At 38.4% G+C, this 71,699-nt stretch overlaps 1 protein-coding gene across 1 annotated transcript; it reads left to right on the top strand.

The window, feature by feature from the left end:
* Nucleotides 1–13,390: 13,390 nt before the first annotated feature.
* LOC139190942 (uncharacterized) lies at nt 13,391–57,797 on the top strand. The gene is made up of 12 exons (XM_070811434.1): nt 13,391–13,730; nt 43,910–43,976; nt 45,218–45,350; nt 45,475–45,677; nt 54,266–54,486; nt 54,547–54,940; nt 55,053–55,287; nt 55,395–55,538; nt 55,656–55,830; nt 55,945–56,459; nt 56,541–56,810; nt 56,916–57,797. The coding sequence occupies exons 1-12, from the start codon at nt 13,391–13,393 to the stop codon at nt 57,795–57,797; spliced, it is 3,579 nt and encodes a 1,192-aa protein (XP_070667535.1).
* Nucleotides 57,798–71,699: the final 13,902 nt, after the last annotated feature.

Genomic DNA, 71,699 nt, shown 5'->3' on the forward strand with positions numbered 1-71,699 from the left:
CGATACTGAAATCAAAATGTTTGGTTTTACTCAAAACGAAGACGACAATTGTGTTTATCAAAAGGTCGTTGGGGATGCAGTAGTATTCCTAGTGTTATATGTAGATGACATATTACTATTCGGGAATGACATTGCAATACTTTCTTCTGTAAAAGTGTGGTTGTCCAAAACCTTCCACATGAAAGATTTAGGAGATGCATCTTATGTACTTGGGATAAAGCTCTATCGTGATAGATCCAGAAAATTAATTGGATTATCCCAATCTATGTACATTGATAAGGTGCTAAGTAGGTTCCAGATGGAACAATCTAAGAAAGGTTTTCTTCCTGTGAGACATGGAATTCACCTTTCTAAGTCCATGGAACCTAAGACTCCTGAAGAGATACGACAAATGAATATGATTCCTTATGCTTCCGCCATAGGGAGTCTCATGTATGCCATGATATGCACAAGGCCTGATATCGCATATGCTGTGACTATTACTAGTCGATATCAATCTAACCCAGGACCAGAACACTGGGCAGCTGTCAAGACAGTCCTTAAGTACTTAAGAAGAACTAAGGACATGTTCCTCATATATGGAGGAGCAGCAGAGTTGTGAGTGGAAGCCTATACATACGCAGATTTCCAATCTGACGTCGATGATAGAAGTTCCAACTCCGGATATGTATTCACTCTGAATGGTGGGGCTGTTAGTTGGAAAAGCAAGAAACAAAGTGTAATTGCTGATTCCACAACAGAGGCTGAATATGTCGCTGCAGCTGAAGCCGGCAAAGAAGCGTTCTGGATGAAGAAGTTCATCACTGAACTTGGAGTGGTTCCAACCATTACATCACCAGTAACTTTGTACTGTGATAATAGTGGGGCGATAGCTCAAGCCAAGGAACCCAGGGCACATCAAAAGAACAAGCATTTTGACAGGCGATTTAATATCATTAGAAGATATGCTGCCGAGGGGAAAGTCAACATCCTCAAAGTTGCTTCAGCCGATAACGTAGCAGATCCACTGACAAAGCCAATGTCTCAAATCCAGCTTGACCGTCATATGGAAAAGATGGGTATTAGATACATGGGAGGATGGCTTTGAGTGCAAGTGGGAGATTGTTGGAAGTATGCCCACAAAGCCACTCATTTGATGTAATAGCTTTTTGGAATACTTAATGTATTAAACTTTTATATGTTTAATGAAGGGCAAAGCTTATTGTTAATCACTATTTATTGTATCATGTGTTTAAGTAATAAGGGAATCCAAGGGATGTATTTGATCTAAGAGACAAATGATCTAAGTGAGTTAGATTATCGAGACCATTCTCTTATGTTCATTCCTAAAACGTTCCTAGCCATAGGATTGCCAATTGGGTATTGACAATCCGCTAAGGTTAGTATGTGTTATGTCGACTCAAGCTTGAGTATGACTAGTCTCAAGTCATTTGGTGTTGGACACTAAGACAAACACATAGGTGCTCGAAAGAGTAATCGAGTACACTGAACAACGATCGAAAGAGAGTTCGAACATACATGTCATGTAAGAACTCGAAAGTTGCAATATGCAAAGTAGTCCTTTGACCTGAGGCATCATAGATGTCTAATGGTTAGGTCCTTGATCTTTTATCATGTCAACGGCATTCCATCGGAGTGTCCACGACATTGTTGGGGTCAAGCTATCTAGTTATGTAGGCATATGAATGCACAACAAGGGATCTCTAACCTTCCATGGTGGAAGGAGAATACTCTAAGATATGATTCATAAGTCTTTGGCCAAAGCAAATGAATATGACTTAGGAAGTTTGTTCCAATTCATATTCAAAGGAATCATATAGAAAAGTATCACATTGGATAGTAGACATGAAACAAACTATCACTTAAACAATGTGATTAAGAGTATTGTATTAGAGAAGGACCGTATTGCATTGTAATTGTAACTGGATAGGTTCTCCAACCAATTCTACTTAGCTTGGGTAACCATGACATACTGCTAGGTGTCACTCATGGTTTGTGGAAGCCCTAATGACTATCAAACACTAATCATAAAGGGAGAATTGAAATGTGGTTTCAATTCACAATCGATCGTTAAGAGTAACAATCGCCCACTACCTCGCTAATTGGAACCTAATGGATCTTACACCGAGTAAGGGCGATAGTGAAGAAATTAAATGAAATGGATATGCAATTAAATGGTTTAATTGAAGAATGGTCAAGATTAATTAATTAGTTAATTAATTATACGAAAGGTTCGTATTGGGCTTTTAAGTTGGTTTTAGGTTTCGGGGCCCAAAAGTGTTTTGGTCCATAAGGCCCATTATGTTTAAGTTGTATGACAACTAAAACAAAATTGGCAATAAGCCCAATCACAACATATAGGCCGGCCATGGTGAGGAGATGGTGAAAGTTTGCTTAATTGCAAGTTTGCCACTCACCAAAGAAAAGTGTTATAAAAGCAACTTTATAGCTATTTTCTCATTAGGGTTTTCTTTGAGGCAAAAAGGTGAAACATTTTCTCTCTTTCTCTCTACAAAGAGGCTGGCCACTTAGGGAGATTAATCTAGCAATCTCTTCTTCCCTAAGTCATCCATTTCATCTTCACACTTAACCCTTGGTGTGGAGACTTAGAGACACCAAACTTTTGGTGTTTTGGAGATCCTTTCCTTACATCCACAAAGTCCAAAGGAGCACAAAAGGAGAAGGAAATCACAAGCAATATCCAAGGAGCTAGGAGGTGACTTGAAGGCCCTCCACTTGGGTGAATCCCTTGTGTAAACAAGGATGAGCTTCAAGGGTAAAGAAACTCTAAATCTTTACTTCTCTTTAATGTTGTTAAAGAGTCTTTTGGTTCACCATATACTAGGCTTTGAAAGTCATGGGTTTTATGAATTGTTTTTGAATGCATGCCTACTTTAAAGTGTTAATAGTTTGCATATGTATTCAAATGTTCTTACTTGTTCTTAGCTAGGACAAAATTTTTCCTTCACATATGGGGTTGTCCTAGTTGTTGATTAGTGTGAGGCAGATATGCTCATAAAGCCTCGTTTAACTTCAAATGCCACATACCAAGCTTTTCTTTTATCATTTTTTCGAGAATGTCGATCAAAACTTTGTAACTTGCTTTGGCCTGTCTATTTGCTTGTGGGTAATATAGCGTGGATTGTTCGAGTCGAATTTTCAAGTTTGTCGTATATTCTTTGAACTTTTCAGCTGTAAAGATCGTGCCGTTGTCAGTTATGATCGTTTCTGGTACGCCGAATCGTGTCACGATGTTTTCTTCTACAAAATTGCGAATTTCCTTGGATGTTAATTCAACGTATGATTTTGCTTCGGCCCACTTAGTGAAGTAATCGGTCACCACAAGTATCCATGAATGTTTTGCTGCTCCAGAAAACGACGTTATTTTGACGATTACATCTATGGCCCATCCTTAGAACGGCCAGGGAATGGTGACCGAGTGAAGTAGTTCGGTCGGGACTCTTTGTATTGGCCTATGAATCTGACATTGTATACATCTTCATGCGTACTAGATATAATCTTTCAATATATTCGGCCAGATTGATGATCTCCGCAGATTCCTTCGTGTACTTCTGCAATAAACCATCCTCACCTTTCTGATATAACTCATTATGGTATGACACATAGTTTGTGGCATGTACCTTTGTCCTCCGGTCATGTTTGTCACTAGGGTTGTTGAGATATCGCATAAACGACTTTCTCTAATCGTCTGGTAATGTCTCGACAATGCAGACATCTACAGAAACCTCTCGTTCCAACAATGAAGGTAAGGACATAACTCGTGTACGAATCATGCAATTGTGTTTGAGAACTTGGTGATTAACTAAGGCCGGGTATAGTCATCATACTACTTGTATTGCCAAACCTAGTTTGCCCCCCAAGAGTTATGCTCCAGAGGCTATTTGTGCCAGTTCGTCTGCATCAGTGTTTCGAACATGCGATATGTGTTCAAATGTAATTCTTTCAAATGACTCGGCCAAATAGTTGGCAACCATGTGTTAGGGTGCCAAAGTACAACTCATGCAATGAAAAGTGCCATTAAGTTGGTTAATCACAAGTTTGGAATCCCAAGGACGAGGACGCGGGTTGCTTATGTCATGTAAGACGTTAAGGCGGGCGATAAGAGCTTCATACTTGGCCTGATTATTCGTACAATTGAAATCTAGCTTGAGAGAGAAATAGCAGCGGTAGTGATCTGGGGATTGAACGATGATACGAACACCAGTCGAGGCCGAGGTACTAGAGCCATCAAAGTACACCGTCCAATAATTATCACGTGTTTCGACCATGGCGATTTCGACTTCATTGCCCTCGAAACCATATGGAGAGGGGTCCTTTTGACCGCTTTTTGGGGCACGTATTACAAACTAAATTCGAACAATGCCATTGTCCATTTCCCAATTCGGCCCTTTACTATAGGCCAAGTGAGCATGTAACGAATGACAATTGTCTGGGCAATGATTTGCATAACCGATGGGAGCATGTAATGTCGAAGTTTTGATGCGGCGAAAAACAAAGCCAAGCAAAGCTTCTCGACGGGTGAATAATTGATCTCAAGTGAATTCAAATTTTGGCTGAGATATAAGATAGCTTGTTCACACCCAACATTGTTATCTTGTGCAAGGAAGCAACCGATAGACTCTTCAGCCACCAAATGTAAAGCTTAAGAGGTTTACCACGCTGATGTGGTACGAGGACTAGTGGTGTTGTAAGGGAAACCTTGATTTATGTGAAAGCCACTTGATGTTCTTCACGCCACTCGAACTTGTCTGAATCCTTAAGTTTCAAAAGCGTAAAGAATGCCTTCATTTTTCCTACCGAATTAGCTATGAAACGATGGAGAAAATTTATCTTGCCAAGTAAAGACTGGAGTTGCTTTTTAGTCGTCAGGGGTGGAGTATTGATGATTGCGCGAGCTTTATGTATGTCCCCCTCGATACCACAGCAGTGTACAAGAAAACCCAAGAAGTTACTGGCCGAGACACTGAAGGCACACTTGGCCGGGTTCATTCTGAGATTATGTTGGTGCATACGAAGGAAAGCTTGTCGAAGATCATCTAGATGCGTTCAGCGACCCTTCGATTTGACTACCACATCGTCAATATATACTTCTATAACGTACCAATCAGGTCATGAAAGATGGTATTCATAGCACGTTGGTATGTGGCACCAACATTTTTAAGGCCGAATGGCATGACAACCCACTCGTAAGTCTCAAGTAACCCTAGGCAACGAAAGGCAGTTTTGTGAACATCGGCTTCGGCGACGAAGATTTGGTTGTAGCCAACATGGCCATCCGGTGTCAATTAATAAATCCGAGATCGGCATGGGATATTCATCTTTGGGGGTTGCCAAATTTAAATTACGAAAATCGATGTAAATGCGTAGAGCGCCACTTTTCTTAAAAAATCCTTATTGGCCGAGATTTGGATAGATAACCAGTCGGCCTCGACGTAGTGCTGTTTATCCAAACTAAATGTGCTTTGGGGTCGGCTGATTCTACGGCAATAGTGCTATTTATGCAAACTGAAGATGTTCGATGGTTGCCTTTGCAGTGCTGTTTATCCAAACTGAAGATGTGTTGGCGAGGAAAAGAAAATAAAAATCTCAAGGTTGTTGAGAGGTTTCACGTAGAGCGAGAGTTTGCACATGGCAGTTGGTGCGTGGAATTAGAGAGGCTGGAATGATGCACTCCCTCTTCTATTTATAGCAGCGAACCTGCTCCTGGCCGAGTTAGAACCACACTTGGACTTGGACTCTTTATCTTGATCTAACTAGGACTTAACTAATCCTAATTCAATCGGGACTTTGCACTCACCTTCATAATGAACCAGATTCATTCCCTGACTCCTAGTGCCTTCAGTATTAAAACCCCTAGTAATATAAGGACTCAACCTTCGTCTTTATCCAAATCAGTCATTCTTGCAAAAGGATCTGACCGAAGCTGACTAAACAAGGTGCCTAGCTGGCCCATGATACCCCTGGAAAATCATTAGTCTAGGAATATCAGCCCATTTTGTTACTCTCAGCAGTGGGTTAAGTTGAATAGTGACAACTGCAGGTTTGGAGAGAATGGAGTTAATGGTTTAGGTAGGGTTTGTTGGGGGACTTTTAGGTCGAGGTGGATTTAGGCTTTGAGAACGTCATATTGTCCCCCTTGGTACAGATTCGTAACAAGTCCCAGGATATCTCGAAAGAGTTAGTTTGTCTTAAGAAATACCCTGATAAAATCAACGGCTCAAAGATAACATGAATGATCAAGATAATTACTTGCTCAAGTGAAGCATAGTGTGAAATCTAGAAGATTATCAATTTACATGGGAGAGATGGGATTTGCATGCTTGCATGGCATTCTTTACTGGATAATCTGGGCTTTCCTAGGGTGATAGTAAGGTTTATAATGGCTGGGATATTTGATGCAAAGCTATGGAAATTACTAAGGTTGCATGGATGGTGATGCTTGGGGCTTAGAGTATGTTTGTGGGCTAAGTAGAGCTTTTGGGCTTCTTCCTGGGTGGTTTTCTCTCACTATGTTTTCTCTATCTCATTCTCTTTGTGCTCCTCTAATCTTCTATCCCCTCTTTAATCGCTTATCCCCTTCCTTATGTAAGTGAAGGGTTCTTCTCTAGGTTTTAAGGGAATATCCCTTTGTGGCTTGCTCTTCCCCTCATTTCTCCCTAGCTATCCTATTATTCCTCTTTTGGTGTGAACTAGCTGCACTGTTGAGACCTGCAGATTGCTTTTTCTCGAGATGCAACTTTCCTAATGCAACCTTCTGCATGCGTTAAATTTGGTAGCGCGCTTCATGGCTTTTGCACGTTGGCTGTCTGTGCGGGCTGGGACAGGAAGGTCAGCATTAAATTCCTGACTTGCTGGGCTAAATATGCATTTAATGCAAAAATCTAGTTTAATTCTAACTAAGGGGGTTGGCTTGCTAGGGAAAGGGATAAACTAGGCTAGTTCTCTCTTAATGATGCCTGTGTGAAATACAAGGGGTATGGGCTTTGATCTTTGGGCTCCCAAGAAGCCCAAAGTCTTCCATGACCCCGATTCCACATATGCTCGATAACTTTCCGTAACCATCCACACCACAATTCATTTGGAAAGCGCCGAATATGTGACTTGGGCTTATCATGATTTGTGGCTAAGGAAGCATGGCGTGATGAATAAGCATGAGAATGGCGTGAATATCTGGCTTAATCACTACTACATGACATGTTTTTAAATATATTCCTTGTCAATCCAGTGCCTTGGCATGTGTTTGGGCTTGAATGTAGGTTTTTGCATGACAATTTGCCCTTGAGATATGGTTGGGTTGGTGTGTGACATTTTTAGGCTCCAACATTAGCCTCAGGGCTGGTCTTGAGATTTTTGAGGCCCAGGATTACGTAAAAAAAAATGCCCTAACTCCATATAATAAAAATTATTTTTTTTTACAGGTAAGACTTCGATAAAATAACACTTAGAAAAGCATACCAAATTTAATAATTTAGAAAGGGTAATGTTAAGAAGACTAAATTGGTAGACAGAATATTGTAAACTAAATGACATGGAAGTTGATGATTGGATTATTATTTAAGGGTTGATTAACGTGCTTATTTCTATTGACGACACAACATTTGGTTTGAGAGAAGGGAACCAAAAAACCCCAGCTTACAAGTAGATGTTTCCCCTCGAAATTTTGGAGTGCTTTTATATAAAACTGTGAGGTGTTTTTTCTTATTTACTTACTTTGTCAATATGTGACTAAAAAAATTATGAGAGAATTAAAGATAATTAAAGATAATTAAAATTATGAGTCCCACCACCTATCTTTGTTCTTCCTCAAACTTTAACTTTTATCTCTTTCACCTCCTCCATGGGTCGCAACAGCTATGCCTCTCGACATGCAATCTCTCATCATCGTTCACATTTTCACCCCTAAATCTTGTAGAACTAATGACATATTTTTCGTAATTTTTTCTGAAATTCGTTAGCTAGGTAAATTTGTCATCAAAATCCTTCTCCAATTCTACCTCTTCCTCCCTATGCCTTTGCAATTTTCTCCGACCTACAACCATATGTGATTGTTACTGTAAAATTATTTTTTCAAGAATTATATTTCTTTATAAATAAAATATGAGAAATTGAGAGGCATGGCTTATGGCCGCTGCCCAGGGAAGTTAAAAGAAACGACGAAAGGGTTGAGGAAGAACATTAATAGATGTTGGGCACCATATTTCTAATTTATTGTTTTAACTTATTTGTATTTTAGTTTGTTGTGCAAATTACATCCTGATGTTAAATGGTGAGGGGAAGGGCATGAAAGGAAAAGCATAACATGCCTTGCTTTGAACCCAAACAGACTATCGTAAAAAATTGGAAAAAAATGAACACGTCGGGTTTCGAACACGACACCGTCTTGTTAAGTAAGCAGCGAAACACCACCGCTCTTGCCTAAAGTTCATGTTGATTTAACCAAGGTTTCAAAATATATATGCTTATGGAAATATATATGAATATACTACCCTATCAATTTTTGGTGCCCCTCGAGTTTTTGGGCCTTAGACGGTCGCACTGCTAACCCTGGGCCAGGGCTAGCCCTGATTAGCCCCCTTGATTATTTGGGCTATGAGATATTTTAAGTGGGCTAAATAATCAACCCCAGGCCCAAGGGATTTCTTTCCCTCCTCTTTTTTTTGGAACGTGGGCTTTCTAATAGGACTCTTCCTTTTCCCGCGTGGCAGCTGATCACTCAATGTCGTTCTGCTTCCTTGCTTCCTATGCATGTCCAATCATATGGAGAAACTCTGGGTATTCCCCCTCCTCTACTTGGAAACGATTACAAACTGCTCTTTTCCCTAGGACAAGTATTTAATTTTTCCTTACTCCTCATCTTCTTCTTTAATTCTCCTTTCTTCTTCAAAATTTTCATAACTGCTTTTCACTCCAAATTCATCTCTGCTCTTTGCACTAGGTTGTGCCATCCCGTTCGTGCTTCTCCATGCTTTACAAGGTTTTCTTCAGGTAAGGAAATTCTTCCCGTGACCCTTTTTTGATTTTTTCTTCTCCTTTTGTCTTCTATGTTTGCCATGGTGATGAAATTAGGCATGCATCTCTCCCTTTGATCATGTGTTTGAAAGATTTTGGGGTTTTAGCATGGATGCACAAAGGGTGTGGGTCCTTCCTTTGGGAAATCGAACTCTACTTCTTGGGTAGTCTTGTGGCTTCGAAATCATGTGTGTTTGCCCTTTATGATTTCTCTCATGCTTTCCACGTATATTGTACAATTGTCATTTAGGCTAGCCTTTTTATATGTTTGAGCAGGATCGATTGATCAGTTGCATTTGATCTACTTGGCGTGATTAGCTTGACTGCATACATAACCTATTTTTGCTTAGCTACATGCATAGCATACTTTCCCTAGCTAGATTTTTTTTAGGGATTTGATTGCATGGCATGTGTAGGGAAAGATGCATGTGTTTTGCGTGATAGAATGTAGGGAAAATAGTCCCCTGTTAAAGTCCTAGACTTTTACATGAAAGGCTTGAAATTTTATGAACGTACCCTTTTGCTTTCCCGGGGCTCGTTTGTTTACTTTCCTGGGGTAGATTCCTTATCGTGTTTCACCTTGTATACTTGCACGTTTGTTTTTACATATTGCATTGGCTTGTGGTATCTATGGTTTGATGCTTGCTTTCCATAGATGCATTATGGTTGCGGAATCACCAAAGTGTCTAACTGCGGTTGATGGGTCCTTCACTACTGATGACAAAATTCGATAACGAAGAACCTTCCTTAGACTTGGTTCTCAAAGTAAGGCTTTTCAATGAGGAAGAACCTTCCTTAGACTTGGTTCCTCCTATTGATCCCAAACGTATTTCTCGGTGTTGCATCAATAGTGGGTTGTTTCCCGCTATGCCGATCCACTTTGAGTTCTCTTATGGTACGGGCATTGGCTGGGCAGATTTGGTGGACACTGAGCCTAGCTTTGTGAACCAGCGTGCGAGCTTAACAAGGGCCAGGGTTTTGGATGCTGTCTTTATGACCAAGAAGTAGATTGTTTGCCTCGAGCCCAAATTTCGTCACCATGTGGTTAAGAGGTGGAGTAAAGAGACCCATACATTTGTTTGTGCTGAGGGAGAATCTACCCCCACTCTAGAGGATGTCACCAATATTATGCATCTTCCAATTGTGGGTAATGTAGATCCTTTCCGTTATGTCATTCCTTTTGCAAACACTGACATTTTTAATGTTTTGAAGAAGGGTACTCCTATTTCTCCAAGCAAGGCCTTTCACTTCAATGAATGGATCAAACACTTTTGGTAGAAAAACAAGAGTCGTACTACAAGTTCAAGGCCATGTTGTGTTCGTGGCTAGGTCGCCTTGTCTTCTATGATAACAAGGATACCTTCAGTCGCCAAGTGATTCCTTGGGCCATGGCGATTGCACGTGGCCATGTGGTTTCACTAGCTTCGCTATTTTTTGGGCTTTTCTACCATGAGTTAGATCAGCTTCAGACTTTGGAGTAGTAGGTCACGGGTAGTGCCCAGTTGAAAAGTTTCCTCTATGTTAGCTTCCTTCAAATCTTTCTATGGGAGCGTATCAAGGGTATGAAGATAACCCCTTACCTTTCCAGTGCAGCTAAGAGCTGGTATGTTATTGATTTTTCCTCTTACTTGCCCGAAAAGCTCATGTTAGCTTGTCGTTGGTTCCAAAAAATTCCAATAAACAAATAGGACTTCTTGGAGCTTTTAGATGATGTTTCCAACTTTGTTTTCCGTTCGTTTGTGTTAGTCCCCGAAGGTTTTTGCCTCCGTGATGTTCTTTACTGATGTTGCATGTGATGATGATCCAAGTGTGATGTCAATTCCTCTCTTCGAGAATCTGGATTTCCCTTCGCTTATCAAAAAATTGTTGACTTTGCTGGCTTCTTCAATCCCCTTCTAGGGGGAGGATAGCGAAGAAAGGAGTGCATTTTACTTTCCTTTCCAGGTGCGACATCAATTAGATCTTGACTAAGGGGTGCCAATATCTTCCAATAATTTGTTTTGGATTTCTATGTATGCACCTTCCGAATGTTTTCGCCCTTTCCAGTACACTACTAACCGGACCCGGGTAGGTGGCATCTCAAAAGCTATACCTTTTATTAGTTGAAGTGTTTCTCTGCCATCACCAAGTTCCATAATGACAAGCAATCACGGTTGTCTCCCAGCGTTGTCAGCCATCCCAAGATAATGTTAGAGCCTATGACTGCTAGTTCTTGTTCAAAGCACCGATGCCCTATTGCAGTAGACGAAAGAAATGCTTTGGGTGACTGTTCTCGGAGCACCAAGAAGAGTAAGGCATCAGGTGTTGGCAAAGGAAAGCTTACAAGTTAAGGTAAGAAAGCAGCTTTAGGTATATTTCTTGGCTTGACTTCTCTTGCCAATTTTACCTTTGCATGTTTTTCCGTAGTGTTTTTTATGTTGTGCCTCAGATGATGCAGTGAAACACTTCAAGCCTTGAGTGGTGAATGACGGTCCACCTAGTAGCAAGCCTAACTCTTCCCTTACTCCGAAGAAATCGAAGAGTGAAGGTTACGCAGTGAAGCCAAAGACTGGTAATAGATTTTATTACCTTGTTTCTTGCTCCCCTCACTTTGTGGTTGTATGCTAATTATAACTTTGTTACAGCTAAGACTCATGCCAATGAAATAGCTCCTGCTGGCCATGCCCTTAGGACTAGTAATGCCCAAGCGTCTTCTTCTTCCAGCACTCCCAAGCCTCTTAAGTTCCTCGATATTACTACTGCGAGTGAGGAAGAACGAAACGCTGGGGAAACTGAAGCCAATGAGGTAGCTGACGAAGGCATAGCCGCTGAGGAAAACAGCAATACAAGTGCCGATTTTGACCTTAAAAGTGGAGGACATCCTCAGGCTTCCCTAGGGAAGGACATAGAGGGTGAAGACAGTGGCAAAGAACTAAGCAGCAAGGATGGCAGTAAAGTAGCAAAGGATGTTGATCTTCATGAAGTCAAAGGATTTTGGAATGATGAGGTGGAAGCGGAAGATACAAAGGTATGTTTCCCTATTCTTCGTTCATGCTAGCTTTGCATGAATTTGCTACTATCAACCTTCTCCTTAGGTCTTTGGATTTTGCTTAAGCTTACTTGTGCATGTAGGAAGTAGCTAAACTTCACCTAGCATGTTTTCTTTGTGTTTTTGCATGTGCATGTATAAGGATGTTGATTTGTTGGAATTCCCCCTTGGATACCTTTTGTGGGCTGTGCTACTTTGTATCTCTGCTTGTTGATATGTTTCTTACTTGTGCATATCTTCTCTGTTTTCCTTGTAGGTGAATGCTAGTGTTGTAAGGGCTATAGTAGGTGTTGAAGCCCCTAGTGGCGTTACTCTCGAGCTTACAGAAGTTGTTGTGATGGGTAGCGATGTTCAGCCAATAGAAGTCGTACCTCCTCTAGAGGTTATTTCCATTGAGGAGTAGGCTTCAGTAAAAGAGTGGGCATCATTCTCTACAGTGTTTTATTTGTGACTTCGGCTTGACCGTTTCCCTAGGGATCATATGGCGTGGAGCGGCAGTGCTTGATCTCGTAAGCATCAAGTGTGGTACTTACTTGTTTGTTCACAAGAGGTGTGCAGTTGTCGCTCACTATTTTCTAAGGAATACCAAATCGGTAAACGATGCATTCTTTGATGAAATTGGATACTGCTGCTTTCATTGCTTTACTGAAAAGGATTGCATCTACCCATTTTGTGAAGTACTCAGTGGCTACTAAGATCCATATATGGCCTTCGGAAGCTGGATTAATTATTTCTATCAAATCAAGCCCCCAAGTATGGAATGGCATGTCCTGCAGTAGTGTTGTCGGCTTGTGATTCAGTTTCCATGAACTTGGCAGTCATGGCATTGGTTGACGAGGAACTAACAGTCAAATCCACTTGGCTCCCGAAGACTAGGAACTAACAGTCTTCCGCACTCCAAAAGGTATCAACTGCTACAAGGTAATACCCTTTGGCTTGAAGAATGTTGGAGCTACATATCAAACTGCAATGCAGAAGATCTTCAACAACATGTTACACAAAAATGTAGAATGATACATGGACGATGTAGTTGTTAAGACCAAAAGGAGATCTGATCACTTGAAGGATTAACGAATGGTGTTCAACAAATTATGACACTACAACCTCAAAATGAACCTGTTGAAGTGTGCATTTAGCGTCACTTTTGGGAAGTTCCTCGACTTTATTGTTAAGCACCATGGCATTGAAGTATACCAATCAAAGATCAAGGTAATCCAAAGCATGCCCGAACCAAGGAACTTACACTAGTTGAAAAGTTTACAAGGAAGGCTAGTCTTCATCAGACACTTCATCTCCAACCTCGCTGGACACTATCAACCCTTCAGTCGACTCATGAAGAAAGACGTTCCGTTCATATGGGATGACGCCTATCGCAATGCCTTTAAGAGCATAAAAAGGTACCTAGCAAGCCCACCTGTCTTAGGAGCTCCCATGCCTGGAAAGCCGCTCATCCTATACATTGCCGCACAAAAGGGTTCCATTGGAGCACTATGGGCACAAGAAAATGAAGACCAAAAGGAAAGAGCACTCTACTACCTAAGTAGAACTTTCGCTGGTGCCGAGCTTAGCTACTCACCAAATGAGAAGATGTGCCTTGCCCTAGTCTTCGCCTGTTGGAGATATCCGGTGAAAGTCAAACTTTGGAAGAAACCTTTTAGGGCAATGTCTGAATGTATGGTTAAGTCTAATACATCAACAGGGACAAAGTCACTTATTAGGACTATCTTAATGAACGATACACGTCCAAAATAGTGAGTCCATGGACAATGGATCGATGGAAGAAGTAATCTAAAGATGTTAGACTACAGAGACCTTCTTCACATAACCATAATGTCCAAAAAGGTTCCTGGTCATAGGATTGTTAGAGGGACGCTGACAATCCGGATAGACTAGTACGTACTATGTGTGCTTCAATTGGAAGGATGATAAGTCTCAAGCCATTCATGTAGAGACTAAGATAAGTATATAGGTGCTCGTTAAGGGAAAGAGTCCACTTAACACAATTAAACGAAAATACTTGCATAGAGGTCTACTCACATGTCAAGCAAGTAACTCTACTGGTTAGAATAATGTCAGTAGTCATTTGACCTGAGACATCATAGTTGTCCAGTGGTTAGGTCTTTGATCTTTAATGGTGTCAAAGGCATTCCATTCGAGAGTGTCCACAACATTGTTGAGGTTAAGTTGCCTAATCCTGTAGACATGTGAATGTTCAACAAGGAATCTCTAATCCTCAGTATGAGAGGAAGAATGCTCTAAGATATGATTCGGGAATCTTCAGCCGAAGTATCGAGCATAATGATGGAAAACATTCCTATCTGACTCAATTGAATCATATGACATAGTTTAAACACATTAGGGATTTAACATAAAGTATCCATACCCTAGTAATGTGATTGAGAGTATTGATTTAGAGAAGGATCGAATTACATTGTAATTCCAACTGAATAGGTTCTCCAACCAAATTCTACATTAGCTTGGGTAGCCATGATCTATGGTTAGATGTCACTTATGGCTTGTGGGTCCTTCTTGATGATTGAATAAGTAGTCATGAAAGAAGAAGGAGAATTACAAGTAAGTTTTAATTTACTAAGTGATTGGATAAATACAAATCAATTGGATTGGTACCAATCACCTCACTGCCTTGCTAATTAGAACCTAAAACGATTGTACACCGATACACCCTTGTGGTGAGACAACTAAAGGATGATGGAATTAATTAATCCAATTAATTAAGTGCTATGATTAATTAGAAAGTCTAAAGAAATCATAGAAGCGATGAAAGATCACTTTGGGCTTAAAAAAAAGTTCGGATTCATTCGGGCCTATTGGGCCCAAACCCATTGGGCTTTTTTATTCAAGCAAAGGATGACTTGAAATGATAAAAACCCAAAGTCCAAACCAACATTAAGTGGCCGGCCAAGGATGAGGAAAGAAGAGAGAGAAAGAGTCAATTAGTTGACTTACTTCTTTTACCTTTATAAGGGGAGTTTAATGAAAAAGTTTCATTATGGCTTTTGTGTGTTCTTTTCAACAAGAGAAAAATAAGTCTCCCTCTCTCTACACACACATAGCCGGCCACCAAGAGGAGAAAATAGCTAATCATCTATTCTCCTTTGGTTATTCCAACATCCATCCCACTACACTAATGGATGTGGATCTTTAGAGGTCTTCTATACTTGGAGGCTTAAGGAGAATCAAGAAGCTCTAAATCTTTAAGGTGGACGAGGCAAGGAGGGAGGCTAGACTCAAGGAGTTCAAAGAACAAAGAGCTTGGAGGTGGTCCATCATTGGTCTAAAGTCTAGATCAAGAGGTATAAAACTCAACCTTCACTTTTTTCTTCAATATTTTGTTTGATGCATCATATATGAACCTATGCTTCTTGAAGGGGATTTGCATGACTATAGCTTTGATAATATGTGATAATATGCTTCTGTTGCTTATGTATATAAATTTAGAATTGTATATGCATGCTAGTCACTAGAAATCCCATAGAAATCTCAAAATTTCCCTTCATCGCTGTCCAAAAGCTAAGACACTACATCCATGCTTACACCATCCACTTGGTCGCTAAAGCCGACCTGGTCAAGTACATTATGTCCAAGCTGGTTCTGACAGGGCAACTAGCTAAATCGACGTTGTTTCTCAACCAACATGAGATCATCTATGTCTCAGCTAAAGCTGTCAAGGGGAAAGCCCTAGCGGACTTCCTTGCTGATCATCCAATCCCAGCCGATTAGAAAATCTTGTACAACTTGCCTGACGAGGAGGTGTTCTACATTGATATCTTCCTGACGTGGACAATGTTCTTCGACGGATCCGCACTAGCAGACAGAGCGGGGGCAGAAGTAGTATTCATTTCACCACAAAGACAAGTACTACCCTATTCCTTCCGATTAAGCGAGTTATGCTCCAACAACGTCACTAAGTACCAAGCATTGATTATTGGACTCCAAATGGCAATCGACATAGAAATCACAACGCTGGAAGTGTATGGCGACTCCAAGCTCATAATCAATCAACTCTTAACTGAATATGAAGTGAGGAAAGATGATCTCGTCCTATACTTCTGGCTAGCAACTCAACTGCTATAAAAGTTCTAGGTTGTGACGCTCGAACATATGCCAAGAAAAGAAAATCAAATGACGGACTCTCTCACTAACTTAGCCTCAAGTATGGCGCTAGGAGAAGACGAAACTACAGACGTGCTAGTTTGCCAAAGATGGGTGTTCCCACTCATCACTGAAATGCTACCAGATGACACAAATGTCATCTTAGTACTTCTAGTCGACATTGAAGAGTGGAAACAGCCGCTGATCAACTATTTGGAGCATGGAAAGCTTCTGGATGATCCTAGACACCACTCTGAAATACGTTGACGAGCACCTCGCTTCCTCTTCTATAAATGAACACTTTACTGATTCTCTTTTGAAGGAGTACTTCTAAGATGTCTAGGTGAGGAATAAGCTAATCAAGCCATGGAAGAAGCATACTCAGGTGTATGCAGAGCGCATCAGTCTAGACCAAAGCTACACTTCCAGCTCAAAAGAATAGGCTATTACTGGCCAGCATGGTGAAGGATTGCCTAGAATACGCCAAAAGGTGCCAAGCCTGCCAATTCCACGCCAACTTCATACATCAATCGCCTGAACCATTACACCTTACAGTTTCTTCATGGCCGTTTGATGCATGGGAATTGGACGTTGTATGACCAATCACACCAAAGCCATCTGCAGGAGAAGCCTACATCTTAGTCGCAACAAATTACTTTTCCAAGTGGGCTGAAGCTGTTCCCCTAAGGGAAGTCAAGAAGGAAACTTTCGTCTGTTTCATCAAAGAGCATATCATCCATCGATATGGTGTGCCTCACTACATCATCACCGACAATGAAAAACAGTTCTCTAACTGACTCATGGACGAGCTCTGTAAGAAGTATAAGTTCAAGCAGCACAAGTCTTCCATGTATAATGCTCTGGCCAACAGTCTTATGGAAGCATTCAACAAAATGTTATGCAACCTCCTGAAGAAGGTGATCGACCAAACAAAAAGAGACTTGCACGAAAGAATAAGCGAAGCACTTTGGGCATATAGGACCACACATAAGACTCCTACCCAAGCTACGCCTTCTTCTCTAGTATATGGCGTGGAAGCTGTTCTGCCACTCGAAAGTCAAATCCCCTCACTAAGGATGGCTATACAATAAGGTTTAACTGAAGAGGAAAACACAAAGATACGACTTCAAGAGTTAGAAGCACTCGACAAAAAGAGGCTCTAAGCTCAACAACACTTGGAATGCTACCAAGCACAGCTATCCAAGGCATTCAACAAAAAGGTCGACCCAAGGTCTTTCCAAACTTCAGATCTTGTCTTGGCATTACGAAGGCCTATCATCACAGCTCACAAGACAAAAGGAAGTTCATATCAAAGTGTGATGGACCTTACGTAATATAAGAGGTCTATCAATGGCAGATTCTTGAAATGCTACTACCCCTAAACCAAACCAGCAAACCTCCTCGCCTGCATGAGCCTAAACTACACATGGCACAATGCTCTTTGTTTGCACAAGCTTAAAAGGTGGCACCCAATGCTCATTGTTCGCATGAGGTTAAAAGGTGACACTCAATGCTCTTTGTTCGCAAGAGCTTAAAAGGTGACACCCAATGCTCCTTGTTTACACGAGCTTAAAAGGCAACACCCAAATGCTCCTTATTCGTATAAGCCTAAAAGGCAACACCAAAATGCTCCTCATCTGCACAAGCCTAAAAAGGGACACCAAAATGCTCCTCGTTTGCACGAGCCTAAACTGCACATGGCACAATGCTTCTTGCCAACATGAGCCTAAATTGCACACAACTCCTCGCCTGCATGAGCCTAAACTCCACACGACACACAGCTCCTCACCTGCACAAGCCTAAACTGCACACGGCAACAATGCTCTGTGTTTGCACGAGCTTAAAAGGCGACACCCAATGCTCCTTGTTCGCACGAGGCAACATACCATGCTGCTTGTTCACACAAGCTTAAAAGGCGATACATAATGCTCCTTGTTCGCACAAGCTTAAAAGATAACACACAACACTCTTGGCTCGCAAGAGCATAAACTTTGTACGGCAAAATCAAAAATCAAAATCACCATGAAAACCGTCAAAACCATAAAAATAAAAAAACAAAAAACAATCTATCACTCATTTGAACTACGTCATGACTTGATCCCTCCTCAATCCAGGCTGCGTAGGCAACTTGAAACTTCAAAACTTCAAGTACAATCACATCATCAACAAAAACACAAATACTTTGAAGAATAAAGAGCAAATTCAAGAGTGTGAATACTTTATTTCTTTAAAGGAAGAATTCGGCTACAAAGCCGTATATGTTCTCGGCTATTGTGATAAGAAAATTCCTCCATGCTAGGAACAACCTTGTTGTAAAACTTACCTTGGATCGATAAGCCTCCTATCTTGTGAAGATCCCAAAGTGAAATTGACATCTCCCCTTGTGACGTGTGAAGTGTGTTGGTCGCTGAACACCAATGCTCAAAGAACACACGAATGATGGAAGGATGGCAATCATAACTAAACAAAGATGCGTACAAGGCGTGATAAAGGCCCACGTTGGTAAACACATCTTTAGATCGGCTTAAGACATCTTCAAGCCACTTCCAGTAAAACTCAGCAAAGACAGCTTCTTCAGTAGTTGACAAGGTGTTATTCTAAGTCATAGCTCTGCTACAGATGTGATTGCTAAGAAGCTCAAACGAAGCAGGTGGATTGTCACAAACATGGTGCGAAGGTTTCAAGATAAAAATCCTCAATGTACATGCCTTCTTCTTCATATTTGGTCTACCAAAATCTATCACCTCACAAGATACTTCAGAAGACCACGACTTAATATGCATTAAATTGTCTTTTGCAGGAAGAACAAGCACCTTAGGGCCAGTCAACGGTGCACAAAGCTTCAACGTCGTTCCCCTATCTTGCGAATCACCTTCCTTCGCAAGAATGGTGATGGTATTACTCTTAAAGTACTGAAAAATATTGTGGCTAGAACAAAACAAATAAGGCAACATAAGCATAAGAGTGGAGTGGCAAGAAAAAAAAATTGCTTCACCAAAGCAAAAGCAAGACAAACCTCGTGAGCATTGAAGGATGACGATGACAAAGTCACAACAACCAAAAGAAATCAGCCACAAAGCTTGAGTAGCACAGCAAAGAGGGCAGCTACAAGACAATCTTTCAAAGCACGCTACAGTACCAAAAAAAATTAGAATGCTACGCAATTGCACTATGCAACCCTGCAGCGATTATGCAAGCGGTTTCTTGCACTGCACTGCAACGTCATCACTTAAGGAAAACTTTGACCAAAAGGCACCACACAGCAAAACCCCACTGCAGTCTTTTACACAACACCATGAGGTAAAAAGTGACGCACTGCAACAAGCACCAAGTAGCAATTACACACGGCAACAAGCAGAAACAGTGCACGGCAAAGGTGTTTTGTGACATAAACACACACCCAATTGTCCTATAAATAAGGGTCAATTGCTTTCTAATGCTATAGGGAGAATACATAGCAAATAGCAAAAGGAAAATCAAAATAAGGAAGCATATTCCAGCTGCAACAAGGAAGCAAATTCCAAACAAAAAGGGCTAGGTGATACATGACAATAAAGGGAAAATGTTGTTTTCCTACAAAAAAAATTAAAAATTAAAAAAATCAGCAAAAAAAAGAAAAGGAAACAAAGAAATAAGGAAAGGGCTTCAAAATTTCCAAAACATCAAAGGAAATTACCCCCTTGCCTAAATTGAAAGAGGAAATCCCTCAAAAGCAAGGACAAGTTTTTAAGTTCCCCAAACCAAAAGGGAAAATGCCCTCTTGGCCGTGAAAAGGAGAAATAGGAAAGGAAAAAAAATACAAATCCGACTTACCCAAGGACAAGCATTAAATCTTTCCAAAACCTTGACGGAAATCACCAAAGCTTTCCAACATTTTGAAGGAAATCACCCTCATTACCAAAATTGAAGGTGGTTCCTACCTAAGGAAGGAAAAACATTTTTTTCCTACAACCACAAGGAAAATTTTCAAAATACACCAAATGTATTTTGTCAAAACTATGAAAAATCAATACGCACAATAAGTATGCGCCGATTTATCCATTTCCAAAATTTCTTTCAAGATCAAGCCTCTACGGCCCTTGAAGAAGAAAAAATTCATTTCTTTCAAGATCAAGCCCCTACAACCCTTGAAGAAAATTTTTTATTGCTTTCAAGATCAAGCCTCTACGGCCCTTGAATAAAATTTTCATTTCTTTCAAGATCAAGCCTCTACGGCCTTTGAAGAAAGTTTTCATTTATTCAAGAAATACGCCTCAACGACCCTCGAAGAAATGTTTCGTCCAAAAAATACGCCTCAACGGCCCTTGAAGAAATGTTTTTGTTCAAGACATACGCCTCTATGGCCCTTGAAGAAGCAAACTAATTCAAGATCAAGTCTAGACAACCCTTGAGTTAGAACATTCACATTGCAAGACTTCAAAACACGTTTGCTACATGCGACAAGTACATGCCTACAACGTACCTTGAAGTGGGGGCATTTGTAGACATTTAAATTTCGTTACATGCAAATGATGCATCACAAAGCTCCACGTGGCATATGACTCATCACAAATGGACAAATCATCAAGGACATGTGGCACAAATCAAGCAAAGGAAGCTTAAAACTTCCCCAAAATTCGGCCAAAAGGAAGAAATCTCCTTAAAATCGGCAAGGGACCCAAATTGCTCCCAAAACCGGAAAGAAAGCTAAAGCATCCTCTCAAAACAAGTAAGAATTGAAGATTGCTCGCAAAATAGGCAAGAAAGCCCTATAGATTTCGGCCAAGCAATGGAAATTGGCTGAAATTAAGACACAAAACGTGCCTAAATGTTCCCATGGACAAATCAAGACACAAATCAAAGCCAAATCCATCCAAAGGTCCCAAGTTAAGCATAAGACGACAATTTCTACATTGAAGGGTCGAAATTCTCACATTGAGAAAAACCTCTGCAAAATCTTTGAAGACTAATACATTGCTAAAGCTTTCTTCGAAGAATGTAAAGCCAAAGGCAAAGCTTTCTTTCAACTAAGGACGAAGCATTCCCTTGAAGAATCAACAAGCACTTGTGTCGATTCCTTCAAAACTTTGTTGCAAGCTTAAAACTTATAACGACGTTCGATTCAAGATAAAGTCGCCAAGACCCTAGATCCTACATCAACTCTACCTTTGTCGTAGCCCTAAACTTGAGGTGAAGACCATTCAAGCGTTGTTTCAACCTTCAAACTTGAATCAATCGTTCAATCATTCATTTGAGATTAAGTCATCGTGACCCTTGGATCAACAACCTACGCATCTACATCAAATTTGAAGACTAAATTAGAGGAAAATTGTAAACGTAGAGATTGTAACCTTACAAATTCAAATCAATACAAATCTACTTTATACACGTGTTCTCATTTCATTCGTTACCGAAAATTCATGTTTACAACATGTGCATTCCGAAATATTTCCATCAGATGGAGCTCTAAAGTTGAAAGAAAACCTAAGATCAAAATTAGGGCAGGGCCTTTCTTAAGCTGTGCAGCCTTATTCTACCCCGACCTCTTAATCGCCTAGCAAATGCAGCCTCTTCAAAAGAGCCAATGGGATTTCCTTTCCCAAGCACAAACAACCACCAATTCAAAAGAGTATTTAAGACAGAAGGGCGATTTTTGATTCTATTAATAACGAACTTAGTCCTAATTCTTCAACCAATTATCAAGCTTTCAAATCGGCATACTTGCTCGCCAATCGGTCATGTCCTTTCACTCGCCCTTTACTAATTACTAAGACTAATCCGGCTCGCTTTTTCATTCTCGCCACTCCTCAATCTCTTAAGTTTGCCCTTCAAAAGCTTGTTTGTCTTATCCTTATGATTAGTTGCCTACATGCCCGAGGGGTTTTAGAAACTTGTTGAGTTTCAACAACACTTTATTTACTAAAAGGGTCTTGCAATGAAAAATCTTTGACTAAAAAAGGAAAAGGCAATAATGCAACTTTTGATGTCCATTTTATTAGGGTTGCATTGAAAATTCTCAAGAAAATGAAAGCCTTTCGCTTTTCACGGTCATTTTCGTATTGAAAAGTTGTTGCATCCCAAAAGCCCTATATTATCAAGGGGTTTGTGCTTGTTTTTCTTATAAAGAATGAAGGACGCATGGATTTATCTGCCATCTGTGCTCGTTGGTTGCTTGCTTACGATCATCCATATGGTGGCTATATGTAAAAAATACCCATTCATTACGAAGGTTCTCTACCTTAGTAAGGATAAGTGGTGCATGTTATAGGGTCTTTGCCAAACTCAGTCATACAAGATCTAGTCACTTTGAGCAGGTTCTTGCGATGTACATAAAGGCTCAGGGTCACAATGACTATCCATTAGAATTATGGGTTAGCAGTGTGAGCTTTCATTTCCTTATCTTCAAGGTTCATTATCTCCTTCTTTCCCCTCTTAATGAGACGAAACCTTCGAATTTAAAGGTAGCTCCTGATGAATTATTTCCAACAAAAAGAGTCTGGGACTTCCTTGAGTGGTCTTGCTTAGAAACTAGATAAAGCATTGGCTTCGGTACATCCATTAGTACCAGAGACTGGAGTGTCACGAATTCACCAGATGTTCTGCATTAGTATATGAGAAATCATGAAGGATCAGACGCGAATCGAGTGAGCTTATTCACTTTGATCATCTTTGGAAGATCTATGATTTCATTTCAGAGAAGGGTATAGCTTAGAACCCACCATGTCTTTAAGAACACCTTCCTAGATTTCGGGGATGGTTACTAGGAGGAGTTTTTGGCATGGATTTCTTAGTTGAGTCCAATGGTTTAACCAGACAAAGGGATCATCATAAGACTTTAAGCGCACATGAGGCCCTTAAAGAAATTAACAAACGATATTGAACTAACTGATAAAGAAACAAACTAACAACTATCATAATGAAAGATACCAGGCATTTGTGAAAATGTCTGCAATCTCCTCATTCTACTCAGAATGAGCTCTAATTCCTATTGGTTTTGGCAGAGGCAAGAAAGAAAGAAGTTAGGATTCACCCAATCTTCCAATCAAAATCTTACACCGAGAGAGCAAAAACCTATAGGGAAATCGATCGATAGACCGTCTTTGCATCCCTAGCAATAAACCATACAAATGTCAAGAAATGGTCATACGACTAATTTAGCTATATGGACCTAGCTCAATATCAGTAGAAGATAGAGCCGCTCGCTCAACTGGGGATGATTACATGCTTGTTTATGAGGAAATGGGCAGGCTAACTCGATCGTAGAGAGAGGGAGAAGCTAGTGTAGGGACAAGAGTGACCTAGTGTAAGACAAGAGTAACCTCCTCTTTTCTTCGTAACTAGTGTTCCCCAAGTAGCAGAGCACTTATGAGTGGATGTAGTTGTGATAGCTTTTAGTTTCACTGTTTGGTATGCCAAAAGACTTTTTATAATATCTTATAAAAAGAGAGTTACTAAGAGTATTGCTAGTCGGACATTTTTGTAATTCTAGAAAAGGGATAGTAAGTCGGAGACTCCTATGGATTGATCTATAACAACTATTGTGCCTTAAGTGCCTACATTTAGACCTGTCGCAATTTAAGGTGAAGGTTCAGTTGATCTTGCCTTGTAGGTAGGCAGGCCTCAAGAAAGACCATAAACATAAAAAAAAAATAAAAAAAAAGGAACTCAAGTAGAGACTAAAAAGCATTTTCTCTTTCCTTACAGTCTAGCGATACTATTTACATTTGTAGGAATGCATAGGGTTATTTCTATAAAGCACTTTATGAGGCTTTACTACTTCCATAGGTGGCCGGATGAGCTGAATATGCAGCCAGATGAGCTAAATAGGCGATAGAAGGAGGAGCTACTAGCCTAGCTGTAAACTTAAATGTAGAGGTTGGGAAACAATGTGCAGCGCATAAATCACTGAAGAATGCCATCAGATGATCAAAAGATTCAGGATCAAGCGGAGGTTCCTATTCCACTACTAGAATGGTGATGACTTTATCTTAATTAATATCTTCCTCTTTCTTTGGTAATGGCAGTCACTTGCTTTAGCTGCCGTAAGATATTGTAGGTACTTAAATGACCAGATGCCATAAAATAGCATTACTTTATTATTCATATCAGGGAAAGTAGCAAGAACAGTGATAAGAGGTTCGTTCCCTCCTTTTTCCCTTCTTTTCTAAGAGGACAACTAAAGCAACAAAGAACTAACTGGCTGAGTGTATTCCCTCAACAACAACAACACCCAACACAATCAGGATCAAGAGTTATAGCTAGGGATTCTGTTATTAACCGCTTTAACAAAGTGCCCTTACTAGGTCCGAACTCAATGATGGAATGGCTAGGCTGGGTTGGGCAAGGGATATGAACGGCGCCTGGAATCAGAGATGAACCAAAATGTGTGTCTCCGTAAGAAACCTTGCTTGAATAAAAGTTTACAAACGTACTCAGTAAATCCTTTTTTTTTACTCACCCTTGTATTTTCTTGTTTTTTCATTCATTATGGTATTGTGCTTGATCAATCACATAAAGATTCGTGGACAAGTACAGGTGAAACCAACACTCCTCATCCAGAAGAGGAAGTTGATTTCAAGTATTCTTTGAAGTAATGCCTTCGCACTTTATTCTAGTCAATTTCTCTTTGGGCACAACTTCCAAGTTGATGGATTGAGGTGGGCTTTACCTTCACTTTTCTCATTCACTTTTCTAATTGATTTGTTACAATATAGACTGACGACATCAGCACTAGTTACACCGCTCTCATAATAATGAACCTTTCCCCATGAAGTACTTTCATTTTCTTGCATTCCAAGTGAATTCTTTTAAAAATATAAAGTCTAGCTTCGAATAATTCAAATTTATACTCCTAAATATGGAAGATATAATATCTACTTGGGATGAGCTGAGCCAATACAAAGAATCAAAAAAGTTCTGAGCTTACCTGATTAATAGGCCTTTGTACCGCACTCATCATTTAGATGGGTCCCAAAAAGCAACATAGGAAAGATAGAAGTGTGAAATTATGAAATTAAAAAATTCAAAGAGATCAGATTAGATTCGATTTGTACTGGATCTGAAATGAATCATATCTAGGCTTCTGGGTCTTTTAGTCAACTTGCTTTGGATATGGTATGAAGTATGCTAATTATTTTTAGCAAGAGGAGCATTGTTTTGAGGGAAGGAAAGCGTAGTTTTCTATTAGACAGAAATGGCTGGCTCACAATCTCTTTCTAATGTACAAATTTACCCGTAGCATAGAATTGATCGGTCAGTACATTTCTATCCATGTTGTAGGTTTTTCCTTTGCAAACTTGTTAACATATAAAAAAAAGAATAAAGAAGGATTTTAAGGGCTAACTTTGTAAGGCTAGACAAGAAGATAGCACAACTTGCCCGGTCTTCACACCCGTAAAATTTTTAACGAATGAATCGCATGGGTTGGATTGATACATCTCACACACCCCGACTCAGAATGTCCACTGGACTCTAAACTGAGTTGTGTTGGCCGACACCTAAAAGGTGACGAAACCATAAAGTATAGTGAGGTGAAAATTTTGAATAAATTTAAACCTAAAAGTGCCTAAATGGAAAAGTGCGCATGTGAGCGGGATTGAACCCAATTCACATGATGTCATAGCATAACTAATGTATTGTAAAAGTAGAATGAGAATTATACCAATGAAAGGAATATCTTATACCAATAATTGCCAAGAATCCTTGTCGACATGAAAGCTCTGCTACTAAAACTTGGAGGGGTGAAAAACAAGCGTGAGTGGGCCTAAAAATAAAGCTTTGTAAAAACCTTTTCGAAAACATAATAACCCCTTGTCGTAAAGCATGTATAGTTTCCAAATATAGCATACTACGTATAGTATGAAAATACTACCGTAGCCAACAATACCTCAAAAATGCAATACTTCATAATAATTCGAAAATAAGCATATAACTTCCAATAATCACAATATCTCGTAGAGATACACATCAACACATGATGGCACATGAGTTCATGTAGAGATATTCTGACATGTGTAGGACTGGGTGTAATAATGATTTACACTCTAGTACTACAATCACGTGAAGACTAGCACTATGCGCGTCGCATACGAGTCCTAATTGCTTATAGCAATCTAGGACATGACTAGTGTATACAATGGATCTAAAGTGAGCGTACGGTACGATGTGAACATACACGTGAAAGACAGGTCCTGGCTCGAGCCAGTACTAACACTAGTGCAGCACACAATGAACAGATAACGTAAATATGATCATGCAATAGTAAATCGATAATTCTAGTCAACATAACACTATTCATGGCTACAAATATAATTAAGGCATCCCATAATAGTACACATACATGTGCATCCCGTAGGATTTAAAATAATTTCATAAATCTCAACAGTACGACATTTCTTATAAATGTTAATTTAATTATGGCATCACAAAGAAAATTCATTATTAAGTATATACAGAAACTAAAGAAATAAATACACACACACAGACATATATATATATATATATATAACTTATTTTCAAATTATAATTCCATCATTATTTTGAATTCATTATTTTCATAACTACTACTTTTGAATGGCATAAAATTCTTACTCACAGTTAATTCATCAAATATCTCAAATCAAGGTAAACATAGATGAATCCTTCATTCAGTTTTTTCTTATTCATTTATAATAGTTGGTTTCATGGTTTAATCAATCCTGGCTATCCACCACATCAAATCTCTAGTTCAACCAATTCACATGATTTGCATCATTATTGCCCTCATCATCATCATTAGTTCCACCCCATTTGGTATCAGAGCCTAGTGAGTGGAAATTGAGTTATCATCTTTATAATCACTATATTATGTTCATCATTCAAACTCTCATTTATAGTTGATCTTATTTGTTAACTTTCTAAGTAGGATTGTTTGCTCTCAACCCAAACAATAAGGTGTGTTCCAAACAATAAGTCCATAGGATTGGCATGAGCAGATCGAATGGAAGAGAGAGAGTTTAGCAATTACGCAAGGAAGGTAAAGCTAGTAAGATTTTTGTATTTTGAAAACCTGCATTTTGAGCATTATGAGTAGATTATTTAGATCTAATTCAATAGCTAGCACTATCTTCAGATCCAGTTTAAGTAGAATTTCAAACATAGTATATGAAGAACAAAAGTTAGTGAAGGAAAAATTTTGTCCTAGCTAAGAACATGTGAGAACATTTGAACACAAAAGCAAACTAATAACACTTTAAAGTAGGCATGCATATTCTAAAACCCATGACTTTCAAAGCCTAGTGAATGGTGAACCACATGACTCTTTAACAACATTAAAGAGAAGGAAGGATTTTGAGATTCATTACCCTTGAAGCTCATCTTTGTTTAAACAAGGGATTCACCCAAGTTGAGGGCCTTCAAGTCACCTCCTAGCTCCTTAGATCTTCCTTGTGATTTTCTTCCTTTTGATACTCCTTTGCTCCTTGAGGATGTGAGGAAAGGAACTCCAAGAACACCAAAGGTTTAGTGTCTCTAAGTCTCCACACCAAGGATGAGGTGTGAAGATGAAATGGATGACTTAGAGGAAGAAAGATTGCTAACTATCCTTCCCCTAAGTGGCCGGCCTCTATGGAGAAAAAGAGAGAAAAAAGTTTCTCTTCTTTGCCTCAAGAAAACCCTAATGAGGGAATGGCTATAAAGTTGCCTTTATACCACCTTACAAGTGAGTGGTAAACTTGTAATAAGTCAATCAACTCACTCTCCTTAATGTGGCCGGTTTTAGCTTTGTTCTTGGGCTATTTTTCCATTTCATTTTAGTTGTCACACAACATAAACTCAATGGGCCTTGTGGACCAAAAACCCTTTTGGGCCCCAAAACCCAAAACTAAATTGAAAGCCCAATACGAACCTTTCATATAATTTATTGACTAATTAATTAATCTTGACCATTCTCAATTAAACCATTTAATTGTTTATCCATCTCATTTACATTTCTTCACATTCATCCTTACTCGGTGTACGATCTATTAGGTTCCAATTAGTGAGGCAGTGGGCAATTGTTACTCTTAACGATCGATTGTGAATTGAAACCACATTTCAATTCTCCTTTTGATGAAGATTAGTGTTTGCTAATCTTCAAGGCTTCAACAAACCATGAGTGACACCTAGCAATATGTCATGGCTACCCAAGCTAAGTAGAAGTGGTTGGAGAACCTATCCAGTTACAATTACAATGCAATACGGTCATTCTCTAATACAATACTCTTAATCACATCGTTTAAGTGATAGTTTGTTTCACGTCTACTATCCAATGTGATACTTCTCTATATGATGCAATTGAATATGATTTGGAACAAACTTCCTAAGTCATATTCTTATGCTTTGGCCAAAGACTCCCGAATCATATCTTAGAGTATTCTCCCTCTACCATTGAAGGTTAGAGATCCCTTGTTGTGCATTCATATGCCACATGACTAGATAGCTTGACCCCAACAATGTCGTGGACACTCACAATGAAATGCCATTGACATGATCAAAGATCAATGACCTAACCATTAGACATTTATGATGCCTCAGGTCAAATGACTACTTTGCATATTGCAACTTACGAGTTCTTACATGACATGTATGTTCAAACTCCTTATTGATCGTTGTTCAGTGTACTCAATTACCTTTTGAGCACCTATGTGTTTGTCTCAGTGTCCAACACTAAATGACTTGAGACTAGTCATACTTACGCTTGAGTTAACATAACACATACTAACGTTAGCGGATTGTCAATGCCCAATTAGCAATCCTATGGTTACAATTACATTCACATAGGTCTAGTCCAAATAGCAGTCAAACCCTTAATAAGAAGAGGCCTCAATACCTCTATTTTGTTATGCCTCCGAGATGTAAGATTCACTGACTTCAGTGATAGTATTCTTGGGATGATTGAGTCAAGTCTTTACAACAGGCCAATTCATTTTGATTGTTTCCCAGATCTCATGATAAGTCTTTCAGATCCCCACATGTTGAAAGCACTCACATTAAGCATCAAAACTTCAGGGTACCAAGTTCTTGAAGGAGTCTAACCATTAGCCTTAATTTTTAGGGTTTACTACAAACTTACAGGAACAAACATGAATTTCCAAGCCTTAGTTAAAAGTCCTATAGACCATACACTCTTGATGCAAACCAATCAAGAATATGCCAACGTCAAAATACCCAGAACTATCAAATGGTCAAATATCAATCTACCTTCAGATTGGTGCTTGATCAATGAATGCAAACCAGTAACCTTACAAAATAGCTTAGTCAACCGAGACAACATAAAACAATATTTTGACGGAATGGTTAAAATCAACTTCAACCCTTTAGCCAAAAAATCTAGTGTCCACTTACACGAGTTAGCCTAGTCACACAAATCTTTAGAGCTAAATAGAAACTCTTTTTCTGGATCCACATCAACTGATATGTTAGGTCGAGATCAAGATCTCATTAATTCCTCAGTCAACAAGAAATTAAAATCAGTTAAAACTAGCTCAGTAGTCACCCAACAAGAATTAATTAATGACTTAATCAACATGAAGTTAAAATCAGTAGAAACAACCTCCCAGGTTACTCATCCAAGATACCAACCTAACACCCAAAATCAAGGAGAACAAACTTCTCCAACAGAATCTAATTTCAAAACAAGTCAAGTCAACCACCAACTACTAGTCCCAAATAAACCATTCAAAATTCTATGGAAGAAACTTAATGTTGACATCGAAGCAATAGAAAACATTCCTAGAAGAAACATCTTTAGGGAAAAATATACAAAAGAACAAAAATTGGACATTTACAATTGAAGGGAAATTTATGAGATTTCATGTGGGATTTCTAGTGACTAGCATGCATATACAATTCAAGATTTATATACAAAAGCAACGGAAGCATGTTATCAAATAATATCAAAGCTCTAGTCATGCAAATCCCCTTCAAGATGCATAGGTTTATGTAAGATGCATCAAAAACAAATTCATATAAAAGAACAAAGTTTAGGAGTAGTTTTATACCTCTTGATCTAGATCTTAGACCAAGGATGGACCACCTCCAAGACCTTTGCTCCTTGAACTCCTTGAGCCTAGCCTCCTTCCTTGCCTTCTCCACTTTGTTTAAAATGAGTGCTCCTAGGTTCTCTTCAAGTTTCCAAAATTGAAAACCTCTAAAGATCCTCACCCACTAGTGTAGTGAGAAGGATGAAGGAATAACCAAAAGGGTGAGAAAATGATTAGCTAAATCACCCTTATGGTGGCCGGCCTTGTGTGAGTTTTGAGAGAGAGAGATGGTTTCTTCCTTTTGTGAAAAACAACACACAAAACCCTAATAAACTTTTTCACTATAAAGTTCCTTTTATAACACAAAGAAACCTAGCCAACAACTTGACTTCCTATCTCTCCTTTTCACTCTATATGGCCGGCCCCCTTAGTGTTGTTTGGGCTTTTGGGCTTTTATTTATTTCAAGTCATCCAATGCTTGAATAAAAGCCCAATGGGTTTAGGCCCAATGGGCCCAATTAAACCCGAACGTTTCTTTAAGCCCAAAACGATCTTATATCGCTTTTATGATTTCTTTAGACTTTCTAATTAATCACAACACTTAATTAATCCAATTTATTATTTCCATCATCCATTAGTTACTCACTACAAGAGTGTATTGGTGAACAATCGTTTTAGGTTCTAATTAGCAAGGCAGTGAGGTGATTGGCACCAATCCAATTGATTATATTTAATCCAATCACTTAGTGAATTAAAACTTACTTTTAATTCACCTTCTTCTTTGATGACTACAGTTAATCATCTAGAAGAACTCACAAGCCATGAGTGACATCTAACCATATATCATGGCTACCCAAGCTAATGTAGAAGTTGTTCGGAGAACCTATTCAGTTGGAATTACAATGCAATTCGATCCTTCTCTAAAACAATACTCTCAATCACATCACTAGGGTATGGATATAATATGTCAAACCCCTAATGTGATTATTCCATGTTATATGATTCAATTGAGTCGTATAGGAATGCTTTGCTTTATTACGCTTGATACTTCGGCCGAAGATTCCCGAATCATATCTTAGAGTATTCATCCTCTCATAACGAGGATTAGAGATTCCTTGTTAAACATTCACTTGCCTTCATGACTAAGTGGCTTAACCCCGACTATGCCGTGAACACCCGCGGATGGAGTGACTTTGACATAATCAAAGATCAAGTACTTAACCACAAGACAACGATGATGCCTCAGGTCAAAGGACTACTTACACTATTCTAACCATTAGAGTTACTTGCTTGACATGTGAGTAGACCTCCACGCAAGTACTCTCGTTCGATTGTGTTCAGTGATGTCATTCCCTTAATGAGCACCTACATACTTGTCTTAGTGTCACTACACGAATGGGATGAGACTTTCCATCCTTCTAATTGAAGCGGACATAGTATGTACTGGTCTATGCATTGTCAGTATCCCTCCGACAATCTTATGACCAGGAACCTTTTTGGACATGATGGTTATGTGAAGAAGGTCTCTGTAGTCTAACATCATTAGATTACTTCTTCCATCAATCCATTGTCCATGGATTCACTATTTATGACATATATCGTTTATAGAGATAGTCCTAATTAATATCTTTGCCATTTGATGTATAAGAATCATCCATACATCCATTCATTGTCTTGAAAGGTTTCTTCCAAAGATTGACTTTCAGGGCATATCTCCAACAATCTCCCACTTGCACTAAAGTCAATCACTAGTATATCTTATATATGCTAGTTGAGTGAGCTTATGCTCGTAGGTTAACTTGGTTATGCATTAATCCTTTTAATTTATAAAAGGGATTTACTTATCAAATGTTTCTAAAACATTTGATGATGTCTCTTTCTTGTGTTCTAATACTTTGATGAGACCTTGATTCCATGGCTTGAGCTATCGCCCCATTACGTCGTAGTATCCTACTAACGACCTTATGGTTTGGATTCAATCATTGGTTCTAAAAGAACCCCTTCCATTCAAAACACCTTTTGAAGCAGATCGTCATATATTTCGTTTGTATACTTTATACAAACTTTGCTCCAACCTTGAGACCATTGTAGTACAATACTTACAATACATTCATATGATTAGTACTTCATCCATTATGAAGTTCCATTTGTTAAAATGGGTTATTTTCACTTTGGTTAATAACCTAAGTGAATGCACGCTTCCAGAGTCCCACTCTGATGTTCCTTTCTTAAAGGCAATAATACTCTATCAGTTGCTTTGGTTCTGATCCTGGGATATCTTAAAGTGACAACCCATGTGGTTTTTCACCTTTGGATATCATCTCACAAGTCCATACATGTGTCCCTTTTGTGATTTTATGACACATATCGTTATAAGGATTATGAAAGTGATTTTCTATCATATAAGAAAATACTTTCTCAAATCTTCAACATTTGAGATTTAATTTCCCTATTAAACATTCTTGAGATAGCCTTGCTATATCAATAAGTCCAATTTCAAGTCTATACTTTAAAATTGACCGTGTCATGTTTTGTCAATTTTCGAGTAACATCTATGTTCTATCAAGTCTATCAAATAGACTTTATTCATATCTTTTTGCCCAAATTATGACATCACTCCCACTGGCCTTGTTGTAACTTAGCATTCATTCAAAAACTTAACGATTATATTTTCTTGATTTGAATGCATATTGCTCCCACCAACTTGTCTTGGATCTATTGACAATCATTGGGATCCATTAGCTTATTGATGATGTCTCAACAATTTTGAGACTATCAACAACGCTAGCTAACACAAGTTATTTAAACGAACATACACAAAAGAATTCCTTCTAAAGTAACTCCATTTGAAATGTGTGACTTGCTTTATCAAGCTCATTCATTTAAATTATATGGTGCCATACACCATATTACAAGTTTTAGTCATACTAAGACCTTTAATGTAGTCATATAAGAATTATCCAAGTCTTTAGTGGAAGCATGGCTCCTACTAAGGATATAGAAACTCAACCATTCCTTCTAGGTGGTTGATATAATTCTTTATCAAAACTACATAGAGCGTTATAGTTACAAAAGATGTTGAATTTGGATTGTCTTGTTGTTAAACTATATGTTGTGACTCATTTTGAAACTATTCCCTTTTGTTTCATCAACTTGTCCAAATGCTTTGTTATTAGCTTGTTCTCATAAAAGAGAATGATGGACAACTCCCAACATATAACCATTTTATGCTAGGTTGACGAAACCAACATTCATAGACTATTCTATAGAATGTTACACAACATAGAATTTTAACGTTTTGAAGAGCTTGTGTCTTTTAACAATTAAAATTACAAACTCTTAATAATAGTGAAATACTATTATTCTTTAGACAACTATAAACCAATCATATTCAAGTTTATATCCATTTTCATACCTCCCACTATTTCTCATGACTTTAATGAGAAATCACTTCATACATTCAAAATGTATAAACGTGGAGTATACGGGTAGAAGACATTGTGTAGTAGCTTTAAAACCTTTCAAGCTCGTTTGTTTCAATCTTCACTAAGTTAATGTCTCGTTATTAAGTGACTAAAGTCTTTAAACATTTTATAGATTTAGACACTTCTTTCTTGGTTTAATCACTAACACAATTGACATTTTAAAACAATTTAAAGAATGCCCAATTAGTTGTTCAAAACTACTAATTGAATCAAGAGTGATCTTGATTATTGTGGTTTAAGTGATAACCATATAAGAAACGTTTTTCTTATTACTTATATCATTATAATGTGATCTTCCTTTTCTTTAAGAAAGGAATCTCTAGACCTTTGTCAATTCATATAGAACTCATAGGTAGACAATTGGAACCAAATCTAAAGATTTATTGTATCCTTTTATGTCCTACATGTGAGATCTATCCATAATTGATAAGTCTAAAGTTTGGTTATCACATTACAATAAGTGATATAAATCTTGTATCTCAACTAGGATACAACAAGACAATATTCAATTCATAACACTACTTTAAGGAAATAATATATTAGAAGGCATTCATCACATTACATTGATATGATAATTCAAACATTCATAATGTTTAATACAAAAAGAATTAGCTCTATACATTTACAGACTAATTATATACCTTCGTGTAGGCACTAATAGTGGTCTTCCATCATATGAAGCCACATTATAAGTTCTTAACAAAATAAGAAAGTTTAAAGACTATCTTTAAATGCCTAACAAACTTCCTAAGTAGTAAGCAAAAAAAAAAACATAGTGGCCGAACCCTTCTCCACATTTTTCCTTGCTTGTTCCTCTTCTACTTGGCTCCTCCACCTATATACAATTATACAAGTGATTAGCCCTTTATATCAAATATAAATTTTAGAAGATCTAACAATTAGAATTGACAATAAGAACATAAACCATACCTTGTGGCTTGTCCTTAAGAGTTGCAAGGTATAACCTGCAATTCCTCTTCTAATGCCCCTCATTTCCACAGTGGTGGCAAGTCCCCTTGGGCTCCTTTGCCTTCTTTTTCCTCACTCCTCCTTGCGGCTTACGAGTGGGAGACTTCTTCTCCTTCCCTTTGCCTTTGCCTTGCGGCTTGGCTTTGGAAGAGGATGGCTTGTTGTAGGCTACTGCAGCAGTCCCTACAACGTTCTCTTTCTTCATAGTCTTCTTGGCAATTACTAACATGTTTAGTAACTCAGAGAGAGTACTATCCATCTTATTCATATTGTAGTTCATTACGAACTGCGAGAATGAATCAGAAAGAGAAGCCAATATGAAGTCCTGGGCCAATTCCCCGTCAAGTGGAGTACCTAGGTTCTCCAATTGTTCAATGAGTCCTATCATCTTCAGTACATGTTGATGCACTGGAGCCCCCTTGACCATCTTGGTCTTCACAAGTTCACTGACAGTGCTAAAGCGACGGTTGCGCGTCCCTTCACCATATAACTCTGTAAGATGGAGTATGATGGAAGATGCACTGTCCATGCCCTCGTGCTGTCTCTGTAGCTCCTCATTCATGGAAGCCAACATATAGCACTTGGCTTGTGTATCCTCCTCAACGTGCTTGTCATACTTAGCACGTTCATCCTCAGTGGCCTCGGGGCCGAGAGTTATGTGAGGTGGAGCCTTGTCTAGCACGTAAACAATCTTCTCCAATGTTAGGAGAATCTTGACATTATGATACCATGATAGGAAATTGTGCCCCTCTAGGCAATGTTTGTCAAGTATTTTCGCTAGTGTGCTTCCAACCATATCAAAATACATAAACAATAAAATAATTAGTTTGATTGTTGATTAAGTCAAACGATTCGGGTCTTTAAACCGAATGACACCACCCACCATTTTTGGCAAATTCCATATCCCTCAAGATGGAATCCGGGAGATTTCAAAGAAAGCTCCTAACGGGTTACGGGAGGCTCACTATTACCAAGCCCACCTCACGATGATACGATGTCGGCTAGCAAAAATAATAATGAGAGGGTACAAGTACCCATTCACAACAACCTCTTGTGATTACCCATCTTTTTGGCCTCTAGAGAAAAATGCCTCACGATGATACGATGTTGGCACCTTTTCTTTTAGTTAAGTTTTGACCCACCATGCCGGTTTAGATAGGGGTTCAAGTATGACCTCACGATGATACGATGTTGGCCACACTCGTTGCCTACCTTCACCTCATCAAATGTTTTAAATAAACTCCTCCTGAGTATAAGCATGCACTTTGCACTCCCCGATGATAGGGTGAAGGCGGTGTACAAGTCATAAACGATTGGAGCCTACCATGGTGGAAGGCCACGAAAAAGTGTTCAAAGCACTCTTACGCTTTCAACTTAATATTGTATGTTGGTTGAGGGATTTTAAGGTCTCATCAATGTTTATTTATTTAATCATATTCAAATAAATTGTCCTATTATAACTATTAGTCCAAAGTTAATGAAATTAGTAGCATATGATATCCCCACTATTTGTTTTCATAAAACAAATCAATATCAAAACATTTTTCAAAATATTGGAGATATATATAACTACTAATTGTATTCATTATAGTTTAGTAGCGTATGATACTCCCACTATTTGTTTTAAGAAAAACAAATCAATATCAAAAACGAATTTTTCAAATATTGGAAGTAACTACTACTACTACTACGGTTTTTGTATTCCTTTGAAATTGGACTTTATAGTTATCTTAGGCTCTTGGATGACCATGGACTTATTGGGTTATTGCAACAACGAGCCAACATTGTTGAATAAGAACTCGGGGAGGTTGTGTCAATTTAATTATGTGCTTTTCAATCCAATTAAAACATTTTCATTGAGCCATTAGAAATGAAAGACAATCATTCATTGCTAATTAGGGCGTTGGACCCATTTAATCTTTAATCTCATGTCAAAACCCTCTTTTAGTTATGTCTCCTTACCAATAGTTAAAGAAACTCTAGTCTAGCACTAGAGGGAATCAACTAACTAAAAGAGATTAAGAAGTAATAGGAATTACAAACCGATTTGCACAAATTCCTACAAATTACACATACTAAGAGGGAGAGATAGATTAATGTCCTAGGTGACAAGGTCCAATTGAAACAGTAATTAAAACACATTCCCAAGGTTCAAACAATTTGAGTTTAGCGCCTTATCTCATAGCTCAATTATCGTTTAAGGCATAAGTCCATAGTCGTCCATTTTTCTAACTACTTAATCACATTAAATAATCATATGGAATGCAACATAAACAATTAGATTTAGTGCATATGGGCATAATAATATTATGAGTTTAAACAACCAATAAAATTAAAATCAAATATTTTAACTTTTTATATGGATGGGGCCTATTATGCAAATATGAAAAGTTAGGGGTCAAACCGTAAATACTTGAAAGTAAATATCAACTTTTCAAAGATTACAAAATAGCCCCACAAGTGGATAAATCCACTAGGGAGGCCGGCCACTTAATGGGGATGGGAGGTTTCTTACACAACATGCATTAATTCAACATTATGAAGAAAAAATTAAATTTTGCTTGTCACTTGGTTTTGCTTTAAGGACTTTAAGAAAAGGATGATGGAAATTCACCTAGTCAAGTCTAGGATTGAATTAAATTTTTGGGAAGGCTATGGATGGTATGTGCATCATCCAAAACCTCAAAACAATGTATGAACACAAAAGAAAACCATTTTCACCAAAACCAAAACCATGAACACCAAGAACAAAACCATGAACACAATTTCAAGATTTGTACATTCTTGATGATTTTTCAAACCCAAAAACAAAAGTGACAAGAACTCTTCTTTCTAGCTTTAAAAGGATGTGAGAGTGGTTTACAATAAAACACAAACACAACCCAAAACCACCCCCAAAACCGTGCCCTCCCATTTGGAATAAAAACCCCAAATTTTAGTTCTAAACTCAATCTTCATTCATGCATTCAAAACACTTTTGCATGCATATCTTTTCAACTATTGATTTACATTTTTCAACCATTGAAAAACAAAAGATAAACATACTTTGAATGAAGCAATAATATATCATACATAAAATTAAAACCCATATGCATAAAATCCAAAAGGACATATCTTACATAAACCTTTGGCTCTGATACCACTTGAAGGGAAATTTATGAGATTTCATGTGGGATTTCTAGTGACTAGCATGCATATACAATTCAAGATTTATATACAAAAGCAACGGAAGAATGTTATCAAATAATATCAAAGCTCTAGTCATGCAAATCCCCTTCAAGATGCATAGGTTTATGTAAGATGCATCAAAAACAAATTCATATAAAAGAACAAAGTTTAGGAGTAGTTTTATACCTCTTGATCTAGATCTTAGACCAAGGATGGACCACCTCCAAGACCTTTGCTCCTTGAACTCCTTGAGCCTAGCCTCCTTCCTTGCCTCCACCACTTTGTTTAGAATGAGTGCTCCTAGGTTCTCTTCAAGTTTCCAAAATTGAAAACCTCTAAAGATCCTCACCCACTAGTGTAGTGAGAAGGATGAAGGAATAACCAAAAGGGTGAGAAAATGATTAGCTAAATCACCCTTATGGTGGCCGGCCTTGTGTGAGTTTTGAGAGAGAGAGATGGTTTCTTCCTTTTGTGAAAAACAACACACAAAACCCTAATAAACTTTTTCACTATAAAGTTCCTTTTATAACACAAAGAAACCTAGCCAACAACTTGACTTCCTATCTCTCCTTTTCACTCTATATGGCCGGCCCCCTTAGTGTTGTTTGGGCTTTTGGGCTTTTATTTATTTCAAGTCATCCAATGCTTGAATAAAAGCCCAATGGGTTTAGGCCCAATGGGCCCAATTAAACCCGAACGTTTCTTTAAGCCCAAAACGATCTTATATCGCTTTTATGATTTCTTTAGACTTTCTAATTAATCACAACACTTAATTAATCCAATTTATTATTTCCATCATCCATTAGTTACTCACTACAAGAGTGTATTGGTGAACAATCGTTTTAGGTTCTAATTAGCAAGGCAGTGAGGTGATTGGCACCAATCCAATTGATTATATTTAATCCAATCACTTAGTGAATTAAAACTTACTTTTAATTCACCTTCTTCTTTGATGACTACATTTAATCATCTAGAAGAACTCACAAGCCATGAGTGACATCTAACTATATATCATGGCTACCCAAGCTAATGTAGAAGTTGTTCGGAGAACCTATTCAGTTGGAATTACAATGCAAGTCGATCCTTCTCTAAAACAATACTCTCAATCACATCACTAGGGTATGGATATAATATGTCAAACCCCTAATGTGATTATTCCATGTTATATGATTCAATTGAGTCGTATAGGAACGCTTTCCTTTATTACGCTCGATACTTCGGCCAAAGATTCCCGAATCATATCTTAGAGTATTCATCCTCTCATAACGAGGATTAGAGATTCATTGTTGAACATTCACTTGCCTTCATGACTAAGTGGCTTAACCCCGACTATGCCGTGGACACCCGCGGATGGAGTGACTTTGAGATAATCAAAGATCAAGTACTTAACCACAAGACAACGATGATGCCTCAGGTCAAAGGACCTTTGACATAATCAAAGATCAAGTACTTAACCACAAGACAACGATGATGCCTCAGGTCAAAGGACTACTTACACTATTCCAACCATTAGAGTTACTTGCTTGACATGTGAGTAAACCTCCATGCAAGTACTCTCGTTCGATTGTGGTTAGTGAACTCATTCCCTTAATGAGCACCTACATACTTGTCTTAGTGTCACTACACGAATGGGATGAGACTTTCCATCCTTCTAATTGAAGCGGACATAGTATGTACCGGTCTATGCATTGTCAGTATCCCTCCGACAATCTTATGACCAGGAACCTTTTTGGACATGATGGTTATGTGAAGAAGGTCTTTGTAGTCTAACATCATTAGATTACTTCTTCCATCAATCCATTGTCCATGGATTCACTATTTATGACATATATAGTTTATAGAGATAGTCCTAATTAGTATCTTTGCCATTTGATGTATAAGAATCATCCATACATCCATTCATTGTCCTGAAAGGTTTCTTCCAAAGATTGACTTTCAGGGCATATCTCCAACAACAATAAATGGACCAATTTCATGAAACAATACAGAATTAAAATATTTTTCTTCGATTTCGTGGAAAAACATTACGAGTCTGAAAAGAAGTTAGAAGTCATCACCAAAGAAAATTGGGTTAAAGGAGACAAAACCATAGTCTTTTCTAGTCACCCTCCACGAGAAACAATTTTAATTACAACTGCAAACACACAGGTACTAGCCACCCATTTCAAACTTCCCAAAGAAGATGCAGGACTCAAGCATGTCATTGACCAAAACAATTTCACAAACCAAAGTCTACACACCATAGGAAAACAGCTAGATAAAATAGAAACAAAAATAGACAGACTTTCACATCCCAAACCAACAATTAAGGAAAAACTCTTAGTCAACTTCCCAGAATCTTCCTCTAGCACAACCGCTTTGAAAACACTTTCCACAAGTTAAAAAATAGATCAAATGTTTCAAGAATTAAAACAAGAAAAAATAGTCAATGTCTTGCCATCCAGAAGAATCTCAAGCAGAAACAACTTCTGCATTATGGGATTTAGAAGGTGTAAGTGAAACGAGTTCAATTAAGAAAGTAGAAGAAGCTTTTCAAAATCTTGAACTAAAACGAATCACAAATAAAATAGTCAACCCAACAACTCTCACCAAAAATTGGTATCCAATGCCAACACCTCTGGATATTCAATTTGAGGAAAGAAACATTCAAAACCAATTCTCAGTCTCAGCTGATAAACTCTATGAATGGAACATAGATGGATTATCAGAACAAGAACTTCTAAATAAACTACAACATATCTCCATGGTTGCTAATAGTTATATTACCAATCATAACCTCAGTCAAACCCAAGTTGTCGACCTTTTGGTCACTAGATTTACAGGAATGCTCCATTCCTGGTGGGAAAAACATCTTACTGAACAATCCAGAAATGAAATAAAAAATGCAGTCAAAAGAGACAAAGAAGGAACACCTATTTTTGATGAACATAATGGAAGAGGAGTTCCAGATGCAATCACTGAATGGAAATCTATGAGATTCATGTGGGATTCTAATGACTAGCATGCATATACAATTCAAAATTTATATACGAAAGCAACGGAAGCATGTTAACAAATAATATCAAAGCTATAGTCATGCAAATCCCCTTCAAGGTTCATAGGTTTATATATGATGCATCAAAACATTTAAGTAAAGAACAAAGTGTAGGAATAGATCTATACCTCTTGATCTGGATTTTAGACCAAGGATGGACCAACTCCAAGCCCTTTGTTCCTTGAACTCCTTGAGCCTAGCCTCCCTCCTTGCGTCCTCCACTTTGTTAGTATGAGTGCTCCTTTGGTTCTCCTTTAGTCTCCAAAGTAGAAGACCTCTAAAGATCCACACCCACTAGTGTAGTGAGATGGATGGAGGAATGACCAAAAGGGTGAAAAGATGATTAGCTAAAATCACCCTTAAGGTGGCCGGCCTTTGGTGTTGAAGAGAGAGTAATTTTCTTTTTTCTCTTTAGTTGTTTTGAACACACAAAAACCCTAAGTAAAAATATCTCTATAAAGTTCCTTATATAGACAAAAAGAAACCCAGTCAACAACTTGACTTTCACTCTCTCCCTTTCCCTTTAAGTGGCCGGCCTTTAGTGTTTTGTTTTGGGCTTTGGACTTTTATTATTTCAAGTCATCCTATGCTTGAATAAAAGCCCAATGGGTCTAGGCCCAATGGGCCCAATTAAACCCGAACGTTTCTTTAAGCCCAAAACGATCTTATATCGCTTTTATGATTTCATTAGACTTTCTAATTAATCACAACACTTAATTAATCCAATTAATTATTCCCATCATCCATTAGTGGTATCACTACAAGAGTGTATCGGTGTACAATCATTTTAGGTTCTAATTAGCAAGGCAGTGAGGTGATTGGCACCAATCTAATTGATTATATTTAATCCAATCACTTAGTGAATTAAAACTTCCTTTTAATTCACCTTCTTCTTTGACTACTACATTTAATCATCTAGAAGAACTCACAAGCCATGAGTGACATCTAACCATATATCATGGCTACCCAAGCTAATGTAGAATTTGTTCGGAGAACCTATTCAGTTGGAATTACAATGTAATTCGATCCTTCTCTAAAACAATACTCTCAATCACATCATTGGGGTATGGGTATATTATGTCAAACCCCTAATGTGATTACTCCTTCTTATATGATTCAATTGAGTCGTATAGGAACGCTTTCCTTTATTACGCTCGATACTTCGGCCGAAGATTCCAGAATCATATCTTAGAGTATTCTTCCTCTCTTAACGAAGATTAGAGATTCCTTGTTGCGCATTCACTTGCCTTCATGACTAAATGGCTTAACCCCAACTATGCCGTGGACACCCGCGAATGGGGTGACTTTGACATAATCAAAGATCAAGTACTTAACCACAAGACAACGACGATGCCTCAGGTCAAAGGACTACTTACATTATTCCAACCATAAGAGTTACTTGCTTGACATGTGAGTAGACCTCCATGCAAGTACTCTCGTTCGATTGTGTTCAGTGAACTCATTCCCTTAATGAGCACCTACATACTTGTCTTAGTGTCACTACACGAATGGGATGAGACTTTCCATCCTTCCAATTGAAGCGGACATAGTATGTACCGGTCTATGCATTGTCAGTTTCCCTCCGACAATCCTATGACCAGGAACCTTTTGGACATGATGATTATGTGAAGAAGGTCTCTGTAGTCTAACATCATTAGATTACTTCTTCAATCGATCCATTGTCCATGGATTCACTATTTAGGACATATATCGTTCATTGAGATAGTCCTAATTAGTATCTTTGCCATTTGATGTATAAGAGTCATCTATACATCCGTTCATTTGTCCTGAAAGGTTTCTTCCAAAGATTGACTTTCAGGGCATATTTCCAACAATCACCACCTTACTTTTCACAATCATATAACACTACATAGTAACTTAAGATGTCCAACCCTAAGTGATTTTAGGTGGTATAAAGATGTTTTCATGTCCAAAGTCATGCTTAGAGAAGATAGTAATCAACCATTTTGGAAAGAAAAATTCCTTAATGGATTACCAAATTTATAAAATCAAAAACGTTTTAGTTAATGAAGAAGGTATCTTACCATATCACACCCTTACTTATGGAAATATTATTAATATTATCCATAAAGAAGGATTGAAAATGTGTATTGATATGAAAATTACAAAACAAGTCAACAAAGATAAGTCAATAGCCAAATACGAATTAGGTAAGGAAACCCAGAAACCCAGAAACCCTGAAGAAGGTATCTTACCAATGTGTATTGATATGAAAATTACAAAACAAGTCAACAATGAAGAAGGTATCTTACCATATCTCTCCTTCTTCGTACAGACCAACCCAGAAACCCTCTCAAACCTTGTAGACCGAAGGTTTTAAGATCACCATTGTGTTTGTGAGGACCATGCGAGTTCAAAGGTACCATTTTCAGGTAAGGAAACCCTCGAAAACCCGTGAAAATCCTAGCTTCGATTTGAGGTACTATTCATGTGGACGTAAAATCTTGTGTTTCAGGGAATTTTAAGGACATAAGGAGCTTTAGGAGGTCTTCACGAGGCTCAGAGTAGTTCGTTGGAAGAAATTGGACGTCGGGATAGCTAGTTTCGAAGTTGGTCGGTTTTCTCAAATTTCTCCGACAAGAATTCGTGGGTTACAGGTCCTCAAACAGGTATAACGTTGTTCCTCTCATCTCCAGCTTTCCAAAGGTGCAAATTTCATAGAAAATGGTGAAGAAACGAGTGAGAAAATAAGATTTTTCGAAATCCCCAGTTTCCGACGACGGCGACGGCCGCCAGGGATTTAGGAAGAAGACGACGGAATATTTCGTCAGAATTGATGGAATATTCTGACGCTATCAGTTAGAGTTAACAATTACCATTGGGTTTTAACGGAATATTCCTAACAGTAGTTAGAGAATCCGTCAGGATTCCCTGCGCATGGCCGCGCGTGTTACCGTACACTCGCCAGCGCGTGGCCGCGCGTGAGGGTCAGAAAAATATTCTAAAAATTTAGGAATGATCATGAGGTTGTGTAGGTCACTGTGGCATATTCAAATACCAAAATTGAGCATTGTATGAGAAGTTATTAGCTAGTTTTGCCTATGTGCTTTAAATAATGTTTTTATATTTAATTCGCATATAGGTGAGACTTATCCTGAGGACGGGCGTGTTCAAGGGCGACTCGGGGGCTACGACCCTTCGACATACCAGTGAGCGGGCTTTTGTTTTTAGTATATATTAATATACTTGATATTTTCCCAGAAAATATGTTTAAATGAGAGTATGCCTTGAATGCCATGCATATAAATTATATTTCATATATGAATTGGTATATGATGCATTATATATAATTATGGTGTTGTGGACACTCAGGTAAGCTCATGTGAGTTATGTTTGGTTATGTGAATTATCAATGGTGCGATATGTGATTGAATAATGTTGAGCTCATAAGACTGCACTTAGGGTGATTAAGATTTAGCCAGAGATATGGCACAGGCCTGAAAATGTCACCTCCCACACCATATGCTCACATTGGATCCAAATTAGGTGCACAGTCCTGTCATATAGACCATCTTAGGTGATTCCGACTCGTAGGTGACTAGTGATTTATCGCCCAGCTATTATGTGTAAGTAGTTTTGAGCATGATTATATTACACCCATTATTGTCATATAGACCTTTTCATTTGGTTCTGACTGTTGTGCAGTTTAATGTCGTATAGGTCATTGTAGTAACTCCGGCTAGATTGACTTTCGAGCTTTGAATTCAGCCGTACAGACTACCACAGGGGTTCCGGCTATCATGTTATATTTATATGAAATTATTCTCACCTGAATTGCTTACTTTGTTATATCTTGCCATGGCATACATATGAATATGATATTGTGAAGCATGATTTCAATTAATATATTTACATATATATTTATGTATATGCTTATCTTCTAATTCTGGGAAAAATTATACATGTTTTACAGTGAGGGGTTAGAAATGTTGATAAATGAAATGGTTTTGTAAAACATTTGTTTTTGCCCACTCACGTTTCCTATTTTGCGCCCCTCCAGGTTTTAGGTAAGCTTGCTGTCAGTGGCCTTGAGGATTTCGACGGTTCTGACATATCTAAATAACAGTAGGACATTCCTGGTACTGTATAACTAGTACTTGTCCTACTGGACTGCACCTAGACTTATTATGCTCTTATTAGGAGTATTTACTTTTGTAACTGACTCCTAACACTTCCTGTTTTCTAGTGCACTCTAGTAGTTTTGGTTTTTAAATATTTGTATATTTCTTATCTTAATTGCTTCCGCACTGTGCACATGGCTACGTCACCCTCACGTGACAGCCAGCATGCCTTGATCTCGGTCGGGGTGTGTCAGTTTGGTATCAGAGCCTAGGTTTAGCAATCCTGTATAGTTTTTGAATATTCTAATCCTTGTGATGTCTTCTGTCAGAACTATGCCGCCTCATAGAGAGCCCCGTCACTCAGTAGAGCCTAGTTTCCCCAATATTGCTCAGTTAGGGGAAGCTATAGTTACTGCCATTCAGTCTGCATTCCATCCTCCTCAAAGGACTCATTTTGAGACTGTGTATAATCTCAAGCTAAATCACTTCATAGGAAATAAAGGACATGAGGGAGCGGAAAATGGCTTAATCATATCGAGAAGACCTTTCTTGTGATGCAAAGTCAGGGGAATCTTTCTCCTGATAGGTGGGTCGAGATGACTACCTGGTTTTTGGGAAAGCAACCTGCATCCTGGTGGAGACAAGAGTCTTACCAGTTGACCCCAGCGGAGATTGCGGACTGGGAGTATTTAAAGAGTTGTTTCGAAAAAGGTTCATTCCTCCTGAGTACATTGATCGTAAGAAACAAGAGTTTACTCATCTGAAGCAAGGAAATATGTCAACTGATAAGTATTATAGGACGTTCACTAATTTGTCGCGTTATGATCCGGAAGTTACTGCTAATCCTGTCGGGATTTGTCACTGTGCACATGGCTACGTCACCCTCACGTGATGGCCAGCATGCCTTGATCTCGGTCGGGGTGTGTCAGAAACCCTTAGGAAAATTCCACTCCAAAAACCAAGAACAAAAAGGAAATTGCTACAAGTGTGGCAAATTCAGTAATTATGCAAACAAATGAAGAATCAAGAAAATTATCAATTAGTTGAAAATCTCTGAGGAACAGAAGACCCAGCTACTTCAAGTCTTAGAGTTAAGAGACACAAACCATAGTCAATCTAAAGACGATTTAGATTTTAATTCATCTTCTTCCAATAATTCCTCAAGTAGTCTTTGATCCCCTGACATTAAGATAGGGTGTACAGATGCTTGTTCTAAAAAGATTTCAGTCCTCAATAAACATGAAGATATTCTTATTGAGTTAATCAGTAAAGTAGATGACCCTAAGTTAAAATTATTTTATTTAAAAAAGTTTAAGAAGTTAGTCTCCCAAGAAGAAGCCAGTACTAGTCAACCACAAGTAACCCCAAAAATCTGTCTTATTTTCAAATTATAATTGCATCATTATTTTGAATTCATTATTTTCATTATGAATATTTTCATAACTACTAATTTTGAATGGCATAAAATTCTTACTCATAGTCAATTCATCGAATATCTCAAATTCAAGGTAAACACTGATGAAAAGTTGAAGCCGTTCAGACTAGGAAAGTTGGAGTCTCCGATAGTAATCGCACCTAAGCATAATATTGGGACTCATTAGTAAAACTCAACTAAAATGATTAAATTTGGAAAAACAAAGTGCGGATTTGGAATCAGGGCGTCAAAATACGCTAAGAAGGGTCCCGACAATTTTCGTAAAAAGTCAAAGAAAAGTCAACGATCAACCCCAAAAAGTCAACCGAGACACCGAGCTAGTCAACTACGTTAAAACTTTGAAACTTCACTAAACAGATGCCAAAATCGGACCCGGGACATTGAAATTTCAACTAGAAGGTTTCCGAGAAAATTTCAAAAAAGTCAACAAAAGTCAACTAACGGTCAACAGTTAACTTTAACGAAATATTCCATTCTCAGACGTAATATTCTGTTAAAGTTAACTAGAAGGTTAAGGGAATATTCCCTCTAAATTCGTAAATGGATCCGAGTCAGATTCGGGTCGGGTCGAATCCAAGTTAGGTTTAACAGGTCTTGGGCTTAGGCTGGTTCTCGGAATTAGTTTGGGCCCCTTTTTTCTTTTCTTTTTTTTCTGTATCGGGTTGAGTTAACCCGTTTGGGCTTGCGAGTCGCACCTGCAGGACCCAATGAAGAAGAAGGCCATATCTCGTAGGATTTGGCCGGGAAACCTCCCGAGCTTGATTTTTAACCATTTCAATCCAAATTTAAACCAAAATAAAGGTAAAAGGGTGAGGGAAACGAATCTACCTTACCCAAGTAAAATAGGTGGCCGGAGATGCCTGAAAATCACCTACAAAAATTGCAGTTTTCACTAGAAAACTGGGGAAGTCTGCTTGAGTTAATATTTGCACTAGATCGTCACCAAAACATGTATTCAACTAAGAAATTGAATCAGAACGTCAAAGAGGAAGAAATCGAAGGTATTTCGAGTGTTACCTCGGTCGAAAAAAATCAAGAATCCGTTGAAATTCTCGATCTCCTATTTCTTTGGTTTGAGTGCGGGCCCGAGGGTTAGTTCGACTTTTTGGGCTCGAGGAGAGAGAGATAGGACGAGGTGATAGTTTGGGTTGTGGTGGCAGTGCTCACCGGAGTGGGGAGTTGGTGACAGTAGCGTTGCCGTTGATGTTGCAAATGAGAGACTCAGGAGAGAGGTGAGGAAAGTGAGGGAGAAGAGAGAGAGGAATCTTAATAATTTTGGGGATGAGTGACACATGGAAACAGAGGAGAGGAGAGTTTGGTGTGGGTGTAGGCCCTATAGGCCAGAAAATATTAAAATAATTAAAATATCCCACCAGAAAAATATTAAAATAATTAAGGACCAAAATTCAAAAATACAAAATTACTAAAGTACCCTCACACTCATGTTTCCATAAAATCTTCGTTGTAACTCCGACTTCGGTTACGCTTACGCCTACACGTTCATGTTGTTGAGTACTTCGAGAATACAGTAAAATAATAGCCCATACCTGTCATGAAATGATGGTCAAAGAAAGTCACTCTTTAAAATTAATAAAATCGTAAAATGAAGGACTGGTTGTTACAATCTACCCACCTTTAAAAAATTTCGTCCCCGAAATTTGAATTAAATTGCTATACATAAAAATACTTTGAAAGATAGGAAGAAAATATATATAAAGAAGATATCAAGTCAAAGTGGTTGCATAAAAGAGAATGCCCATCGCGATCGGATGCCAATGATTCCTCTTTCATGCTCCCAAACTCAAACTTTCCTTCTCCTTCAACATAATACTATAATATAATACCTTTATAAAAAATAGAGTTAAAATATTTATATATATGTATAAGATCAAGTCAAAAATACATACATAATAACGTAAAGTTAAAATAATTGTATTAAAATCAAAACTAAACATAGAAATGATTTTCACCTACGCACTCGTGGCGTCATGTACTCCGAGGATATATGTGTCATATCTTTAGGTCAAGCCCAAATAATAAATAAATAAATAAAATATTAACGTAAACGAGCCTACTTGCCCACTTGCTTAACAAATCCAACAAATAAGTTATCGATATTACAGTTTGCAGCTCGCAACACCGACAACTCACTGTTGTCTCAACAAGCAAGTAATAAATTTCTAAGGGTGCAATATTACCATATTGCCTCTCATTGGAAAATACACATAAATCGTCCAATTAATGTCTTGATCGCGCTCACGCACTAACCTCTTAGGCGACATCATCAAAAGTACATAATTTCCTATATCGTAATCTCGATCATTCGAATACCTGATTGTTATACTCCTTTATCTATCGAGTACTATCCGCTTAATTCTCTATACAACATCTCTAATGATGCCATACCCAGCAATGGAAATTGTAACCGTAGTTACATGGAACTCTAACAAAGATAAGTGTCTGTTACAACTATACTAAGTATGTAGAACAAACAGACGCAACATGTTCTTTAGTCTGGATAGTTCATTCAGACTGGCTGTTTGTTTGAGGGTGAAATGTGGTACTGGACAACAACTTAGTACTCATATCCTTCAAGAAGACTTCCTAAGACTTGGAAGTGAAATGCGCATCACAGTGACGTGCACCATGTAGCCAAACAATGTAGTTCACAACGTTATAGCGAGCTGATTCATATTGACTCTCTCTCGGATTTAAAGAAAAACTATGTTGAGAATGCTAAAAGAACATTCAAGAACTTGAGGGCCAAAACAAGTCCATTAAATCTATAATAAAAGGTAACTAGAATGAATGCATGACATCTCACTACAACAGTAGCTTCTGAGAGATTCAATCACCAATAATAAAGATTTGTTCAGCAAAATATTTGTTGGGTGGTTGAGGAATTAATGGTCACGAGTAAAATTTCAAGGTCCGATCGATTCTCCTAGGTGGTCTGTCTACATCAAAAATAATTCGAAGGGCAGTGGGGTAGACACATACCCACGGTTGACTGAAATGCTTTCCAGCACAAGAAGATGAAAATGGAATCACAGTCAGAGTGGATGTTGATCGAAACACCAGAAAATCTGATAAATTCAAGAATGAGAAATGTTACTAAGTGTTCTAAAATGTAGTCCCTCTAAACCAATATAAAGTAAGCAGACTTGTCAAGTCGGTCGATAATCATCGAAACATTATCATAATATCCACATGTACAAGATACCTCATACCAGGAGCTTATGGTGATATTTCTCTATCTCCATTCGAATACAAAAAGTGATTATAACCACTCAAATGATTTTTTGATGATTTATAACCATTCGTGAATTCTAGCTGAAATGAAATAGGACAAGCTGAAAGTGTTCAAGGGTAGATATGTCTTTTGCTACAGTAAACGATAACTACGTTTGCACAACTAGGGTGATACACGATGGTGCAATCGTAGGTGTTAATTTGGTTCTTCCATTGTAGCTGTTAGAAATTTAGTTCCTTTTAAATAAAGACGGTAACCGTTGACTCTAGGTCATGAGTAAGATGGTTCATTTCATACGGTTCCAACCGTTAGGAACATAAGCAACACGCCATTATGCTGCATCACACAGCCAAAACATCCAAAGAAAACATCATTGTGGATTTCAAAATGATCAATGTCATCGAAAGGTGTAAAACAAAGGTGAGGTGAGACAACAATTCGGTGGTCAAAAACTTTATTCATAGTCAACATCACAAACTAAACCTTTCCTCGGTCGACAAGTGAGGAGAAACGCTATAACTGAAAAATCGCTAATAAATCGTCAATAGAAATCGAGAGGATTTCAACTTTCTTCCGCTACAACCTTTTGGGCAAATGAAAATAATATCATATGCTAGATCACATGTCCCAAGAAAAGTACTTGATCTAAACAAAGTTACACTTGAGGAACTTAGTATAAAGTTGACTGTCGATGTTTTGAAAATTTAATTTTGTTGCTGAAGTAGGTGAGAAAGTCGTCAATAAGACTACTATGAATACATTAGGCTAAGGAAGAAAACTCAGGCTCGAAAAGTTGGTCAGGTCGACCATCAATTTGAAGTATGGGTTAACGGTTTTAATCGTCACAGTTGAGTTGCTAAAATCTAGGTACGATCCTAAGGTTCAGTCTTTTGCCTTCACGGATAGGTTTGAGGTTCCCTAAGGTAAAGTGTTGGGTTGGGTAAATTCCAAATCAATAAGCTGTTACAACTAAGTTTTCTCAAGGTCGAAGGAGTCGTTCGAAATAATGCAAAGAGGATAAGTGTGGTATTAGAATGGTGGATCGATGGTGTACTCTATTTGCTGCATCAGTGGTATCCCAAATAAAATTTTGAGAGATGACGCCAAAGATATTCATCCTCGAAACATACCATACTACCTCCCTTCTATATACCACGTACTAGAAGGTTTTCACAACTTTCTCAATGCTCATTCCACTCTTACAGCAAGAAACTAACTCACACTTTAAACTAATATTTGGTTATGGAAGTGATCATAAAGATGATTGGTAGTTGAAAAATGATAATTTTTTGTCAATGCTTCACCAAAGGGATAATTACGATGTAGTCAATTCGTATATTGGATAACGTGGAAATCCATGATATCCAACGAAATGGATTGACTGGCATCATTAGATAGGTAAAAAGAATGGTGCATCCACCGTATTCACACGGGACAAGACAAACTTTGCCTCGTGGTATTAGGATTCCCAAAACTTACTCAACTAGGGTAATAGGTGATTGAAATATTTGAATAGCTACAGATGATACGATGAATTGAATGATACCCAAATTAAACAAAGTCCTAATGAAGGTGTCCTAAATTCGTACTCGAGACTAGTTAGGAATGTTCTGCTTACCTAGGTGGGTGATGTGGTTAAAATAACTACAAGTTTATTATCCTTCTACAAGGCTAGCACCTAAGTTTCCATGATTTAATTTCTTCGGCCTAGGTTGTCACTGTTAATTAGTCTATCAGTCACACAGCTAATTAACATATTTATAATATTTTGATATTGTTCGTTACCCTGAAACTGTGAACCGGCGCTCTAGAACAAAGGTATCACTCCCAAATATTAGCATGTGTCTGGTATCAGAAATCATGCCGCCTGAATACTGGTTGACAACTCCTGGATATGTGACAATATCGTCAATAAGTAGCGCCACCGTAAGCTGATTACAGGTTAGAGCCCGCTTAGGTGGATGGTTTCGGACAATTGGAAATGAACTGATTCTGTGAGTTTGTTTCGTTGATTCTAAGGAAAAATACTTACTACTTTCAAGATTTCTACTAACCGTAGGTATAACAACTCGTACACCCATACCTATACTCATTGAAATGACGAGTACAACATTGAAAGAAATTCAAGGAACTAGTATTAGTTGGAGTGTTCTAAGGATGGGAAAAGCAATTCGCTAATAATATATTTTAGAACGAGGTTTAACTGAAATCGATCTTCCTCCTAAAGATTCAAAATTATAACTGTGACGACCCGTCCCTAATTTTCCTATGTAATTTCTCCTCGAGTATGTGTATTGACGATTATGCCCTTATTGGCAAGAGACATGGACTTATTCTTATCGCTTTCCTTTTTACTTCTCACTATCGCATTTAAATTGTACACGCTAGTACAAGTAGATGTACATTTTAAAGTGTAAAAATGTGTACTTCGGATAGATTTCGATTTCCTTTTACTGCAAGAAATCTAAAAACCTATCCTTGGATTCCTTTTAAACCCATCCCGTGCACTTCTCTGCATTATTCACTGTCACCTATCTCATCTCTTCTTTATTTTCTACTCCCTCAATCAAAAAAGCAAGCATCTCTCTCTCTCTCTTCTCCCTCTCCGACGCCACATTTCTTTTTCTTCTTCCTCTCTGCAACAACCACAAAACACACCAAAACACACAAATGTGAAAAACCAACGACACCATTGTGATCATCTCAGTCCTACAATCACAACCATGTCCTTCAAATCTGGTATAGACGAGTTTTGACTCACCAACTCGGAAGGTCGACTCGGTGAGTTCGAAATATCGATTTTTAGGCCATGCATGGCTTAGGTAAGCCTTGAGAAACCCTTAAAACCTTCATTTCACTTCTATGGGTTGTTATTGATCCTTTGTTTGTGTTTTGAACGTGTAGTTTTACCTAGAAACTCGAGAATAAGGAGAACCTGCCATTTTTCACTCAAGAACAGTGGCCATTTGTTCACTTTCAAACCATTTTTCTGGTTAACCTCGACCACAACTAGACTTCTTCTAGGTACAAACTTGTTCTCTACATTCCCAACTTCAAAATGGCTTTTGAATCACTGAGTTTGGCTAAGTAACGAGTTAGAAATCAACTCTGGAAGTTGGGAAGAAAATTTTAGTTTTCTGGAAAATTTCAGCCGTGGTCGTTTGGCCACTTTCAGGCCAAATTTCTGATTAACTCAGACCATATTCGAACTTTCTGTAAATTGGGATCGGTATATCACATTCCTTACTTTAATTTGGCTTTTGTAGAAGTGAATTTGGTTGAGAATCGAGTTCGTTATAGGCTCTGGAAGTTGGCCTAAAAATCTGCAAAACTGCAGATTTTAACAAAGAAGGCAAGTACAGTGTACTCGCGGGGGCGCGTGGGGGTGCGTCTGGCCTCCGGCCGGCGGATGGTTGACACGTGTTGTTTGTGTCGTCGAGTAGATCGATTTCATATATTTACACCCTAGGTTTGAGCAAACTATGGGGGTTTTATTTAGGTTTCATTATGTACTTTAATTAATGTTATTTAGTTATTTCACATATAGGCGGAACTTATTCCGCGAATTTTCGAGGCGAAGCTAGGCTCGGGGGCTACAACCCAGCGACGTACTTATGAGTGGGCAATTGTTTTATACCTATATATATTTATAGTTTCCATAAATGCGTATTTACTTCACTTTTACGCCTATATTGCCTAGTATCATTATTGTGATATAAATTGTGATAAATGCTACTATATGGTTGTGATAGTACAATCATGGTATTCATACATATTTGTACTTGCTCAACTTGCTTGACCCGGTGTTAGTACTCGCCCTAGGGCCAGGGCCAGTCCTTCACGTGTATATTCACATCTGTACCGTTCGCTCACCTTGGATCTAAGTTTAGGTGCCAGGCTTGTCGGGTAGATTGCATTAGGCGATCCGACTTGTATATGATGTGCTTTTGCAACAGTCTTCACGTGATCGTAGTACTAGAGCATATTGATTACACCCAGTTCTGTTCGTGTCAGAAACTATCTGTTCGAACTTGTGTGTTAGCTTAGATGGATGAGCACTTAGTTATATTGATTATCACATTATTATTATTGTGGCACATGATACATCATTTACTTGGCATATTTCTGGTTATATGGCTGATATATTGGATTTCATACTTACATAGTATGTTTTGAGGAAACTATACTTGTTTTACGGTGAGGGGTTAGTATATTCAAAAATAAAGGTTTTCTTATAAGCATTGTTTTGCTGACCCACTCAACTTTGTTTTTCGCCCCTCTTGGACCTAGATAGCTGTACTTTCTGTGGCACTCGAGGAATCACAGTAGTTCTGACATTTCCTTCTGTTTAGACGTACGAACTTATCATATTATGTAATAAGTGTACTTTGGTTGCTTTGAATGCTCTTTCGTAGTCTCACTGTCTATTACGCTCTGAATAATTGTAGTGGGTTCAACCCACAAATTGCGCACTCTTTCACTATTTAGTTCTAATTAGTTTTAATTTTATTCACTTTTTGCATTACTTACCCTTATGGTTACGTCACCACACGGTGACGGCCAGCATGCTTCGACCTTTCCAGGTCGGGGTGTGTCAGCTTGGTATCAGAGCATAGGTTTAGACATTCATGCACTTCCTAGTGTGTTTTAACTCTTGTTTTCTTATGTCAGAACCATGTGACCTCGTAGAGAGCCACGTTCTCCAGCGGAGAATAACTTTCCGGACTTTGGGCAATTTGGTGAAGCTATCGCCGCTGCTATTCAGTCTTCACTTCGTCCTACCCCGAGAAATACTCTGGATATTGTATCCCGCCTGAAGATTAATGATTTCTATGGTAATGAGGGACCAGAGAAGTCAGAGATATGGTTTGATCATGTGGAGAAGACTTTTCAAGTTATGCACAGGCAGGGTAATCTTTCCATAGAGAGATGGGTAGATACCGTGACCTAGTTCTTTCGATTGGGAGCAGAATCTTGGTGGGATCATAAGAGGAAATCCTTATCTAATGTGGATGCTAAAGACTGGGATGTTTTCAAACAATTATTTCAGACCAGATTTATTCCTCCTGAGTATTTGGATAGTAAGAAGAATAAGTTCATAGACCTGAGGCAAGGAAATATGTCAGCCACTGAGTATCATCGAATGTCTATTGACTTATCCCGTTATTACCCCGAGACTGTTGCTAATCCCCGGGAAATGCTTCGTTTCTTTAAGAGGGGAACTTGCAAGAAATGGTGCACTATATCAACCGCTACTCCCTGTGCTACTTACCAGGAGTTCTTCGATGTCCTGTTTCGGATTGAAGATTCAAAGAATGCTCCTAACGATGAGGATGAGGAGGATGTTGGCAGGAATGTCCAGAGGTACAATAACAGGAGGCGATCATCATTTGGCCCGAGAAAGGCTCAGAATTTTAAAAAAAATGGACATAGCTCTGGATCCTCGAGCGGGGGTTCTAAATTTGGTACACCTCAGAGAGGAGGCAGGTCCTCTGGTAGTTCTCGTTTTCAAAACCAAGGAAACTTCAGCAGTTCAGGTGTTCAGTTTTGTCGCAGGTGTAACACCCATCACTATGGCGAGTGTAAGAGGGGAAGCAGAGGATGTTTCACTTGCGGACAAACAGGGCATATGGCTTATAATTGTCCTTAGAATCAGAAGAATCAACATGCTCTACCATCGGCAATCCCCCTTCAGCAGCTTCCAACACTTGGTAATCGTCAGCAGTTAGGCCACGGTGGAGCTTTCCACTACCAATGGGGCATAGTCCCGAATCAGGAATGACCATACCAGTGTACACCTGAGGTTCCCTACTACTAGGGAGGCTATCAGCAGACTCAGGGAGGTTATCCACAGTTCCAGGGAGATTATACACCATATCAAAGTGGCGGAGCACAGATGTATACTAGAGGGCAGTATCATAACCTAAACGTAGCGTCTAGCAGTGGAGGTTCAGGCATACAGGCAAATCTACCCTAGCAGGGCCGAGGTAATCAAGGTCGAGGTAATCAGGTTCAAACAAACAGGGGTCATAGAGGCAGATAGTAAGTTCAGGGAAGAGTTAACAACATCACCCTTCAGGATACTCAGGCTAATCCGAACTTGATCATGGGTACGTTGAATGTTCTAGGCCATTTTGCTAAAGTTTTAATTGATTCTGGTGCTACACATTCAGCTATTTCCCATAAGTTTGCTCAAACGACTCAACCACATCCTACTTCACTCGACTACGAGTTGGAGTTCTCGATGCCTAGGGGTGAAATCTGTTATGTTAATTAGGAATATCAAGGATGTCCCATCCTTGTCGAAGATGTAGTCATGCCGGCTAATCTTGTTCCTTTGGATATCATTCATTTTGACGTTATCTTAGGCATGGATTGGTTACACTACAATCATGCCAGATTGGACTGTTATGAGAAAGTTGTTACTTTTCACCGACTGGGCATGCCTATTGTCACGTTTATCGATGAGCGTAGTGGTCTAAAGCACGGAGTTATCACTGTCATGAAGACAAGACGACCGTTGAGTAAAGGTTGTCAAGGTTACTTAGCTCATATTGTGCTAGCGAATGAGACTACTGCATCTGTGGAAGACGTTGGAGTAGTTAGACACTTTCCCGATGTTTTTCCTGAGGAATTACCTGGCTTACCCCCGGATCGTGAAGTGGAGTTCACGATCGATCTACTTCCAGGTACTAATCCTATTTCTCTTACACCTTATCATATGGCTCCTGCAAAGTTAAAGGAACTTAAAACTCAGTTGCAAAAGTTGGTGGATAAGAGTTTCATTCAGCCAAGCACTTCCCCGTGGGGAACTCTAGTTCTGTTTGTAAGGAAGAAAGATAGAACCTTGAGGTTATGCATCGATTACAGGCAGTTGAATCGGGTGACGATTAAAAACCATTATCCGTTACCTCGTATTGATGACCTCTTTGATTAGCTCAAAGGTGCTTGTGTGTTCTTGAAGATCGATCTGAGGTCTGGTTACTACCAATTGAAGATCAGAAGCGACGACGTTCCGAAGACAGCTTTCAGAACTCGATATGGTCATTACGAGTTCCTAGTGATGCCATTTAGATTGACTAATGCACCAACAGCTTTCATGAACCTGATGAATCGAGTATTTCATCCATATCTCGACAGGTTCGTTATTGTTTTCATAGATGACATTTTGGTGTATTCGAAGAATGAAACTGATCATGCCAGGCATCTACGTTTGGTTCTAAAGATGCTAAGGGCAAATCAGTTGTATGCTAAGTTCAGTAAATGTCAGTTTTGGCTGGATCAAGTGTCATTTTTAGGGCACGTGGTATCAGCTTAGGGTGTGCTTGTGGATCTTCAGAAAATAGCAGCTGTGGAAAATTGGGAACAACCTCGGACAGTTACGGAAGTTCGAAGCTTTCTTGGTCTTGCTGGTTGTTATCGACGCTTCATGAAAGATTTTTTGACCATAGCACTACCTCTGACAAAATTGACTAGAAAAGACGTTCCTTTGGTGTGGAGTAGTAAGGGTGAGCAAAGTTTCCAACAATTGAAGTATCTTCTCACTCATACACCTGTCTTAGCACTTCCCGATGATGGTGGGAACTTCAAGATCTACAATGATGCGTCTCTGAATGGTCTTAGTTGTGTGTTAATGCAGCATGATAAAGTGATTGCTTATGCATCACGACAGCTAAAGCCCCATGAGAAGAACTATCCTACTCACAACCTCAAGTTGGCAGCGATCATCTTTGCTTTGAAAATTTGGAGGCACTATCTTTATGGGGAAAAGTGTAAGATCTTCACTGACCATAAAAGCCTTAAGTACATCTTCAATCAGCTGAACCTCAATCTCCGGCAGCGAAGATGGGTAGAGTTGCTTAGTGATTATGACTGCACCATTAAGTATCACCCAGGTCGTGCCAATTCAGTAGCTGATGCTCTTAGTAGGAAGTCTCATGGCCAACTTAATGTTCTTTATGCTAGTCGCATTCCTCTTTTGACTGACCTGACATCCATTGAAGTAGCATTGAAAGAGGGTCATCGGGGGGCCCTAATTACCAATTTTCAGGTCAGACCAGTTCTGTTGGATCGTGTTCTCGAAGCCCAGAGGAATGATACAGAATCTCAAGAATTGATACAGGCCGTGTCAGACAAGAAAAAGAAAGACCTCTGGATTAGAGATCCTGACAGCATGCTTATGCAAGGTGATCGATGTTTGTGCCAAATGTTAAGGAATTAAAGAAAGACATATTGGATGAAGCGCATATCTCTGCTTATGCGATGCATCCAGGGAGCACTAAGATGTATCATACCATCTGACACTTCTATTATTGGCCATGTATGAAAAGAGAGATTGCAGAGTATGTTAGTCGTTGTGCAATTTGCCAGTAGGTTAAGGCAGAAAGAAAAAAGTCGTTTGGATTGTTGCAACCACTCCCGATGCCTCAGTGGAAATGGGAAGATATTACAATGGATTTCATGTACAAGTTACCTCGTACTCGAAATGGTTACGATGGTATCTGGGTAGTAATTGATCGACTTACCAAGTCAACACACTTCATACCCGTTCGTGAGAATTACTCGTTGAATCAGTTGGCCGAACGGTTTGTCTCTGAAGTGGTTAGGTACCACGGAGTCCCAGTTACTATCATTTCTGACCGGGATCCCCAATTCACATCGAAGTTTTGGTAGCTTTTTAGGAAGCTTTAGGATCGAGATTACTCTACAACACTGCCTATCATCCCAAACAGATGGGCAGTCAGAGAGAACTATCCAAACTTTGAAAGATATGCTGAGATCGTCAGTTCTACAGTTTAGAGACGCTTGGCACAAGCGCTTACCGTTGATAGAGTTCGCATACAACAACAGCTTCCATTCTAGTATTGGTATGGCACCATTTGAAGCGTTGTATGGGAAACCGTGCCGTACACCACTTTGTTGGTCCAAGGTCGGCGAACGAGTTTTAGTGGGCCCTGAGATCGTGGAGGAGACGACATAGAACATTCAAGTGATAAAGGCTATCCTGAAAGCAGCCTAGGATTAACAGAAGAGTATCGCTGACAGACATTCTACCGATAGAGTTTGTGAGGTTGGTGATTGGGTATTCTTGAAGTTATCGCCGTGCAAAGGTGTTGTGCGATTCGGAAAGAAAGGGAAACTCAGCCCTAGGTACATCGCACCGTACTAGATCGTTGAACGAGTCGGTGAAGTTGCTTATCGACTTGCCTTGCCACTAGAGTTAGCGAGAGTGCACAATGTGTTTCATGTATCGATGCTACGGAGGTACATTTCTGATCCGTCACACGTAATCCCTCCTCAGCCATTAGAGATCAATCCAGATTTGACCTATGATGAGGTTCCAGTGACTATCCTTGATTGGAAGGATAAGGTTCTTAGGAACAAGACCGTGCAGATGGTGAAGGTTTTGTGGAGGAACCACTCAGTGGAGGAAGCCACTTGGGAAACAGAAGAGTGTATGCGAGATATGTACCCATGTCTATTTTATGGCTTTAATAGTAGTCAGTATTGAAATTTCAAGGACCAAATTTTTATAAGGGGGTAGATTGTGATGACCCGTCCCTAATTTTCCTATGTAATTTCTCCCCAAGTATGTGTATTGATGATTATGCCCTTATTGGCAGGAGACGTGGACTTATTCTTATCGCTTTCCTTTTTATCTCTCGCTATTGCATTTAAATTGTACACGCTAGTACGAGTAGACGTAGATTTTAAAGTGTAAAAATGTCTACTTTGGATAGATTTCGATTTCCTTTTACTGTAGGAAATCTAAAAACCTATCATTGATTCCTTTTAAACCCATCCCATGCACTTCTCTGCATTATTCACTGTCACCTATCCCATCTCTTCTTTATTTTCTGTTCCCTCAATCAGAAAAGCAAGCATCTCTCTCTCTATTCTCCCTCTCTCACGCCACATTTCTTCTTCTTCTTCCTCTCTGCAACAACCACAAAACACACCAAAACACACAAACGTGACAAAACAACAACACCATTGTGATCATCTCAGTCCCAAGATCACAATCATGTCCTTCAAATCTGGTGTAGACGAGTTTTGACTCACCAACTCGAAAGGTCGACTCGGCGAGTTCGAAATATCGATTTTCAACCCATGCATGGCTTAGGTAAGCCTTAAGAAACCCTTAAAACCTTCATTTCACTTCTATAGGTTGTTATTGATCCTTTGTTTATGTTTTGAACGTGTGGGTTTACCCAGAAACTCGAGAAGAAGGAGAACCTACCATTTTTCACTCAAGAATCGTGGCCATTTGGTCACTTTCAAACCATTTTTCTGGTCAACCTCGACCACAACTGGACTTCTTCTAGGTACAAACTTGTTCTCTACATTCCTAACTTCAAAATGGCTTTTGAATCACTGGGTTTGGCTAAGTAATGAGTTAGAAATCAACTCTGGAAGTTGGGAAGAAAATTTTAGTTTTCTGGAAAATTTTAGCCGTGGTCGTTTGGCCACTTTCAGGCCAAATTTCTGATTAACTCAGACCATATTCGAACTTTCTGTAAATTGGGATCGGTAGATCACATTCCTAGCTTTAATTTGGCTTTTGTAGAAGTGAATTTGGTTGAGAATCGAGCTTGTTATGGGCTCTGGAAGTTGGCCCAAAAATCTGCAAAACTGCAGATTTTCACGAAGAAGGCGAGTACAGTGTACTCACGGGGGCGCGTATGGGCAACAACTTTGGGTGGCACATGGGGGTGCGTCCAGCCTCTGGCTGGCGCGTGGTTGGCACGTGTGTGTTCGTGTCGTTGAGTATATCGATTTCAAATATTTATACCCTAGGTTTGAGAAAACTATGGGGGTTTTATTTAGGTTTCCGTTATGTACTTTAATTAATGTTATTTAGTTATTTCACATATAGGGGAAACTTATTCCGAGGATTTTGGAGGCCAAGCTAGGCTCGGGGGCTACGACCCAGCGACGTACTTGTGAGTGGGCAGTTGGTTTATACCTATATATATTTATAGTTTCCATAAATGCGTATTTACTTCACTTTTACACCTATATTGCCTAGTATCATTATTGTGATATAAATTGTGATAAATGCTGCTATATGGTTGTGATATTACTGTCATGTTATTCATACATATTTATACATGCTCATCTTGCTGCACCCGGTGTTAGTACTCGCCCCAGGGCCAGGGCCAGTCCTTCACGTGTATGTTCACATTCACACTGTTCGCTCACCTTGGATCCAAGTTTAGGTGCCAGTCTTGTCGGGTAGATTGCATTAGGCGATCCGACTTGTATGTGATGTGCTTTTGCACCAGTCTTCATGTGATCGTAATACTAGAGCATATTGATTACATCCAGTCCTGTTCGTGTCAGAAACCATTTGTTTGAACTTGTGTGTCAGCTTAGATGGATGAGGACTTAGTTATATTGATTATCACATGATTATTATTGTGGCATATGATACATCATTTACTTGGCATATTTCTAGTTATATGGCTGATATATTGGATTTCATACTTACGTAGTATGTTTTGAGGAAACTATACTTGTTTTACGGCGAGGGGTTAGTATATTCAAAGATAAAGGTTTTCTTATAAGCATTGTTTTACTGACCCACTCAACTTTGTTTTTTGCCTTTCCTGGACCTAAATAGCTGTACTTTCTGTGGCACTCGTGTTGGAAATGTGCCCTAAAACCAATCATATGATGATACTTTACAGACATTTCACAAAGTTAAACTAATGTAGTTTAAATATAAAGGGCAAAGATTATTGTTTGAGACGTCTCATATAAATGTTATATGCTTAAACGATAAGTCCAATGAATATGTGATTGGGAGAATGCAATCTAAAGAAGTTAGATTCATGAGACCATTCTTTCGTAGACACATCCTAAACGTTCCTGATCATAGGATTGCCAATTGGGCATTGACAGTCCGTTAAGATCAGTACGTGCTATGTCTTCTCTCAGGGAGAGTGACTAGTCTCGAGTCATTGGTGTGTGTGACATCAAGACAAGTACGTAGGTGCTCAATAGAGAATGAGTTCACTGAACACGATCAACGAAGAGCTCTCATATTCATGTCACATGAGAACTCATGGTTGGGATAATGCAAAGTAGTCCTTTGACCTGAGGCATCACAGTTGTCTTGTGGTTAAGTCCTTGATCTTTGATTATGTCAAAGTCACCCCATCCGCGGGTGTCCACGGCATCGTTGGGGTTAAGCCACTTAGCCATGGAGGCAATTGAATGCGCAACAAGGGATCTCTAACCTTCAAACCGTTTGGGGGAGAATACTCTATGATATGATTGAAAATCTCTGATCAGAGTATGAATGAGATTTAGGAAGGCGTTCCAAATTACATTCAAGGTAATCATATAAGTAAACGAATCACATTGGATAGTAGACATGAATAAACTATCAAACCAAATAATGTGGTCAAGAGTATTGTATTAGAGAAAGACCGTATTGCATTTGTAATCTTAAACTGAATAGGTTCTCCACCTCTTCTGATTAGCTTGGGTAACCATGATATGCTGCTAGGTGTCACTCATGGTTTGTGGAAGCCCTAAACGTGTATAATCACTAAAGGGAGAATTGAAAGTAAGTTTCAATTCACAATCGGTTTGAAAGAGTTCTAATCGCCCACTGCCTCGCTAAAAGGAACCTAATGGATCGTACACCGTGTAAGGTAAAGATTGAAGAAACAACGGAGATGAGTAAGAATAATTAAATGGTTTAATTATTTATGGCAATGATTAATTAATATGTTAATTAATCAAACGAATAAGTTCGTTAAAAGACCACGGGTTAGTTTTGGGCCTCAAGGCCCAATGGGCTTCGAACGTCAAGCCCATTGACTTAAGTTGTATGACAACTTAATGACTAATAATTCACAAAGGCCATTTAGAGATGGAGTGGGTTTTGGACTTATTTACAAGTTTGCCACTCCAATGAATTAAGGTATAAATGTGACTTTATAGCCAAAATTCATTTAGGGTTTCTTTTTGAGAAAAGATGAGAACACAAAGCTCTCTTTTCTCTCTAAAGAGGCCGGCCACCCTAGAGGAAATTAACTAGCAATCTTGCTTCCTCTAGGTCACTCATTTCTTCATCAATCAATCCTTGGTGTGGAAACTTAGAGGTTCTCAATTTTGGGAACTTGGAGAATCTATTCTTCCATCCAAATCCATGGATCTAAGAAGCAAGGAATGAAGGCCCTCTCTTTGGGTGATTAGCCTTTGCTTATGCAAAGAGGAATCTACAAAGGTATAAATTTCTCAACTCACTTTGATTTGAGTTGAGTCTTGGTTCACCAATTTACTAGGCTTTGAATTTCAAGGGTAATGTTTTGTTTTTGAGTGCATGCTAGCATGATTCCGTCTTTAATTGTTAATTGCATGCTTATAGATGTTGCTCAAATGAACATATTTTTACAAATATTTCCTTCAACTCGAGGAATCACAGTAGTTCTAACATTTCCTTATATTTAGACATACGAACTTATCACTTTTATGTAATAAGTGTACTTTGGTTGCTTTGACTACTCTTTCATAGTCTTACTGTGTATTAACTCTGAATAATTGTAATGGGTTCAACCCACGAATTGCGCACTCTTTCACTGTTTAGTTCTAATTAGTTTTAATTTTATTCACTTTTTGCATCACTTACCCTTATGGTTACGTCACCACACGGTGATGGCCAACATACTTTGACCTTTCCAGGTCGAGGTGTGTCAATAACTAACGCATTTGAGAGATTGGTATTGTCGGGGACAAAAAGTGCTTGTCCCCCAAATGTTATTTCGTCGAGTGCTACCACTTTAGCACAACATCGTCACTTGAGACAATTCCAAAGATTTCGACGAAACGTAAAACTTTGTAGGAATTTTGATTGGTGGTATACTAATGGGTTCTGCCAAGGAATCAAAACTATTTCTAGTTTCATATCTCGAAAGGGTTGGTAATGATGATGTGATAATAGTGGTGGGATTGATGGGTAAATCTCCGGAGGTGCACAGCAACAGATACATTAGCCCTACTTGAGGGCCACAAACTTATCTACAATTTAAATCTTTCCTTGGCAGGGAAATTCTTCACTTAAATTCTGAATGTGTTGGCCAAAATGATCTTCTAGAATGTCGATAAGTTGTCTAAATTTCCCAAAGCTTAGGAAAAGCTAACATGTTTTCCGTATTCGACGAGGTGGCAAGGTTCGACATTAGATTCAAAAATCGAGAATGCTGACATCACGCGTGTGATGAACGCAATACTGCCCTAAATTACGCTTTGATACCAAACGGACATACTCCGACCTAGAATGCCCACCTGGACTTCGAATCAAGTTATGTTGGCCGACACCCAGAAGGTAACAAAACCATAAAGTGTAGTGAGGTGGAAAATTTGAATAAATTTAAACCTAAAAGTGCCTAAATGGAAAAGTGGGCATGTGAGCAGGATTGAACCCAATTCACAAGTGATGTCAGAGCATAAGTACAGTAAAAGTAGAATGAGAATTGTACCAACGAAATGAATCTCCTATACCAAGATTTGCCAAGAATCCTCATTGACATGAAAGCTCTACTATTAAAACCTGGAAGGGTGAAAAACAAAAGTGAGTGGGCCTAAAAATAAAGCTTTGTAAAAACCTTTTCGAAAACGTAATAACCCCTCACCATAAAACAAGTATAGTTTCCAAATATAACATACTACGTATAGTATGAAAATACTTACCGTAGCCAACAATATCTCAAAAATGCAATACTTCATAGTAATTCCTAAATAAGCATATAACTTCCAGTAATCACAATATCTCGTAGAGATAAACATACCACATCGAGTGCTCATCGACACATGCTGACACATAAGTTCATGTAGAGATATTCTGATATGAACGGGACTGGGTGTAATAATGATTTACGCTCTAGTACTACATTCACGTGAAGACTAGCATTATGCGCATCACATATGAGTCCTAATTGCTTATAGCAATCTAGGACATGACTGGCACCTACAATGGATCCAAAGTGAGCATACGGTGTGATGCGAACATACACGTGAAAGACTGGCCATAACCAAGCGAGTACTAACACCAGTGCAGTACACGATGATCATATAACGTAAATATGATCATGCAACGATAAATCAATAATTCTAGTCAACATAGCACTATTCATGGTTGCAAATATAATTAAGGCATTCCATAATAGTACACATACATGTGCTTCCTATAGGATTTATAATAATCTCATAAATCTCAACAATACGACATTTCTTATAAACGTTAATTTAATTATGGCTTCACGAAGAAAATTCATTGTTAACTATATATGGAAACTAAATATAGATATATATGTGTGTGTGTGTGCGCGCGCGCGCGTGTGTGTGTGTGTATGTATATGTGTGTGTGTGTGTGTGTGTGTGTGTGTGTGTGTATTTATGTGTATATATATATATATATATATACTGTATAAAAGAAAAGACCCCTCACTGATTCTTGTGAGGTCTCAATCGTTCGAACTAGGAAACTTGTAATCTCCGATAGTAATCGTACTTAAGCACAATATTGGGACTCATTAGTAAAACTTAACTAAATGATTAAATTTGGAAAAACGGAGTGCGGATTTGGAATCAGGGCATCCAAATACACTAAGAAGCGTCCCGAGCAATTTTCGTAAAAAGTCAACAAAAAGTTAACCGAGATGCCGAGCCTATCAATTACGTCAAAACTTTGGAATTTCAGTGAACGAATGCCAAAATCGAACTCGGGGCATCGAAATTAGCCTAAGAGGGTTTCAGAGAAAATTTCGAAAAAGTCAACAAAAGTCAACTAACAGTTAACTTTAACGAAATATTCCATTCTCAGAAAGAATATTCTGTTAAAGTTAACTGGTAGGTTAACGAAATATTTCAGGGGAATATTCCCTCTAAATTCTTAAATGGATGCAGGTTAGATTCGGGTCTGATCCAGGTTAGGGTTAACAGGTCTTGGGCTTGGGCCGGTTCTCGGATCTGGTTTGGGCCCTTTTTTCTGTATCAGGTCAGGTTGACCCATTTGGGCTCGCGTGTTGCACCTGTCGGACCCAATGAAGAAGAAGGTTGGATCTCGTAGGATTTGGCTAGGAAACTTCCCAAGCTCCGATCAAACTCGATTTTTAACAGTTTCACTCAAAATTTAAACCAAAATAAAGATTAAAGGACGACGGAAACGAATCTACCTTACCCAAGTAAAATAGGAGGCTGGAGAGGCATGAAAATCGCCTGCAAAAATCGCGGCTCTCGCCGAAAAACTGGGGAATTCTCCCCGAGTTGATTTCTGCACTAGATCGCCACCAAAACATGTATGCAACTCAAAAATCAAATCAAAATGTCAAAGCGGAAGAGATTGAAGGTATTTTGAGTCTCACCTTGGTCGGAAAAATTCAAGAATTCACTGGAATTCTCCATCTCCTATTTCTCTAGTTTAAGTGTGGGCCCAAGGTTTAGTTTGAATTTTTGGGCTCGAGTTGAGAGAGATGGGACGAGGTGATAGTTTGGGTTATGGCAGTACTCGCCGGAGCAGCAAGTTGGTGATAGCGGTGTTGCCGTTGATGTTGTAGAGGAGAGACTCGGGAGAAAGGTAAGGGAAGTGAGGGAGAACAAAGAGAGGAATCTGAATAATTTTGGGGATGAGTGACACATGGCAAGAGAGGAAAGGAGAGTTTGGTGTAGGTGTGGGCCCCATGGGCTAGAAAATTATTAAAATAATTAAAATATCCCACCAAAAAAATATTAAAATAATCAAGGACCAAAATTCAAAAAAACAAAATTACTAAAGTACCCTCACGTTCATATTTCTGTAAAATCTTCGTCGTAACTTTAAGTTCGGTTTTGCTTGCGCCTATGCGTTTGTGCCATCAAGTACTTCAAGAATACGGTAAAATAATAGCTCATACGCATCACAAAATGACGGTCAACGAAAGTCAATAGTCTCGTCACTTAGAGGCATTTTTGTGAATTCACTCTTTTAAAATTAATAAAATCGTACAATTGGGGACGGGTTGTTAAACGTCTACCTTACCAATTTGGCAGGTGCTCAGATTTTCTTATTCGAATAGAAAAGGGGTTCCAAACCTTGATTCCCGTATGTATGTCGAGCGAATGTGCTTTAATGAATGCAGGTGGTTGGTACAATAGTATAATAGAACACACATTTTTTACCGGATCCCACACACCACAACGTTAGATTACAGTATATCCTGTTTCTCACATCTCTCTTGTCAATACAAACCGAACTGTTAAAAAATATGGAATGAGGGCCATTTCGAAATATTCTGTTAACGATACGAACCGTTTATCTTTTGGAACATCATTCATGGATCATCCTTGCAAAAAAATTAAATAAAATCCAAAACCATTAACACATTCATTTGTAGTGAAGAAAATGGACGGATACGATTCTACAAAAAAACCTTTATATGGTTTCGGATTTGGGTGATTGTTGGTATACATGATCTTTGAGAAAAGACCAAAAATATAGATGATTCAGATCGTTGAATTACATTACAAAGTGGGCCCTACAAAAACGTGTGTAAAAAATTGTAGAAAAAGTGGTGCCACGGATTTCTCCCATATATATCATTCCAATTTCTACTATTTTACAAAGGGCAACTTACATAAAACGGTTGACTGTTATTGGGGAGAACAACTTACATGGCAGAGGTTCAAAGCCACATTGTTGCAAGTGTGCCCTAAAACCAATCATATGATGATACTTTACGAACATTTCACATGTTAAACTAATCTAGTTTAATCTAAAGGGCAAAGATTATTGTTTTAAGCCGTCTTATATAAATGTTATATGCTTAAACGGTAAGTCCAATGAATATGTAATTGGGAGAATGTGATTTAAAGAAGTTAGATTCATGAGACCATTCTCTTTTGTATACATCTCCTAAATGTTCCTGATCATAGGATTGCCAATTGGGCATTGACAGTCTGTTAAGATTAGTATGTGTTATGTCTTCTCTTAGGGAGAGTGACTGGTCTCGAGTCATTGGTGTGACTGACACCAAGATAAGCATGTAGGTGCTCAATAGAGAATGAGTCCATTGAACATAATCAACGAGGAGTTCTCAAACTCATGTCACATGAGAACTCATGGTTGGGATAATGCAAAGTAGTCATTTAACCTGAGGCATCATAGTTATCTTGTGGTTAGGTTCTTGATCTTTAACTATGTCGAAGTCACTCTGTCAGGGGGTGTCCACGAAGTAGTTGGGGTTAAGTCACTTAGCCAGGAAGGCAAGTGAATGTGCAACGAGGGATCTCTAACCTTCAAACCGTTTGAGGGAGAATACTCTATGATATGGTTAAGAATCTTTGGCCAGAGTATGAATGAGGTTTAGGAAGTCGTTCCAAATCACATTCAAGGTAATCATATAAGTAAGAGAATCACATTGGATAGTAGACATGAATAAACTATCAAACCAAACAATATGGTCAAGAGTATGGTATTAGAGAAAGACAGTATTGCATTGTAATCCTAAACTAAATAGGTTCTCCACCTCTTCTGATTAGCTTGGGTAGCCATGATATATTGCTAGGTGTCACTCATGGTATGTGGAAGCCCTAAAGGTGTGTAATCACTAAAGGGAGAATTGAAAGTAAGTTTCAATTCACAATTGATTTGAAGAGTTCTAATCGCCCACTGCTTCGCTAGAAGGAACCTAATGGATCGTACACCATGTAAGGTAGAGATTGAAGAAATAACGAAGATGAGAAAGGATAATTAAATGGTTTAATTATTTATGGCTATGATTAATTAATATGTTAATTAATCAAACGAATAAGTTCGTTATAGACCTTGGGTTAGTTTTGGGCCTCAAGGCCCAATGGACTTCGAATGTCAAGCCCATTGACTTAAGTTGTATGACAACTTAATGAATAAAGATTCAAGAGGGCCCAAATAGCCCAAAGACCATAGAAGGGCGACCATATTGATGAAAAAGGGTTTTGGCTCTTTTTGTCACTTAAGTGAAGTGACTATATAAAGAACTTCATAGCCAAAATTCATTAGGGTTTTCTAAGGGAAGAGAAGAGAACACAAAAGCTCTCTCTTCTCTAATGAAGGTCGGCCACCCTAGAGGAATATAGCTAGCAATCTTCCTTCCTCTAGGTCACTCATCTCTTCATCAATGCTCTCTTTGGTGTGGAGACTTAGAGGTTCTCTATTTTGGGAACTTGGAGAATCCATTCATCCATCCTCCTCCAAGAAATCCATAGAGCTAAGAAGTAAGGAATGAAGACCCTCTCTCTTGGGTGATTAGCCCTTGCTTATGCAAAGAGGAATCAGCAAAGGTAAAAGATTTCTCAACTCACTTTGTTTTGAGTTGAGTCTTGGTTCACCGTAACTACTAGGCTTTGAATTTCATAGGTAAAGTTTTGTTTTTGAGTGCATACAAGCAAGATTCCGCCTTTTAATTGTTAATTGCATGCATAGATGTTGCTCAAATGAACTTGTTTTCACAAATATTTCCTTCACTTGTGGCGTCCCATACTAATGAACGAATATCATGTCGACAAAAACTTATACATGTTTTTGTTTCATTGGCACGAAAACGCTACTGAGAAGTGAACTAGTGCCATGTAAATTTTTTTTCACTAATTAAGTAAAAGCATCTTAATAGTGCAGGCAAACAAAATAGACAAAATTGTACAATAATGGTTGATATGGCAAAAGTGCTTACTTGACATGGCAAAGGTGCTTACTCAATTACCTCATGAGAAAGAAAAAATAAACTCGTCTCACTTTAGTGAAATAGGCAAACCATGTAGAAATTTTTTTTTTATTATTATTTATTTCATCTTTAACATCTACTTTTATCTTTTATTTTTTGTCTTCTTCCTCCACTTGAAATACTTTATTATAGAAAATGACATGGATGCAATTTGATTATAATATGGAAATATGCGACATTACCTACTTTGGAGAAATAGATAAAACTAAGATGTGGCAACAACACCCATCTCTCTTAACACAAGTCAGCATCTCCACCCAACACGGAATTGAAGGGTAAATTAATAAATTCATTGTTTAATATAAAAATTAAAGCAGTTGTGGAGTTGGTTGTTAGAAGAGAATAATTTGCCTACCTAATTGACTACACCATTGAAGCATATTTTGCCTACATAACTATTTAAAATGAGTTTGACTACTCGTATGACTTCATAGGCCAGTATCCTATTGAAATAAAATAAAAACTAATGAAAAATGCTTGAAAACTTTGAGTTTTAATGATAAGGAAAAAATAAAGGGTAAAGTGAATAGTACCAAAATTGACTTTTTAATGTAAAAATGTGATTTTTCGTTAAAATGAACAATACCGGGAGCTTTTCGTTAAAGTTCCCTTAAATAAAGGATGTGAAAATGAGAACACCTGAATATATTAAAGGCATACCTATTTAATATGAAATTAGAGGACTTACTTTTCATTATATGAAATTACTATTCACATTAGAGAATTATTTATTCCTTTAATTAAAATGCTTCCCAATCTTTTTCTTAACATGAGATCAACTACAACTCAATCCTTTTTTTTGGCTTATTATATTAACACCCCACAAATTGTTGAATAAACCTCACATACTTAATACACCCCACATTTGCTTTTTCACTTAAAAATTATCTTAATACATGATCGGATCATATTTATATATATTTTTTCTTCAAATTCACTCGTCTTTTCTTAGTTAGTTCCTTATATTTTTGAGCTATTTACGTTATTTTTGTGTTTATAGGATTTGTTATGCAAAGAAAATAAAAATAGAACAAGTGAAATTTTATGTAATAAATTCGTCAAAACTGTCTGTGTAGATCAGCTTTTAAATTAAATTAAAAAAAAAATATAATAATGATAAGTCATGATGATGTTTGAATCATGATGGTTTTGTTTTGTAGAAGAAAACCAAAGAGAACACAATCCACCCATCCACCCTTCACCATAACCCACCTATATCCATCCACCACCATAATTTACCACTCATCCATCAAACCACACCTTGTGCCGCTACAAAGAGAAGAAGAAGGATCTTGGACGTGCTTGCCATTCAAATTGGATTGTTGGAGCGTTTTTAGGTGTTTTCTTTCTTTTGTTTTCAATGTTTAAATTTGTTTATCTTTGCTTTGTAAGTATGAGTGGCTAAACCCCTATTTAGTTAGGGGGAAGTTTGAAGCCATGAACATGCTTGAGATTTAAATTGATTTCTTCCAATTGTGATTTGATAAGTTGTGATTGCAATTCAATTATCTATTTTATTCATAACTAATTCTTGTATGTTTATTAAAGATGCATACTTAGTTTTCATGCATGAATTAGATGCTAGAATATAAATGAGTTTCACCTAATCGTTACAAATTTATATTCATAAGTAGTGAAGGTTGTTTATCACAATCGCGTTAATTGAATTCTTGGCATAAGTTTCATGCAATTCATAGTTACAAGTGTTTCGTCAATGCTTATGATTTTTATAGAACTTAATGATTCTTGCTTGTATCTCTATTATGCAATTCATGTAGGGAACTTGTGGGGAATGCTTTGGGTTGTTGTATGCAATCATCCAATTCAATGAAATTAGGAAAATCTGAGGATTAATTTAAGCGTACCTAATTAATCTGGGGTGTTGAGCATCATAGTTTATTGAAAAGCAATTGGAAATCAATTCATATACAAGTGTGTCATGTGTGAAGAACGGACCTCTAACTAATCCATCCATCATCTTATTTCTTAAATTTGTTTTACAATCTTCCTAGTTTTATAACTTGTTTGTTTGTTTCAAATTCATCAAAACTAAAATCCCCCTTTTACTTTCTTGTTTCAAAGTGTTTAAAATTTGTTTGTTTGTGTTTTAGAGTGTTTTGAGTCAAGTCAAAACCCAAATTTCGTCCAAAGTTGTGCTAGAGTCAGAAACTGCATAGTTTGTGTTTTTAGGCAGTTTTGAGTGTCTTTAAGTTATTTTGAGTCTTGTGAACCTGTTTTGAGTTCTTTAAGTCTATTCAAACGTTTTTAACTTTGTTTTTATGTTTTTGAGTTAGTTTAGAGGTTTTAGCAAGCCCTCCTAATCCCCGGTTTAGAACGATCCCTACTTACATACTTTACTACATTTGATAAAAAGA

Source organism: Malus domestica, chromosome 13 (genome assembly GCF_042453785.1).
Source record: "Malus domestica chromosome 13, GDT2T_hap1".
Taxonomy (NCBI): domain Eukaryota; kingdom Viridiplantae; phylum Streptophyta; class Magnoliopsida; order Rosales; family Rosaceae; genus Malus; species Malus domestica.

Excerpts from the sequence above, each read along its gene's own strand:
- LOC139190942 (XM_070811434.1), top strand. The coding sequence starts at position 13,391 with ATGAAGAAAGACGTTCCGTTCATATGGGATGACGCCTATCGCAATGCC. Across the intron at positions 43,977-45,217 it reads TACGACCCTTCGACATACCA|AACTATGCCGCCTCATAGAG; the intron begins GTGAGCGGGCTT and ends GTCTTCTGTCAG. Across the intron at positions 55,539-55,655 it reads GTGGAGGTTCAGGCATACAG|GATACTCAGGCTAATCCGAA; the intron begins GCAAATCTACCC and ends ATCACCCTTCAG.